The following is a 66,891-nucleotide window of genomic DNA, read 5'->3' as shown; positions in this document are numbered from 1 at the left end:
ACCATTTTCGCTCGCGTGGTTTCGTATCATAGATATCATATAGGAGGAATAACAGATGTGTATCGTTCTTGCAGTTATGACCGTATTTGTCCGACAACAAAACTGTTTTATATGAAACTAAGAAAAGTAAATAAGGCAGTATTAATCATAAATCATTGTGAAAAATCAATAATAACTATGATGGACTGACCCTGAGAGAAATGTGTTGAAAACTGTTTTGATACAATGAATACTGTTTTGATGTGTTGAATGTTGTTTTGACGCTTTATATGTTGTTATGATGTGTTGAATGTTGCCATGCAGTGTTGAAAGTTGCAATGACGTGTTGAATGTTATTATGTGTTGAATGTTGCTATGGAGTGTTAAATGTTGCTATGGAGTGTTGAAGTAGTCTGAGTTCAAGTGATGGTTGAAAGACTCCATTCCTGTTACCAAAACACATGTATCCCCCAGGGGATAGTCTGTTCCTTATTCTGTGTTCCTTCTGTGTTCCCTACGCCACACCCCTCCCTTACCCACACCACTCCCTACCCTACTCCAGCCCACCGCTCCTTACCCCACACCACCACACAACTGCCTACCCCGCCCCATCCCACCGCTACCCCAATCCATCCCATCGCTCCCTACCCGACACAACCTCACCGCTCCCTACCCAGCACCACCTCAACTCCATACCTCACACCATACCACCGCTCCCTACCCCACACCATACAACCACTCGATACCCCACACCACCTTACCTATCCCTACCCAGCACCACCTCAACATTCCCTTCCCCACACCATACCACCGCTCCCTACCCCACACCATACAACCACTCGATACCCCACACCACCTTACCTATCCCTACCCAGCACCACCTCAACATTCCCTTCCCCACACCATACCACCGCTCCCTACCCCACACCATACAACCACTCGATACCCAACACCACCCAACCTGTCCCTACCCAGCACCACCTCAACATTCCCTGCCCCACATCATACCACCGCTCCCTACCCCACACCATACCACCGCTCGATACCTCACACCACCCAACCTGTCCCTACCTAGCACCACCTCAACACTCCCTGCCCCACACCATACCACCGCTCCCTACCCAGCACCATACAACCACTCGATACCCCACACCACCCAACCTGTCACTACCCAGCACCACCTCAACATTCCCTGCCCCACATCATACCACCGCTCCCTACCCCACACCATACCACCGCTCCCTACCCCACACCATATCACCACTCGATACCCCACACCACCTAACCTATACCTACCCAGCACCACCTCAACACTCCCTGACCAACATCATACCACCGCTCCCTACCCCACACCATACCACCACTCGATACCCCACACCACCTAAACTATACCTACCCAGCACCACCTCAACACTCCCTGACCAACATCATACCACCGCTCCCTACCCCACACCATACCACCACTCGATACCCCACACCACCCACCCTGTCCCTACCCAGCACCACCTCAACATTCCCTGCCCCACATCATACCACCGCTCCCTGTGGGGTAAGGAGCGGGTGGTATGGTGTGGGGTTGGGGGTGGTGGTTTGGTGTTGGGTAGGGAGCGGTGGTATGGTGTGGTGTAGGGAGCGGTGGTATGGTGGGGTGTAGGGTATGGTGAGATGGTGTGGGGTAAGGAGCGGTGAGGTGGTGTGGGGTAGGGAGTGGTGGGGTGGTGTGGGGTAGGGAGTGGTGGTATGGTGTGGTGTAGGGAGCGGTGGTATGGTGTGGTGTAGGAATGGTGGTATGGTGTGGTGAGGGAGTGGTGGTATGGTGTGGTGTAGGGAGCGGTGGGATGGTGTGGGGTTAGGGTTGTGGTATGGTGTAGGGTAGGGAACGGTGGCATGGAGTGGGGTTAGGGAGCGGTGGTATGGTGTGGGGTAGGGAGCGGTGGTATGGTGTGATGTAGGGAGTGGTGGTATGGTGTGGGGTAGGGAGCGGTGGGATGGTGTGGGGTTTGGGGTGGTGGTATGGTGTTGGGTAGGGAGCGGTGGTATGGTGTGGGGTAGGGAGCGACCCCATCCATACCACCAACACCAACCCCACACCATCCCTGCGCTCCCTTGGGGTGGTGGTATGGTGTGGGGTAGGGAGCGGTGGTATGGTTTGGTGTATGGTGCGGTGGGATGGTGTTGGGTTGGGGGTGGTAGTATGGTGTGGGGAAGGGAGCGGTGGGGTGGTGTGGGGTTGGGGTTGGTGGTATGGCGTAGGGTAGGGAGTGGTGGTATGGTGTGGTGTAGGGAGTGGTTGTATAGTGTGGTGTAGGGAGCGGTGGTATGGTGTATTGTAAGGAGCGGTGGGATGGTGTAGGGTTGGGGTTGGTGGTATGGTTGGGGTATCCCACCGCTCCCTACACCGGACCATTCCACCGCTCCCGACCCCATCCATACCACCAACACCAACCCCACACCATCCCTGCGCTCCCTACACCACACCATACCACCACTCCCTACACCACACCATTCCACCGCTCCCGACCCCATCCATACCACCAACACCAACCCCACACCATCCCTGCGCTCCCTACACCACACCATACCACCGCTCCCTACACCACACCATTCCACCGCTCCCGACCCCATCCATACCACCAACACCAACCCCACACCATCCCTGCGCTCCTTTGGGGTGGTGGTATGGTGTTGGGTAGGGAGCGGTGGTATGGTGTGGGGTAGGAAGCGGTGGTATGGTTTGGTGTAGGGAGCGGTGGGATGGTGTGGGGCTGGGGGTGGTGGTATGGTTTTGGGTAGGGTTGTGGTATGGTGTAGGGTAGGGAACGGTGGCATGGAGTGGGGTTAGGGAGCGGTGGTATGGTGTGGGGTAGGGAGCGGTGGTATGGTGTGATGTAGGGAGTGGTGGTATGGTGTGGGGTAGGGAGCGGTGGGATGGTGTGGGGTTTGGGGTGGTGGTATGGTGTTGGGTAGGGAGCGGTGGTATGGTGTGGGGTAGGGAGCGACCCCATCCATACCACCAACACCAACCCCACACCATCCCTGCGCTCCCTTGGGGTGGTGGTATGGTGTGGGGTAGGGAGCGGTGGTATGGTTTGGTGTATGGTGCGGTGGGATGGTGTTGGGTTGGGGGTGGTAGTATGGTGTGGGGAAGGGAGCGGTGGGGTGGTGTGGGGTTGGGGTTGGTGGTATGGCGTAGGGTAGGGAGTGGTGGTATGGTGTGGTGTAGGGAGTGGTTGTATAGTGTGGTGTAGGGAGCGGTGGTATGGTGTATTGTAAGGAGCGGTGGGATGGTGTAGGGTTGGGGTTGGTGGTATGGTTGGGGTATCCCACCGCTCCCTACACCGGACCATTCCACCGCTCCCGACCCCATCCATACCACCAACACCAACCCCACACCATCCCTGCGCTCCCTACACCACACCATACCACCACTCCCTACACCACACCATACCACCACTCCCTACACCACACCATTCCACCGCTCCCGACCCCATCCATACCACCAACACCAACCCCACACCATCCCTGCGCTCCCTACACCACACCATACCACCGCTCCCTACACCACACCATACCACCACTCCCTACACCACACCATTCCACCGCTCCCGACCCCATCCATACCACCAACACCAACCCCACACCATCCCTGCGCTCCCTACACCACACCATACCACCGCTCCCTACACCACACCATTCCACCGCTCCCGACCCCATCCATACCACCAACACCAACCCCACACCATCCCTGCGCTCCTTTGGGGTGGTGGTATGGTGTTGGGTAGGGAGCGGTGGTATGGTGTGGGGTAGGAAGCGGTGGTATGGTTTGGTGTAGGGAGCGGTGGGATGGTGTGGGGCTGGGGGTGGTGGTATGGTTTTGGGTAGGGAGCGGTGGTATGGTGTGTTGTAGGGAGCGGTGGTATGGTGTTGGGTAGGGAGCGGTGGTATGGTGTGGGGTAGGGAGCGGTGGTATGGTTTGGTGTATGGTGCGGTGGGATGGTGTTGGGTTGGGGGTGGTAGTATGGTGTGGGGTAGGGAGCGGTGGGGTGGTGTGGGGTTGGGGTTGGTGGTATGGCGTAGGGTAGGGAGTGGTGGTATGGTGTGGTGTAGGGAGTGGTTGTATAGTGTGGTGTAGGGAGCGGTGGTATGGTGTATTGTAAGGAGCGGTGGGATGGTGTAGGGTTGGGGTTGGTGGTATGGTTGGGGTATCCCACCGCTCCCTACACCGGACCATTCCACCGCTCCCGACCCCATCCATACCACCAACACCAACCCCACACCATCCCTGCGCTCCCTACACCACACCATACCACCGCTCCCTACACCACACCATTCCACCGCTCCCGACCCCATCCATACCACCAACACCAACCCCACACCATCCCTGCGCTCCCTACACCACACCATACCACCACTCCCTACACCACACCATACCACCGCTCCCTACCCCACACCATCCCACCGCTCCCTACCCGACACAAAACCACCACCCCCAACCCTACACCATCCCACCTCTCCCTACCCCACACCATACCACCGCTCCCTACCCCACACCATAGCACCGCTCCCAACACCACACCATACCACCGCTCCCTACCCCAACCATTCCAACAACCCCAACCCCACACCATCCCACCGCTCCCTACCCCACACCAAACCACCACCCCCAACCCTACACCATCCCACCTCTCCCTACCCCACACCATACCACCGCTCCCTACCCCACACCATAGCACCGCTCCCTACACCACACCATACCACTGCTCCCTACACCACACCATACAACCACTCCCCACACCACACCATACCACCGCTTCCGACACCACACCATACCACCGCTCCCTACACCACACCATACCACCGCTCCCTACACCACACCATTCCACCGCTCCCGACCCCATCCATACCACCAACACCAACCCCACACCATCCCTGCGCTCCCTACACCACACCATACCACCACTCCCTACACCACACCATACCACCGCTCCCTACACCACACCATACAACCACTCCCCACACCACACCATACCACCGCTTCCGACACCACACCATACCACCGCTCCCTACACCACACCATACCACCGCTCCCTACACCACACCATTCCACCGCTCCCGACCCCATCCATACCACCAACACCAACCCCACACCATCCCTGCGCTCCCTACACCACACCATACCACCACTCCCTACACCACACCATTCCACCGCTCCCGACCCCATCCATACCACCAACACCAACCCCACACCATCCCTGCGCTCCCTACACCACACCATACCACCACTCCCTACACCACACCATACCACCGCTCCCTACCCCACACCATCCCACCGCTCCCTACCCGACACAAAACCACCACCCCCAACCCTACAACATCCCACCACCCCCAACCCTACACCATCCCACCTCTCCCTACACCACACCATACCACCGCTCCCTACCCCACACCATAGCACCGCTCCCAACACCACACCATACCACCGCTCCCTACCCCAACCATTCCAACAACCCCAACCCCACACCATCCCACCGCTCCCTACCCCACACCATACCACCGCTCCCTACCCCACACCATACCACCGCTCCCTACACCACACCATACCACTGCTCCCTACACCACATCATACAACCACTCCCCACACCACACCATACCACCGCTCCCTACACCACACCATACCACCACTCCCTACCCCAACCATCCCACCGCTCCCTACACCACACCATCCAACCTCTCCCTACACCACACCATACCACCGCTCCCTACACCACACCATACCACCACTCCCTACACCACACCATACCACCACTCCCTACACCACACCATCCCACCGCTCCCTACACCACACCATACCACCACTCCCTACCCCACACCACCCCACAACTCCCTACCCCAACCATCCCACCGCTCCCTACACCACACCATCCAACCTCTCCCTACACCACACCATACCACCGCTCCCTACACCACACCATACCACCACTCCCTACACCACACCATACCACCGCTCCTTACCCCCACACCATCCCACCGCTCCCTACCCCAACCATACCACCACCGCCAAACCCACACCACACCACCGCTCCCTACCCCACACCATCCCACCGCTCCCTACCCGACACAAAACCACCACCCCCAACCCTACAACATCCCACCACCCCCAACCCTACACCATCCCACCTCTCCCTACACCACACCATACCACCGCTCCCTACCCCACACCATAGCACCGCTCCCAACACCACACCATACCACCGCTCCCTACCCCAACCATTCCAACAACCCCAACCCCACACCATCCCACCGCTCCCTACCCCACACCATACCACCGCTCCCTACCCCACACCATACCACCGCTCCCTACACCACACCATACCACTGCTCCCTACACCACATCATACAACCACTCCCCACACCACACCATACCACCGCTCCCTACACCACACCATACCACCACTCCCTACCCCAACCATCCCACCGCTCCCTACACCACACCATCCAACCTCTCCCTACACCACACCATACCACCGCTCCCTACACCACACCATACCACCACTCCCTACACCACACCATACCACCACTCCCTACACCACACCATCCCACCGCTCCCTACACCACACCATACCACCACTCCCTACCCCACACCACCCCACAACTCCCTACCCCAACCATCCCACCGCTCCCTACACCACACCATCCAACCTCTCCCTACACCACACCATACCACCGCTCCCTACACCACACCATACCACCACTCCCTACACCACACCATACCACCGCTCCTTACCCCCACACCATCCCACCGCTCCCTACCCCAACCATACCACCACCGCCAAACCCACACCACACCACCGCTCCCTACCCCAACCATTCCACCAACCCCAACCCCACACCATCCCACCACACCTTACAATACACCATACCACCGCTCCCTCCACCACACCATACAACCACTCCCTACACCTCACCATCCCACCACTCCCTACCCTACACCATACCACCAACCCCAACCCCACGTCTTCCCACCGCTCCCTACACCACACCATACCACCACTCCCTACCCCACACCATACCACCAACCCCTACCCCACAGCATCCCACCGCTCCCTACACCCCACCATCCCACCGCTCCCTACCCCACACCATACCAGCAATCCCTACCCCATACCATACCAGCAATCCCTACCCCACACCACCTCACTGCTTCCTACCCAACACCATACCACCGCTCCCTACCCCACACCATACCACCGCTCCCTACCCCACACCATACCACCGCTCCCTACCCCACACCATCCCACCGCTCCCTACCCCACACCATACCACCGCTACCTACCTAACACCATACCACCGCTCCCTACCCCACACCATACCACCGCTCCCTACCCCACACCATACCACCGCTCCCTACCCAACACCATACCACCGCTCCCTACCCAACACCATCCCACCGCTCCCTTCCCCACACCATCCCACCGCTCCCTACCCAACACCATCCCACCTCTCCCTACCCAACACCATACCACCGCTCCCTTCCCCACACCATCCCACCGCTCCCTACCCAACACCATCCCACCTCTCCCTACCCAACACCATACCACCGCTCCCTTCCCCACACCATCCCACCGCTCCCTACCCAACACCATCCCACCTCTCCCTACCCCACACCATACCACCGCTCCCTTCCCCACACCATCCCACCGCTCCCTACCCAACACCATCCCACCGCTCCCTACACCCCACCATCCCACCGCTCCCTACCCCACACCATACCAGCAACCCCAACCCTACACCATCCCACCGCTCCCTACACCACACCATACCACCGCTCCCTACACCACACCATACCACCGCTCCCTACACCACACCATACCACCGCTCCCTACACACATCGACTACAGCACGCAACATGCCATACTGGTCTTCATTGTCCTGTAACACATAAACACATAAAACTTTCCATGACCGCACACTTGAAACAGGGAAATAGTTAATTTACATAATGTCTTGCTATAACCCGCTCCCCAATCGCGGTAAGGTACGAGTGTACATCGTTAAAAAAATAGACTCTACCCAATAGACCATGCTCCCTACTTCTCACGTGACGGGCAATAGCCGATAGACCCACTCTATATAACGCACGAACGCACGCACGCCCACACACACGAACGCACGCACACACACACACACCTTCTCTTGTACTGATATATACACCGTTTAATATAGTCCGGTGTATGAAACTAACCAAGTTGTGAAACGGGAAATTTCCGGGTGCAGTGATTTTTTAAAGTGGCAAGCTGAATTATGTCCTCTCGCGGTTTCCAATCTGTTGGTTGTAAGGGCCCAGCTGTTTTGTACTAATCTTCTAATATTGCATGCAGCATGTCAAGCACCACCACTGCTGCTGCCTCTACACCTTCACCTACAGGTTAGTGGAATATTTTGTACCTATGTATGATACTTACATTGGTAAATCTGACATGAGATCACTCGGTAGGAAGTACTTTGGATGAGCGCCAAGTCTTAAACTTCTATCATTAAACTAACTGCCTTGTATTATAAAGAGATAACCATTATCACTCGCGTGGTTTCGTATCATAAATATCATATAGGAGGAATAACAGATGTGTATCGTTCTTGCAGTTATGACCGTATTTGTCCGACAACGAAACTGTTTTATATGAAACTAAGAAAAGTAAATAAGGCAGTATTTATCATAGATCATTGTGAAAAATCAATAATAACTATGGTGGACTGACCCTGAGAGAAATGTGTTGAAAACTGTTTTGATACAATGCATACTGTTTTGATGTGTTGAATGTTGTTTTGACGCTTTGTATGTTGTTATGATGTGTTTAATGTTGCCATGCTGTGTTGAAAGTTGCTATGACGTGTTGAATGTTATTATGTGTTGAATGTTGCTATGGAGTGTTAAATGTTGCTATGATGTGTTGAATGTTGTTATGTGTTGAATGTTGCTATGCTGTGTTGAATGTTGATCTGTGATGAATATCGTTATGTCTGGAATGGTTATCTGATGTATTGAATGTTGCTATGTTTTGATTGCTGTTATGGTGTGATGACTGTTGTTGTGTGTTGAATATCGTTATGTGTTGAATGTTGTTTTGGTGTGTTGAATGCTTTTTTGAGATGTTGAATGGTCATATGAGGTGTTGAATGTTGTTATGTGTTGAATGTGTTATGTTGTGTTGAATGTTGCTATGATGTGTTGACTGTTGCTCTGAGTTGAATATCGTTATTTGTTGAATGTGGTTTTGATGTGTTGAACGTTGTTATGACGTGCTGAATGTTGCTATGATGTGTTGAATGGTTTTATGTGTTGAATGTTGCTATGGTGTATTGAATGTTGTTAGTGTGTTGAGTGTTGGTACTGTGTTGAATGTTGCTATGTTGTGTTGAAAGTTGCTATGGTGTATTGAATGTTGTCAGTGTGTTGAGTGTTGTTGTGTGTTGAATGTTGCTATGTTGTGTTGAAAGTTGCTATGGTGTTAGTGTGTTGAATGTTGTTAGTGTGTTGAATGTTGCTATGATGTGTTGAATGTTGCTATGAAGTGTTGAATGCTATTGTATGTTGAATGTTGCTATGTGTTGAATGTTGCTATGATGAGTTGAATGTAGCTATGCCCTGTACCAAAGGCTGGGGCTGCTAGAATATTGTTAAACGGAAAGGGAAAACCGTCAGCCTCGCACTTAACAGTTTCGCGTTCATAATGTTTTATTGGGTTGCCTATTAGTTAAAGTATTGGTTTGTCGCGCCGGTTCTGAGTTCCATACCACATATTGATGCAATCAAGCCAATTCGGACAGGCCTCTGCCGCTGTATGTCTGGAATGTTCGAATAACTGTGACAACCCAAATCACTTTCCTATGGGCTTTAAATGGACCAGACTATACTTACAAATATGTACAAAGTGTAAGTCAATGAATTGTTCAAACCATTTCTTATCGTAATATCAGAGCCAGTGATGTCATCTCACTAGACAACATTTCTATTTTTCAGATGCATACGTGATTGCCGGCACCAGCATCGCTTTACTGGTGTTGTTCGTAATTTTCCTCATATTTGTATTTGTGCTGTGCAGGTAGGTCATACCAAATTATATGTATGTATGTATATATATATATATATATATACCTACCCCACCGGTGGCACCTATCACAAACACTTGCGAAGTCAATTGTTCGCCTGAAAAGAACAAGGGAAAATATGATACAAGTCAACAAAAAAAGAATTGCATTGGACATAATCTTTGTCACTGATGCCTCAAATTTGGAAATGTCCTCCACATGGCTACAATAAAACTGTTTTTGAGGTTCTTGTAACCTTGATTAAACAACGTCTGAGCAAGAGTCGTATGACGATCTTTGAAATCTTATAGCATGAGCATGCTCGATTGTACCTCAGAACAACGTCTGTGAAACCAAAGGTTGGAGCTGGAATATTGCTCGACATGAAGGGAATGTAAAGTTGAAGTCACCCCTCTTGTCATACAGTCATACAACCAGGTCTGTTCAGAGTGAGTAAGTATGCTTTTATGCCGCTTTTAGCAATATTCCAGTAACATCACGGCGGATGACACCAGGCATGAGCTTCACACAGCGTACCCATGTGGGGAATCGAACCCGAGCTTTCGGCGAGATGAACGATTGCTTTTACCACCAGGCTACCCCTACGCCTCTCGAGAGATGAAAGAAATATTTAAAAGAAAACAACACTTACAAATGATAACAGTGATGACATCAAGGCAATATTCACTTGATGTTGCAACCAGATCTACAATACTCGCCTACCCTTTCTACCACGATTGATAATTAGTTTGAGGCTGGAAAGTAACAGTTTTTCAAAAGGTAAAACAGATTATTGTTTCTCTTTGTCTGACATAAGAGCAAAATAGTATGGGTTTATGCTACTTTTAGCATTATTCAAACTATATTGCGACTGAGGAAACTATAAATGTCCTTAAAACATTGTACCATGTGGAGAATTGGAAATTTGATTGCGATGCGATAAGCGAAACCTTTAACCACTGGGCTACCACTAGGCGAATTACCAGTCTCGTTAAGAAACCTAATCAGTTACAAAATTATTAAGTTAAAAAAAAGAACATGATCTTAATTAGACCATTTGAGTATCATGATTTGACTTTATTTCAGTTAGATCATATATGTATTATTCTCTCACAGGCAAGGGTGTGGTTGTTGTGGTTGCCTCCATAAGAAGACTCCCCAGGTCGACAGCAAGCAGGTGGCGCCGACAGAAAGAGTTCACGAGTACGCCGAGTTGGGAGTCGGGCGACGTCGTCACAAATATGACTATCCAAAAGAGCCAGTCCAAGGAATGTGTCGACCATATGTGGACCTCGACATTGGAATGGACAGCGATATCAAATCTGCCTTCTCAGCGAGTCAGCGGATGCTGTGCACAGTCTCCAGCAGAGATGACCTCACCGTTGATGACGATGCTGACGCTGATGCTGATGACACAGAGGACGCTGAGACGGAAGTCATGGCTCTGCCCAAGGGCGTCAGTGTAAGAATCAAAGATGGACGATTCCACAAAATTGTTGATATTCAGTTTGAGTGACTCTTACTAAGGTTAGAAGGGTTCTGTGCACACGTTCTAAAATAAAACCTCGTTTTACTCCAACTCCATTAACTTGTTGAATTTCATCCTTTATGAAGATGCAACTTTATAGTCAAGCAACGTTGTGGGCGAAGAGTAATTTGATGGAAGACCGTTTTCGGCAGCATGCCTTCTCAGAGTTTCTAGGGCTTCAGCCCTGCTTCACGTGTGGTGTCTCTTTGGGCAAGTGGCTTTGTCAGAAATGCCTTTCTTCACCCAGCAGTGAATGAATACCTAGTAATCGGACTGTTCAACCTTCTTGCTCCATGCAAGCAGCTGGGGCTGTATGTATTATCAAAAAGGACACGTTCAGGTTTGTTGGCCTGGATACGCCTGAATATTTAGATCTAGTTGCCCGTGAAATGTCGGTCTCTCGAGCAAACGATTTAACAAAAGGTCCAGCCTACCCCCGAGGCTAAAGGTGATAAGGATTCCAAGACACGGTGTATTTGGGTTTTAGAACATAATATATTCAGGAGCACCAGATCATAAGACTGAGCACCTTATGTTTGTTTGGTTGGCAAACCGATCAATGCATGTTGGTGGTTGAACGGGCTCTGAGCACAGAGAAAGAGATTGACCATAAGCAGTGTTTATAGGTGAAGACGTCATGAGAAGAACGCTCAAACAGAATTCCGAATATTTCAGGTTCATTGAGAACATTTGTTTTGCATATGAAATTATGAGAATGAATAATAAAACTGTTCAAAGTTAATTTGGCACAAATCTCCATCCTTTGTTGGTGTTGTACAACAGGTAAATTGATACCACGAAAGACAGTACTCTGGCACAAATACATGAAAGATTTTACAGCCGCGTCGACAGTGACAGACTTTCGCAAGGCGGATCTTGGATTCTTTTTTACTTTTTGACTGACTCTAAAATTCGAAGACATGTGGAAGAATCTGCCCAAACCCAAATCTGCATCCGTATGATCAACTTTGGACTTGACTCTAAGAGCCGAAGACGTGTCCATTCCTCTTTTGTACCGGATTCCAGAGCTCCATACAAAGACAGATATATTGCTGGGTTCTTAATACAATAAAGCGAGAACGTTATTTATGTTAACAGATGTTTGAGACAAGTGGAATTCGTGTGGACACTCAGAAAAGAACCACGTTCAACGGTGTCAAAACGTTTCATTTTTCAAACTTGTGCACCACAATCACAGACAACAAACTTAACGACAAAAACATCATTCCTCGTTTTATGGGGCATTTGTCACTCAACGTCAGTGGTTTAGTACCTTTCATCAAAAAGGAAAGAAAAATACTGGACTGAAATTTGGGGACAGGACATTTAGGCAAGAAGTAGGCATCCCCATGGGCACCAGTTGTGCTCCCTGCTGATCTAGTCTAAGCACATGAACCGGAATTTCTGCTCGGATTGGCAAAATCAAAACGAGAGGATTTGGCCAAGAAGTTTAATTTAAGCTGTAGGTATATCGATGATCTAATACCGTTCACTAATGGTTGTTCAAATAGCCAATTTCCTTCTACTGATTTACCCATTTGAACGAGAAATAAAACACACCAGTGAACCGTCTCATCTGTCTGATATTTAGATCTGTGCAAAACAATATGGAGAGATAAACAAAATACTATCCACAAGTGGGATGACTGCCCCTACATGTCGAACAATATTCCAGCAGCTCCATCCGTTAGTGTCTATATTAAACAACTTTGAAGTACAATGGAACATGCTCTTGATGTGAAGATTTCAAAGATTCTTACTCATAAGTTATTTGATTAGGGCTACAACATTCAAGGCCTCAGTCAGTTCAAAGGTTTCATAGTACACACGCGGAGGACAGTTTCCAAATGTGGCGCATCGGTGACAAAATGATGTCCGATGCAATACCCTATTTTGACAATATGTTCCAGTGTACTTTCAGGAGGACAGTTGACTCACCTTTGTATGTGCTTGTGACGGTTGTCACTGGTAGGGCAGGACACACTCATCTCTTCGCGAACACCTGGTGTCATGACTGTTTGATAGTGATTCATAAACACATGCTTATGATATTCCAGTAGTCGTACAATGGACTCAATGTTTATAATCAGAAAATTCTGATGATTATAGAAAGGGTTTTGTCGCTTGTGTTCACTGTTGAGTTTCTACCTATTGTATATGTTAACGTTCACGACGTAATCAGGCAGTTTCGCGTGAGTTAACCCAACACAATCTGTGTATCATTATTGTCATAATATAGGCAGGGTCCAAAAGGATTTTAAGACACCGAATTTCGGCAAGTGTTTGTTGTTTATCGTCGCACTATTCCAGCTATAAGACGGCGGCTTTTAAATAATCGAGTCTTCACCAGACTGAGCAATGTTCCACGCCGTCGTTGTACGATGACACGCATGCAACCGAGTCACTGAGCCTGGTTACCCGACCCGTTTAGGTGAGTGAGTGAGGGAGTGAGTGAGTGAGTTAGAGAGTTAGTGAGTTAGTGAGTTAGTTAGTTAGTTAGTTAGTGAAGTAATATTACTTCTACAGGTATATCTTGGTGGTCTGTAATAAGGAAAGTTTGTCAAAAATAGTTCTCTGACAATCAGTTCTCTGACGAACGGTTCTCTGACAAACAGTTCTCTGACAATCAGTTCTCTGACAAACAGTTCTCTGACAAACAGTTCTCTGACAAATAATTCCCTGACAAATAGTTCTCTGTCAAACAGTTCTTGCAACCATCTTGCAAACAATGTAAGTTTTGTCGGAGACAATTTCTATGTTTTAACAGTCTGGAGAATAATTATTGTTTTCAAGCATTTTCTGCGACAATCATTTGTTCACCCTCCCCCATACCCCGAATATCAAACAGATGTTTAAGAAATACCCTTATTGATAATGTGTCTAGTGTAATGGTGAAGATCAATTCACAGTTGACCGAAGCAAGATTCACTGTATACATATGGGACAGCACTTCGACAGTACATGTTTCCCGTTAGAAACATCTACCATCCACCAGGTCAGTTCGTCTCAGAAATCCACAGTTGACACATAACAATACAGTTCTATTTTGTTTTATTTATTTAAAAATATACAGATATTACAAAAAGTATACAATCAATATATACAATATTTTAGCAACAGTAACAAATATAGAACACTTACCATATATTCTGAACAAATAACATACATGATATATTGTCTTCTTGTTTTCAACGGTCGTATGTTGCGCTTACAAACTGGCATTTACATAATTTAACACATTGTACACACATGTACAGAGGAATGTCTTATGAAGTATTATCTGATATGGGTATATAATTCCAATAGACTTAATATTGTCAGCATGCATTATACCTCGTCATGTCCACATTAATCGTACTACTTATGATCGAATTGCTTTGAAGGTACGTATTGCAACTGTCCACAAACATGCTATAATATTCATTGTTTATTTTGTATAAAGAAACTGGCCTTGAAATTCAGTTTCTTGCAATTGATTATTGTTGATTATTGTAATTATATACTTAACATGCTTGGACAATGCCAAGCTGGAAACCGTTTTGAAGTGAACACGTGAAACGGAATTGTATATTTGATTTCAGTAGCAAGAGATGATGCACTGGTATTTCATTGAAACAACTGATTGCTTTTGTCATGACATGCATCGGTACATGTGATTACGTTTATTAGGCTGCATATATAAATTAAATGTTTCTCGGTACATTTTTCTCAAAAGTGAAGAGGGTGGTAGGATGTGAAAACAAAGGTGATGCGGTAGGAGCTTTTATTTACCGCATCATTACCATCAAACACAACTGGGCGTACATTGATCTCGGCCATATAAAACATTATGTCTGTTGTCAAGTATTGTTTTATGGATAACATAGTAAGCGTCATATGACGCGGGAAAACTATTTTTGAATTGGCACTAAAAATGACTGACACACATGCTTTTAAGTAACGTAGACCGCCTCCGTGGTCTAGTGGTAGAGCGTCCGCCTGGAGAGCGGAAGGTCCGGGGTTCGGTCCCCGACCGCGTAACACCAAAAGACGTTAAAAGATGGTACTTGTTGTTACCCTGTCTGGCGCTCGGCATTAAGGGGCTAAAACAAGGACTGGTCGGCTCGGAGTCAGTATACTGTGTCTGAGTGGGGTATTCATGTTAAACAGCGGCATGGTATCTCAGTGAGCTAGCACTATAAATCTGCATCAGTCCGGACTAGTACAAGCAGCCACACAAACACACACACGTACATGCACGTCGCTATATAAGTGCAATAATCTTGGACGCGACGTTAAACCTCATTTAACCTCACCTCACCTCACCTCACCTCACCTCACCTCACCCCATTTCACCTCACCTCACCTTTAAGTAACATGCCGATGCCCGAGAAACATTTCCTGCTTAAGCCTTACAGAACTGAATAGGTCTAGAACACCGATCTGACCCGAGGTATTCTAAGGCGTGTGCCGCCTGACGACGTCGTTGAGTCGGTGTCACTGTCAACGGACTTTTCACGACGTGACCGGAGAGCTTTTAATGCCAGACAGAAAGTGACGATGAAGAGGATGAAGACGGCAGCAGCCAGCATGGCGATGGTGAGGATGATATCCGTCCTCTGAATGCATTCTTTAGAGTCGCTCACAGAACCTGAAAAAAGTACTACGTATGTAGTGTCATATAACATTTATACATGCCGATGACGTCATTTTAAACTATGAGCCTCATTTTATATTAAAAAGGAAAACACCTTGAAACAATGCACTTTTTGTGGCAGACAAGCAGACAATTTTGTTTTCAATAGTCTGAAGTATATTTACTTTTTTCAAGACTTTTTCAATATTTTATTTCGATAATCTCCCCCTCACACACCACCACCACCATACCCTCTCCAGAGTACATAATATCAGATGGTCCGGCCCTCACTACTCGGCTACTCCACGATAATTTACAATGAGCCTCCATTACTTAATGAATATAATATAATTGTGTGCTGGAGGAAGATCTGAAGTGATGCGGGTTTTGTGAAATTCACGAGCACAGGTTTGGTGCTGAAAACATAACAAAACTTCTAACAACGGATGTCGGAAGATGGAGGATGAAGAAACGCCCTTCTTTCTGAAACGTTTTTGTGCATTTCCTATGAATAACCAACAACACGACGTTCCGCAACGTTTTCTAAATACAATAAGTGTTGGCATTTGTTTTCTTGGGAATGTATCATGATTCGATATCGCTGTTGCACAATCAGAATACATGATTAAAAAGTCTCTGAGAATATGAGTTTTCTGAACATTTTCTGATCCTGTTGACTAAAGTTCATACTCCACTTAAAGATAATCTACATTTCGTAATCAATTATTACCTGAGCCTAAGTCATCTTCATCTGATTTGAACTCACCTGTCATTATCTGCGATGAGTGGGGATCTATCACTGTGATTCTGCTCCTCACAACCGTTTCTTCCTCTTGCATCCTCCCGACGTCGGTATCTCTCTTCCTCCTACCGAATCCTGTATCGGTCCCAAAGCAAGTTTCCTGCAAATGAGTGAGTGAGTGAGTGGGGTTTAACGCCGCTTTTAACAGTATTCAGTCAACAGATTGGGAACAGAAAGCGAGGTCCGCATGTTTGTCATGTTTTTCCTGAATCTTGTCAATCACATTAGTATCAAAAGGGACAGAAAATACTTTAAGCTGTTAGCAAAGAGGAAAGATGTTTTTATCATCCTGGGCCTCTTCAACACAGGTATTATGATGATGATGATGATGATGATGATGATAATTATGATGATGATGATGATGATGATGATGATAATTATGATGATGATGATGATGATAATTATGATGATGATGATGATGATGATGATGATAATTATGATGATGATGATGATGATGATGATAATAATTATGATGATGATGATGATGATGATGATGATGATGATGATGATGATGATGATTATTACTACTACTATTATAATAACTCACCGCTTCACACCTGGTGTCCCCCTCCTTACACGTGCGAACCTTACACTCAAACTCCAGGTCGTTACTGTCCACAAACTTAAATGCATCGAAGTTGATGACAACAGCGCTCTGGTCAGTGTTACGTGCTAGAGGCCCTCGTAACACATCAATGGATTCTATTGTTGGGCAGCTGTAAAGAGAAAAGGTATTATAATCTGTGATCTTATCATGGCCTAGCTTCATATGTAATATGTGGTCCATTCAGTGAAAATGCATGAACTATGTTAATCGTGCTCGTTATTGCCCCCTCTAAATCCCTACTGTTTAGGGCGGTGGGGTAGCCTAGTGGTTAAAGCGTACGCTCGTCACACCGAAGACTCGGGTTCGATTCCCTACATGGGTACAATGAAGCCAATTTCTGGTGTTCTCCGCCGTGATATTGCTAGAATATTGCTAACAGCGGCGTAAAACCATACTCACTCACTCACACCTTAATGTTTACCTGGGTTTGCTAGGTTTGCATGATGGGTAAAATATACGAAATTAGAGCTCATATATACTATTCAAATGGACACCCGATATTTCCATATGGCTATAGTTAATCTGCCATGGCTGGTGGGTATTGGCTGTGGCACACATGGCCTTCCAATTGTGTATGTTCTTAACATGTTTTGAGTAGTATATATACATATGTTAGACTGAGGTTTTCTTTTCCTTGTTACCGAGGGTGACTGAGACTGAGAAATGCATCAACTAATATGGCTGTCACTGCAGACATTAAGGTACAAGATTTGCTTCTGCTTATAACGGATGCAGTATAGTTGTAAGCTTTTGACAAAACAAATTCACGTCAAAGGAAGGATCTCGTGCAGTAGAAAAACAAAACACCACTTGTCAACAAAACGTCCAGTGTTATGAAATGTTAGTCTTTTTCTTCTTTTGCCACAGTCAATTGCAGTTTATAAAAAATTAGTACATGGTCAAACATGTTTATTACATATGTGGAATCCTGCACGAAACCAATGCCCTTTTCAACTGTTTGAAAATATACTTACAATGTACTTTGTGGACAATCACGTGAAGCTTCTTAGCGAGTTCGGCTGAAGTCATGCATTGCTACAGGCGACAGAGTGAGTGAGTATGGTTTTACGCCGCTTTTAGCAATATTCCAGCAATATCACGGCGGGGGACACCAGATATGGGCTTCACACATTGTACCCATGTCGGGATTTAAACCCGGGTCTTCGGCGTGACGAGCGAACGCTTTAACCACTGGGCTACCCGACCGCCCCTACAGGCGACAGAACATCGATTAGTTGTAAGACCGGCTTAACGCTTAGCTGTTTCCATGAACCCATATTGAGGCTTGCGATGATGCTTTGTACCATTCTTTAAGTAATTAATTTCAGCAAGGTATACATGACGCTCAGCATGCAATGGTCCCAGCATATGTTTGGAACCATTGAAGGTAAAGCATCAGCATCAGCAGCAGCAAAGATGGAGCCAGATAGATGCGCTTATTCAACAGTCAAATAAATAAATAAGACGAACATCCAGACAATTGAAAACGAGTCGGATGATGCATGCATATTTGCGCATATTGACTGTAGCAAAAAATCTATATTATGCCATATAAAATCCTCTACAGAATATACCAGATTTATGTTAACGTGTAAGTACCACAGTTCCGTTGGCCAATGGACAGAATAGGTCCCCGGGACATTCATCCACTCACAATGGTCACGTGTTAGGGAGGATAATAACATGTGATAGAGCAATCAAAACACCTTAACAACGACGTGACTACTCACTTATGACTATATCGTGACAAACAACTACTTCCATGCAAATATTTGCCAGTAATTGGATAATACAAAATGAGTCGTTAAGGGAATATTGCCACTACTCTACATTCCACCCCTGACTGTACAAGATGTAACCTGTTGACAATGAGGAAGAGAAGTCTTCGCTCCATGGAAGCAAGGATAATGCCAAACAATGTGTATAGTTGAAGATACATCCTGAAATCAGAGTTAAAGCACAACTGGAAGCTCTTGTCCATTGCGAGATCGCTATACGACCAGCTGTAGTACATTCATAACCTGATAAACACACACCAGTCAAAGGATTTTTGAGATATTTGATTTTCATGCTATGGTAACCGATGACGTCACGGTGGTCTGCAAAGCATTGCTGTGGTATGTCATATGAGTGAGTGAGTGAGTTGGTTTTAACGCCACTTTTATCAGTATTACAGTTATATCACGGCGTGTCAGCTTAATGTGGGAGGAAAGTCCGAAGTGATGCATGTTTCAGACGTTTACCACTTCGGTGAAACCCACGAGCACGAGTATGGTGCTGACAAACCTAGAAACATAATCGGGGCGAACCGGGATTCGAACCCACAATCATAGGTTTCTGGCGTGCCCAAGGGACGCAACTCTGCAGTGCTATCTCCTATATGAGAGATCACTTGATCTTAACGAAGCGATATTTCATTTGGAAGCTAATTTTGAATGATATATGTTTATTCAGGTAATGGGAAAGCACATGCACGGATAAATAGCACATATATAAAGCACGAATATGTCAAGCATGGTACATGGATCGGGGGAAATACTGATAATTTGTTACATATTGAAGATGTTACATATCGATAGCTAATATACACAGCTGTTTATAATTTTATATATATATCATAAAAGCATGATATTGTTTTTTAAAACGAACGCACAAAAACTCTGTAGCAATGCATGACACGCCATCGTTCATCCTATTTGGTAATATGTTGATCTACGGTCAATTATCAAGTGTTGTGTTTACTTACCTAGTTGTCCCAATGATACGTAAATTCCCCATAGCCTAGTCGAATGTATGTAATCACCAGAAAACATGGGTCCCATTTCGTTCATAGTGCTAAGACTGCCATATAGTATAATATAATCGTAACACTTCTATCAGTGCTTCTATAGTATTATTCATTCAAGGAAGTGCAGGAACAACCAACATTTATAACACTTCGTTCAGAGAGCTGCGGTGGCCATGCTTGTCGTAAGAGGCGACTAAAGGGATCGGGTGGTCAGGCTCGCTGACTAGGTTGGTGCAGGTCATCGTATCCCAATTGCGTGGATCGATGCTCATGATGTCAGTCACTGGATTGGGTGGTCTAGACTCGATTATTTACAGACCGCCGCCAGATAGTTGTAATATTGCTGAGTGCGGCGTTTAACAACAAATAAACAAACAAACAAACAAACAAACAGAGGGTTGCTTGCCCTTATAACACATACAATGTGAGCGCTCAGTAGAGAACCTGAAGTCAGTACTGAGGGGCAAACAGTTTTGGATGCGTTTGTGTGGTTGCTTCTGAGGCTGCAAACTTGCCTGAATTTGCCAAACCTCAACTGCATGTTTTTCAAAATGCTCACATTTTTCATCCCAGTGCAACAGTGCACGTGTTTGCATGATTCTCGTGACTCACACATAACGGTTCATTGACGTAGTCTGTTTCAAATAATCGGCGATCCCATACATTTCTGTAAGAGTATATATAGGTCCTACTGCGATGTAAACATGTTCATATTGAACATACCGTGGACATACTGTGGAGCATACTGTGGAGCAGTCTGTGAACCATACTGTGGACCGTACTGTGGACTATACTGTGGCGCATACTGTGGAGCATATTTTGGACCATACTGCGTACCATACTGTTGACCAAACTTCGGACATACTGTGGACCATACTGTGGGCATACTGTGGACCATACTGTGGACATACTGTGGAGCATACTGTGGAGCACACTGTGGACATACTGTGGACATACTGTGGACCATACTGTGGACATACTGTGGACCATACTGTGGACATACTGTGGAGCATACTGTGGAGCACACTGTGGAGCATACTGTGGACATACTGTGGACATACTGTGGAGATACTGTGGACCATACTGTGGACATACTGTGGGGCATACTGTTGACCAAACTGTGGACATACTGTGGACCATACTGTGGACATACTGTGGAGATACTGTGGACCATACTGTGGACATACTGTGGAGCATACTGTGGAGCATACTGTGGAGCATATTGCGTACAATACTGTAGACCAAACTGTGGACATACTGTGGACCATACTGTTGACAAACTGTGGACACACTGTGGACATACTGTGGACCATACTGTGGACACACTGTGGACCATACTGTGGACATACTGTGGACCATACTGTGAACCAGACTGTGGACCATACTGTTGAGCATACTGTGTACATACTGTGGAGCATACTGTGGAGCATACTGTGGACAATCTGTGGAGCATACTGTGGACAATCTGTGGACCATACTGTGGACCATACTGTGGGCCATACTGTGGACATACTGTGGACATACTGTAGACCATGCTGTGGAGCATACTGTGGAGCATACTGTGGAGCATACTGTGGACATACTGTGGACCATGCTGTGGAGCATACTGTGGAGCATACTGTAGACCATACTGTGGATATACTGTGGACCATGTTGTGGGCCATACTGTGGACCATACTGTGGACCATACTGTGGACGTACTGTGGACCATACTGTGGACCATACTGTGGACATACTGTGCAGCATACTGTGGACATACTGTCGACATACTGTGGACCCGGGTTGTATCATTCAATGTCTAGCAGTCCGGATTGTCCGCTTTGACATATCCCCTACACATAACCCTTTGCAAGTTAGATATAGCAGTTTACATTTGCCCGGAATGTAGGGGTTTCCGGACTAATGGGGTCCATACTAATGAGGTTTCTTTGACTTGGTTGATGTGTGCCGAAGTGAATGTGTACGTAGCTCCTCATATATATTTTGCATGGTTGTGTAATGTTGTGTTCAATGTTCATCAGATCGGCTGGCGGGAGTTCCGTCATGTAATGGGCAGTTTACCTGTTTTGTACCAGGTTCTGGGTTTTCCTGTCGGATCCTGATCGCCCGTTCACAGCCATGCAACTCTCCACGTTCAACGTCTTGAACACTGTGTAGAAAATACCACGTCTTTGTTAGAACATACAGTTTATAACATATAACAACCATTAGCAGACAATAACTAGTATGGTCACCATCTTACGGATACGGGGAGATTCTGAACATTTTATTTTTACGAATAGTTTTTGTATCACTACATGATGGATGTCTGTAACTACTAGAGTCTGAACCAGGTACAGACATACAGACCAACACTGTGGCACCCGACCTCCATTTGTGTCGGCTTTAAAAGCAATCATCAGTGAACACTTGGGTTCTCTTCTTACCTAAATTCGCACAGCGGTACGCATGGGTAGAGGTAAAGTACAAGTTTTGTTTGTTTGTTTTGTCTTTCACACCGCAATATTACATCTATGTGACGTAGGTCTGTAAATAATCGCGTCTGACAAACAATACAGTACTTGACACCATAAGCATCGATCTACGCAACTTGGATACAAAGACATAACATTGTATCGATCAAGTCAGTGAGCAACCACCCGATCCCGTTAGCCACCTTTTAGGGCAAGCATGGGTTCTACCCCGGATCTTCACGGGTACGTCAGTATTATCTCAATGTAAAACGTCAACGCGAAAGCACAATCAGTCTAGGTTATCTGCAGAGCAATTTCCATAAGGCGTAAGAGGCGACTAACGGGATCGGGTAGTCAGGCTTGCTGACTTGGTTGATGCATGTCATCGTATCCCAATTGCGTGGATCGATGCTCATGATGTCAATCACTGGATTGTCTGGTCCAGGCTCGATTATTTACAGACCGCTGTCATAGAGCTGCAATATTGTTGTTTGCGGCGTTAAATAAAGAACAAACAAACAAACAGCATGTTGATATAAAATGGTTCATTCCAAATGTAACTAAACTGGCTCTTTGAAGTTGAACATGAGACATCTTTTTGAATACTTATATCTCGTATTATCTGCGTGACCCTCTATACTGGATATACATGGACATACTATTAATCAACTAGAAGTTGTTTCAACATCAGATTTCCCCTTTTTTACAACAACCATGTACGCAATAAAAAAAGTTAAGGACACTACCTTAAATTGTACCCCAAGAAAACTAAAGTAACCCCACAACCGTCACAGCTGATCCTGTGCTCTGTTAACCTAAGGGACTATCTGTCTCTGTATCCCACAAAGAATCTGTCCTTGGTAAATCATGCTGGGTTCTGTGATAATACTTACCAGCTGTGTCCTTGAGGGAGAAGAACAGGCGTAGCTCCCTGCCAATGAAGATGGGCGGGCTGACCTTGCCTCCGCTTCTCTCCTGAATCTCGAACTCCACAGGTTCGTACACTGACTTCGTCTCGTCTCTTGTAAGGTTGGTCCTGCGAACGTCATCATCACCAGAACCATTATTTCAATTCCACCAAAATAATCATGTCAAACACATCGACTAGAACCATCATAAACCGCCGGCAAAAGAAAGCATACAAAAAAATTAGATTTGACCAAAACAGTACAAACACTACTCGTCTGAAAACCTTTGCCCGTTGTGACATTTTCATTGATATGATGCATGTAATGTCGACTATGATACCCGTATGTTATCGTTATAAGCGTGTTCGTTCCAAATAATCCCGTCGAGTTACCCATAGTTCGTACAAAGCGGAGTGCCGACATTTGACTCTATTGTGTCTCAGGAAACTGCAGGGATCATACACTATATCATGGACTGTATCATAAACGCTATATCAAGTTAAACGAGTTCGAGTTAAAACGGCTTCTATAAACAGTCAGGATTATTCGTTTCTTGATCATCATCAATTTCAGCGAATTTGTTTCACTCAATTGGTTAAATCATTTCACTGATCAAGAATCACTGTTCTTGATTCCGATGCGGATGTGACAATCATAGTTGTGTTCTACTCACGCCTTCTCATGTACGTTACAGGCAAAAATGGAAGGACATCACACAATTTCGAATTCACATATTGGTTATTTCATCACATAACTCAGCCGCTCTTTGTCAAACCTTTGATCGACGTCGACGCTTGGCATGGTGCTCTCTAGATCTGATGTGTTGGCAGCGATATGTTCACATGAGACTGTGATGATCTGGTCCAGCCGCGTCTCCAGATTGGGGTTGTACTGGACAATCACCTCCCTCTGAAACGTCACGTCGTCCTCCTGCAAATACCAGTATTTCGCTACTAGTCAGGGTGAACAGGAAATGTTTTCTCATTCACATTCAAACCTGTACATCGAGTCTTTTATATTCTATTTTCAATGCAAAAGCAGCATATGTTTCTTTTGAGCATGGGCTATTCATTGTCCATGACATCACAGTATATCTTGGTTACAGAAATTTATCCTTCGCAGTGACGACAGAGTGTATTAAAATATATCTATATCTAATTCGGCTAAACATCAGATCTGAGTTTTAGTCAAGATCACTCAAGGCTTTTAGGTTCCAATAAAGTTGAGAACAAAATTAAACGTTAACCCACCTGTTGATTAAATTTTAATATCAAATAATTCGAAAACCAGAATCATGTGATTACTTCTATGCAACAAAGCACAATTTAGTGCTACTGGTATTATGGAAAGGATGTTGTCGCTTTCATTTTTTCCATTTATCTCAAGGATTTTGATGCAATGCACTTCCTCTGCAGATACACATGGTACTTACCCCTGGGGTGTCATTCTTCACGATAGCAGAACACCCTTCTCGGAGGTTAAAGACCTGTTCGTAGTATGTGGACTGTGCGTCCGTCTTTTGTTCGAATTCACAGTCAGCAGTGTTGGCTTGGTTTCGAATGTACACCGCACCGACGAAGCCAGTGTAGGGTCGAATGGTTATTGTCATGTTCTCTCCGCTGCACTCCACTTGGGCTGGACACATTAATAAGTCTAATTAATGAACGGATATCTTGACTGCATGTACATTTAGATACGGGTAAAATAGATTGTTCTTGTCTTTAGACATGTTGGCGTGACATAATCGGGTGGTGTTTGGAGGTCGGGTAACGGGAGACGGATTAGTGGTGTAGGGAGGGGCTGTCATTTTTGTTTTAAACCGAAATACATGTAGTTTGTCAGTCTGCGCTAGACTTATATCTAAAATGGGCTTATTTTACAGAAAAAGGTTGATAAATAGTTATAAAATATAATAAAAAGGAGTGTAGAAACTTTCTTCATTTTCAGAAACTGCACGAATCTGGACTTGCCAAACACTATAGACTTGCTTGGGCCGTATTGGATATATTTGTTTCTGGGTCTGTATGACAGAATAAGACATACAATTTCTTGTCGAGAATGAGAAGCCAAGTAGTTTCTTTTTGACCCCCAACACATATTTCAAAATATCCAGAGAACGGTTTGTGTAAAATCTGTTGACAAAATTTATTTTCCCCAGAATAATAAGGAGTTTTTTATCAAGAGTATTCCAACCATATGTAGTCAAAGGTTGTATAGACTTTTGGGACTATCGTTATATTTGCATTAAGACTTTTCTAATACTCACATCGCCGCAGCTCACACAGGGGACCGGTGAATGTTTCATTGCAGTAGCAGCTCGGCGACCCCGAGATGTCTGTACACGTGCCGTCGTTCTGGCAGTCTCCAACACACCCCGTGGTCTCAGGCCCTGTACATGTAATCACAGCAGTCAGTAGTAGTCGTACCAAGAACTGTGCGACAAAATAATGGTTCGAATCCTAGATAACTTTTAAAAACAAACCTCTGCTAGAACTAATTTGATTTTTAATAATACCATAGTGGAACTATTTGTTTTGTCCAAGGATTTTCTAACATACATATGTGTCTAAAATGCTGATGTTTGCTGGCTGCTTGTTTAATATAGAAGAAAACAGCGTCAACAATGTCTGTGTTTAGCTTTATATCAGAATGCACGTGTATTATAGCTGACAACAGTGTCTGCAATGCAGGTGTGTGGCTGGATGTCAGGATACATATGCTATATCGCCTTCAACAGTGTCTGCAGGTGTAGGATAGCTTCTCTGGATGCCTATGCTATATCGCCTTCAACAGTGTCTGCAGGTGTAGGATAGCTTGTCTGGATGCATATGCTATATCGCCTTCAACAGTGTCTGCAGGTGTAGGATAGCTTGTCTGGATGCATATGCTATATCGCCTTCAACAGTGTCTGCAGGTGTAAGATAGCTTGTCTGGATGCATATGCTATATCGCCTTCAACAGTGTCTGCAGGTGTAGGATAGCTTGTCTGGATGCATATGCTATATCGCCTTCAACAGTGTCTGCAGGTGTAGGATAGCTTGTCTGGATGCATATGCTATATCGCTTTCAACAGTGTCTGCAGGTGTAAGATAGCTTGTCTGGATGCATATGCTATATCGCCTTCAACAGTGTCTGCAGGTGTATGGTAGGTTGTCAGGATACATGTGCTATATCGCCGTCAACAGTATCTGCAGGTGTAGAGTAGCTTGTCAGGATACATGTGCTATATCGCCTTCAACAGTGTCTGCAGGTGTATGTACTCAGTAGGCTGCCATGAGGCACGTTTGTCACTGCCAACAGTGTCTGTAATACTGATGTATGAATGGATGTCAGCATACACGTGTGATGTTGCTGTCAACAGTGTCTATAATACTGATGCCCTGATGCACGTGTGATGTCGCTGACAACAGTGTCTGTAATACTGATGTATGAATGGATGTCAGGATGCACGTGTGATGTCGCTGACTACCGCGTCTGCAATGCAGGTGTATGACTGGATGTAAGGCTTCGTCTACCTTGGCCGCAGTCCTTCCCCGAGGTGTTGTCGAGACAGTTGCAGTTCCCCGTGTTGATGTTACATGTTCCGGTATTGCAGGACATCCCCCGACGTCGACAGTCAAAGTATGCATCACTCACTATAACACCAGATCAACAGATAAATAATGTCAACTCGAACCTTCATTAACTCGACACTTTGCTGAACGTGAATACGTCGTTAACTCGACATATTGCTAAACATGATTCCTTCGTTAATTCGATAAAATAATGAAGGTGATTACTTAATTAACTCGACATTTTGCTTAACAAGGTTACTTCATTAACTCGACATATTGCTAAACATGTTTGCTTCATTAACTCGACATATTGCTAAACATGTTTGCTTCATTAACTCGACATATTGCTAAACATGATTGCTTCATTAACTCGACATATTGCTAAACATGATTGCTTCATTAACTCAATTCATTGCTAAACATGATTGCTTCATTAACTCGACATATTGCTAAACATGATTGCTTCATTAACTCGATTCATTGCTAAACATGATTGCTTCATCAACTCGACATATTGCTAAACATGATTGCTTCATTAACTCGATTCATTGCTAAACATGATTGCTTCATTAACTCGACATATTGCTAAACATAAATGCTTCATTAACTCGATTCATTGCTAAACATGATTGCTTCATTAACTCGAGATATTGCTAAACATGATTGCTTCATCAACTCGACATATTGCTAAACATAAATGCTTCATTAACTCGATTCATTGCTAAACATGATTGCTTCATCAACTCGACATATTGCTAAACATGATTGCTTCATTAACTCGATTCATTGCTAAACATGATTGCATCATTAACTCGACATATTGCAAAGGATGATTGCTTCATCCTCAAGGCTAAAGCCTTCTAAAGCATTCTAAGGGTGATTTACATCATTACATAGAGGTACTACTGAACGCCAACGGGGCTCGTTTAAGAGAATGTAACGTTAGGATACCGACACGATCCTTATCGACACTTTTCCCTAAGATCAGCACCTCTCTTGTCTCGAATATGGGAAACCGTATATAATTGATGGTTCCAAGGTTTTGCCTCAAAGAGGTTTCCTTGGATGACAGCAGGTGTAGGTACTTGGAACTGCACGCTATCACGTACCACAAGCACTATTGCGAATGCAATAATTTTGAATAATACTTACGCTCATTTATTGGTGGGTGCCTAAAAGGAAGCAGGAAAGCCACGCGAACTAGAGATGCTACAGCAGTATCCATATTGAAAATGAATCCCGTCAAAGGTACCGACTGGCCTTGGCTCTACTGTCAGGTTGGATTTTATAACCCCATTAGCAACAATAGTAGTACTTATCCCAGGACTTAAAGGGATGCTAAACAACACCGTTGATTAAGCCGACTCACCTAGAATCAGCGCCAGGACACACCCGACTGCCTCGAGAAGCCGCATCCTGCTGTTACACAGAGAGGAAGGATTGTGATGGTATGACATAAACACTGAAGAAACAGCACAAAGCGTTAACCCTAAAGTGACAACATGACAGCTACGCGATAAATCGCAAAGAACAATGAAAAGTGAAACCAGGTATATTTCACAATAAAACATTGTAACATAATGACGTCATTTCTGGAGATTCGAACATGTGCTCTCAACTTGATGACATCGTATATTGGACAACATTATTTTTGAGAGGGGAGTGTCTACTGAGTCGTTTTCGTAGATGCAACTGGGCAAGGCAGATAAACGCTGTGGTTGAATGATCCAAACGTTGGAGAGATATGACAATCGGTATTGGGAGAAAAGGTAAAGGCAATCGATGTGAGAATTGTGAGAATATGAGGTAAATAGCAACCTGTGCATAAAATGGACTTGTCCGACATTTTAGAGGTCGGATTCTATTGCGGGAGCCTTCATTTCTTAAATAGGGGTATATATTTTTAAAGCTTGAACATTTAAGAATTGACGTTCACACAAAGTGAAAGTCAATTCTAATAATTTTTTATCACAATTTCTTACCTCGAAGGATGTAAGACAAGATCTATACACAATTTTTAATTAGTACGCGTGACTTCATGTTTACACTAACAGCCATACAACAACCAGCTATATCGGGGAATAAAATAGTTCTTAAAAAAGGGGTCCCATGAGCGTATTGATGCACAACTTGCTCTTCAGAAACATCTTACGCAACACATGTATTAAAATAATATGACCATTAGACGAGAAAGGTACGTTAAGAACTACCTCAGTAAGTCAGTTACAATGACAAGGCGTCGTAATACATTTACATCAAGCACAAGACGTCAAAATGGCCGACACGATAAACGTGACGGGAGAGATTTCGGGAGTTGCTAATGAACCTATGGCGGTTACATGTTTTAGTCATCATTGATCAATTGGCCGATCATTGAAAGGTGATTAAAGATGTGTCAAATAGACACTAAGTTAAACTCATTGACTGTAGACAGTCACTGCCACTGTCACGGACCGAGTCGATACTACCAAAGTTTGGACGTGGATTTCTTCGTTTTGTTCACTAGGATGGGGAGTAGCGAGGATATACGTGAACGAACGTGCTATCAAACTCTAACGTTTCTCAATGTATACTGAAACGCTGAGTTCAAGATTAAAGGCTCTTAATGATCAGAAAGAATGCTTCTGTACGTATTCGTGCTGGGGAATTCCAAGGGGTTTCCCCAGGAATGTGGGGGAATGTCCGTCAAATTGTGTCGTTCATACAATAATGAACGTCAATTTCGCGGTCAGGTGACCGACCTCTCGTCCAAATGAAACGCAGTATATCGTGTAAACTTTCAATTAAAAAATTAATTTAACATCAACCATAAAGAGGCTGTACATAATGTTGATATCTCATTTAAGAAATATACTACTCATGGTCGTTGGTTATCGTAAATAAAACAATGCAGGAAGAATAAACCTTCGCCCCTAATGGTTTGTTCTTCCTGCAGTATATTATTGTACGATAAACAACGACCATTCGTCGTCAGTTAGCGCTCGGAAGACGGGTTTTCTGACTGATGGTTTCATTGTAGTAGGTTTAATACCGCTAAGGACTGTATTTCTGTTACGCCATGGCGTGTCAGCTTGATGTGGGAGGGGGGCCTGAAGTGATGCAGGTCTTAGACATTTACCATTTTGGTGAAACCCACATGCACGGGTAGACATTGACGAATAGATGTAAAATATGAGCGAAACTGGGATTCGAACCAACGATCATAGGTTTCTGGCACGCCTAAAGGACGCAACTCACAGCAAATTCAGGCGCCTCAGACGACTGGTACACCCTTGACCCCTATATTAGTAGAGATTGGCGGGTCTGGCGGTTAATAGATTTCAATGCCTGTTGAAATTATAGAATAAAATATGTATATATGTCGGTACAATATGTCAAAACAACATCAGACCCCTGCTAATATGTGAAACTTGATGTGAAACTGTTGATGCAATGTAACTATTCATCAACACAAAATTTACAACGATATTATTCTATTCAATAGATTGTATTAAGTAGCTTTTGGAACATGAATCTACTAATTGCGACAAGATAATGCGATCATGTATTAATTATTGTTATGCGTTTTGTGTATCATGAAACGATTGTTGTTTATTTGTAGCGTATCTCGAGGGGGTTAATTTATAGCCCCCTCCGCGGACACGTCGCTGACTGGATCAGCCATACACCATATTTTGTTTATGGTCATTGAAGAATCTTTGCCTGCAGCGATGTAACTAGGTCGCTGGTCCAGTACAGGTCAAAGACAAAACTCTACTGTGTGACCCGCCCTGGCCCTAGCCAGACAATAGACTCGCCCACCAGGGGTGCCACTATTAAAACTACACGGTAATGTGGTATTTGCACGCGGGTCAATGGGGTCAAATCAAAGGAGGAGAGATCATTGGGTATCTGTTGAAAATAGTCAACGATTGCTGCATCTCTGTACACAACCCTGATCAGAGGGTTTCCACGTTGTTTGAATAGGTAGATTATAAGTTGGCCATCGGTCTCGAGGGCGAACATGGGTTGATGTATCATCTATGTCAGTAGCGTATCTACCAATTAGCACAAAAATCAAGTGTTTACACACTGAATTTTTATTTTTATTTTTTTTGTTTAATATATGACTCCCTAATTTATTTGTTTATTGTTTAGGGCCGCACTCAGCAATAGTCCAGCTACATGTCGGCAGTCTGTAAATAATCGAGTCTGGACCAGACAATCCAGTTATTGACATCATGTGCATCGATCCACGCAATTGGGCTACGATGACATGCATCAACCAAGTCAGCGAGCCTGACTACCCGATCCCGTTAGTCGCCTCTTATAACAAACATAGTCGCCTTTTTACGACAAGCATGGATTGCTGAAGACCTATTCTACCCCGGATCTTTACGGGTCGCTTACACTTTGAAATCGTTTAAAAAATAAAATAAGATATAAAAAAGAGTACTTTAGCGTGTTCTTCTGTCAGACGTTTGTACACATTACATGATCTATTGTTAATTTACAGGTTGACTTGCCTACCAGTGTCAAAATTGTGGCTGATGAGTTGATTCGATGTTGTTGGTTGCTTGTTACATTTCCGTTACCATTTTCGCGAACACCTGGTGTCATCATAGATTTATATAATATAATTTTCACAGCTGTTTTGCCCTTTACACTACATGGGATATATTTCTGTGGATAATCTAGAGTGGTTATTCTCTTGTTTGATAATTTATATTTTATGAGGATATCTGGGTTTGATCACAATAATCAAACTGTTTTATACTTTAAATATGTTATGTAGAAAACATGGAAGGGATATTTCGTGATATCCTTCTTTTAGATTTGCTGCACAGTTCTGCTTGCGTTTTTGTTAGATAAATGACATGGGTGTTATAGAAAAAAGAGAACTGCAATATGATTGCTTACATTATAATTTTCCCTAGCTGCGCACCTGTTTGTTTTGGTTCATTTTCCCCGAGCCTCAAGGGGAAGTTCTGAGAACATTAAGGAGAACAAAAAGGTACCCCGACCCATGCCACCCGAAGGATAGTGTACAACGAAATATCTTACCGCACACCTAATTATTTTGCAGATATGTCTTATTTATGCATTTTTTTGTCCGAATCGGTAAGAATACCACAGTTAGGCATTTATCCACTTCGTTGTGGCAGAAAACTAGAATTATTTCCCCTGGATGTATTTCATTAGGAAATGAACAGTAAATATCCGGCGAATATATGATTTATGTCGTCTCACGTAATTGAGTCGTGAAACAAAATTGTGTTTGATATGTGGCAAATGTAATGCAAACAAGTCCGCAAATCGAGCGGGGAACATAAGAAATTTACTTTATACTATAGGGAGTACATTGATAAAAATAGAATGGGTCTCAGCCAATAAGAATCCGACATGCACGTGTAAGGTAAGATAATTCATTCTGACTAGTTCATGTGTATATGAATTTATTCTCTCATTGCGCAAACATATAAATATGGTACATTTTCAGTGTCAAGCTTAAATGATTTTTACATTATTGAATACAGTTCAAGGCGAACTTCCAGTAATCATCCTTGATTCCCGTGTGTATCTGCTGTGTGCATGTCTACTTCTGAAGTGGAATGAGACGCCTTAAAGCAATTCCTGCTAATATAAAGTTAATGTTATATCATCAGGCCCGATTGGCGAATACTGGTAATACAAAAAGTAGTTTATTCTCCATATGACTCAAAATAGGCGAATCAATATATTCTCCAACAAAGCGACATTTGTAAACATGATGTCAAGCGCATTATGGCATTATTGGTTTTATGGCCATTGTTGACTTGATACAGACATCATTAATAATATAAAGTTAATGTTATATCATCAGGCCCGATTGGCGAATACTGGTAATACAAAAAGTAGTTTATTCTCCATATGACTCAAAATAGGCGAATCAATATATTCTCCAACAAAGCGACATTTGTAAACATGATGTCAAGCGCATTATGGCATTATTGGTTTTATGGCCATTGTTGACTTGATACAGACATCATTAATAATATAAAGTTAATGTTATATCATCAGGCCCGATTGGCGAATACTGGTAATACAAAAAGTAGTTTATTCTCCATATGACTCAAAATAGGCGAATCAATATATTCTCCAACAAAGCGACATTTGTAAACATGATGTCAAGCGCATTATGGCATTATTGGTTTTATGGCCATTGTTGACTTGATACAGACATCATTAATAATATAAAGTTAATGTTATATCATCAGGCCCGATTGGCGAATACTGGTAATACAAAAAGTAGTTTATTCTCCATATGACTCAAAATAGGCGAATCAATATATTCTCCAACAAAGCGACATTTGTAAACATGATGTCAAGCGCATTATGGCATTATTGGTTTTATGGCCATTGTTGACTTGAAACAGACATAATTAATTACGTAATACTTAACGACGGGACACTAATAATGACGTCACATCACCATTCTCACTGTAACTATATTAAAGTGTGGATATAGAAGAGTTTATTCGTGTTTGTATCCGATAGTTTCTAAGTACCTCTTGTCATAATGTATCAAAGTGCTAGTCTGATTCCTACACGTACAGGAAGACATGACTGTGTTTGAGAACCATCCAGATGGCTGGCATGTAGATGGCAGTTTAAACAACTGACAGAGAATAGTTTATCACAGTGTTACAACTAGAACAAATAACCGGGAACATGTACATAGAATGTAATCCACGCGCCGGTGCAACTAGTGAGGATGCCACATGAAAAGAAAAAAGTCGAAATATAATTTGGGCGACAAATCCATAGATAGCCCCAACCTCATGTCATAATATGTATATACGCAATAATAACACCTGGTCCATGTGTTTGGAAGCATTCGTAGAACACAGATTTTCCCTCATCAAATGCTTTGAGCATTTTACACATAGTCCCCCTAAACAGGGACCTGTATTGTATTGGATTAAGCTGCTATCACAGACATGCATAACAAGTGTCATACACATGACAAAGGCTGAATGTATGGCCAGGGAAGAGATTAAAGGATCTGAGACAAACAGCCCGATATATCACAACGGGGAGAACATCAGGGCGGCCGACACGGCCAATCTTGCTGGTGATGTAGAAGTTTGTTTTCTTTCAGACATTGCGTGGCACACTATTGTAGCTGTGTGCTGACATGACCCTTCTTCTTTGAAAAGGCACATGCAGGCTACGCGACCACTCTTTGTATACACGAGCTGCTTTCTATCACCTTATAATTATAGAAGTTTATCATTTTTTAGTAAAGTCATGACAGAGACGCTGTTGGTGTTATTGACTTTTATCCATGTAGGTATGTGATGTATTGGTTCCAATATATTCATGCTGACATATATGTCAGAGCCTGACCTAGATTTGTGTTTACTTGCCTGTGATTTAGGCTTATATTAAGGAATACCTGTTAGATATAGATGACCCATGCTATACCATGCCTGATTTTTTTTTGTGAGACAAGGTCAGACAATAAACAGTCTCTTTTATCCGCCTAAACAGATTTCATTTGGTGTAAAAGGTAAAATAAGTGACAATAAATTGATCGCTGAAAACCAGTGATGACGCAAGGTAAACATGCCCTGCCCTCCCGGTAGAACACCACCCTATTCTTACAGCCGTCTATCTATTCTATCTTTTTCATAGTTATGACAGGGTGTTAGCTTATCCAATATCCACATCTTTGTGGAAAGGTGTCATAATGATGTTTTGGTTATTTTGAAAGAAGAAGTCACAAAACATAAACGTTTCTGCGAGAAAGCGTAAGCCAATTATGTGGGCTGTTAACGTCATATTCTGCATATTAATGCGTTGATATGAGAATCAGAGACACTATGATTGTCAGCTGAAGGAGTCTTGTAACATTAAAAAAACCGTGATTGAACGTTCCTCAATGAAATCCATGTGTCAGGTAGATTGACAGTTATGACGACGCGAATAGAACTGCCTCAATTTGAGAATCAGGCTCCCTTTGACTCACAGTGAGATCTTTCATCTCCCAGATTGTTTCATTAATACCCTTACATCCACAACGACAACTTGTCTTATAATTGCAAGGAGAAAACCGAAATACCGACACAACGCCATAAATCAAACACTTGATGTAAGCATTCTCTAACTAGATCACAAATCATACAGCTCTCAAAAGACAATTATCCACGAGACAAAACAATAAACCAGACTTTTTGTATGATTCACTGAAATCTGTCAAATCGGAGGTAGATAAAGGCAGAACAGTTGTGTACGGTTGTAATGGGACCATCATACTGTCGGCCACTAACGTCGCCCACCGCCTGGACGTGTCACGTGACCTCCACATGACCCCCCGTTTACGTTCGGCAGGTGTGGAAGTTGACAGGTAATGGTTGGAGAAGGACGTCTACTAACGGCTATACACGTTTATCGTTAGTAGCGTCCTCTCCATATGACACTGGTTACAGTCATCAAGTCAGTTTCAGAAATGTGGTCATCCGTCATCTAAGAACGTGCAAGGTGACTATGATATTGCTCCCAAGGACAAAACATCACATCACGGACACAAAACAAGCAATATAACGAGGGTGTTTGGGGAGTGGGAGACGGCGGAGACAGGCACTTGAGGCGACACGGTGTATTTTTTACACGCGCATTTCTCGGATGCACTAAACGGTATTCATTGTGACCACGGACACATTTCTGGCATCAACCATGGAGGAGCGTTATTCATAACGTTAATCTAATTAGTATTTTGTCCAGCTTAAGGTCATATTTACATTTTCATAATGTAATCATTATGGGAAAACAATAATGTAAACATAATAGTGAAGCGACAAAAACTCGTTCTTAATCAAAGGCAATCTCTATCAAAAGTACGATTTCGACTATCTAGGGGAAGTGAACTGAGATTTAATCGAAAAAAATCCACTGTCCAAGAGAATGCTTGAACAAATAATTATCCCTTCGACTGCTGACATGAACTGAAACTGTCTGCCACTAAACATACATTGTAGCAAGATGTTACTTTCAACTTCATACAAAACTACTGAACTGTTACCATTACTGAAAGCTATGAGATCAAGTTTACGTATAAACGTCTCGGCCGAATTACCTCGTTTGATTTTGCAAATCCGTCTAAAATTGCCGATTCCTGTGCATAAAAGAGATAGATCGGCCCGAAAGGGAGCCCCACTGGGATTCATCGCGATGTATACTTCTTGCCTAACTCTGATCCCTAATTTTCAAACATGTTTTGAGCATTTTACATATTGTCTTCTCAGCCATCTTCATATGACATTAAATTTAAATTTAAAATTGTCCCGAGCATCTGAAGATAGAGATATACCTATGGTCACCACGTTAGTATCAAATGCCCAATGTGTCAAGAAACAACGATTTACTATAGTCATATGTCGGTGAGGAGTCATTATTACCACGAATGAAAATATAAAATAAAAGGCCACAACGCCTGCACTAACACTGCTGTTTCGTCTGATAATATATGTTGCCATAATATGACCTCGTATGTGGGGGTGGGAGTGGGTTGCGTCCCTTTGGCATGACAGAAACCAATGATGGTGGGTTCGAATCCCGGTTCGCACCGATAATGTTTCTGGGTTACTCAGCATCATACCAATGCTTGTGGGATTCACAAAGGTGGTAAACGTCTGAGACCTGCATCACTTCGGGCTTTCCTCCCACATCAAGCTGACACGCCGTGATATAACTAGAATAATATTAATAGCGGCGTTAAACCCAACTCACTCGTATCCCACTTCATAGATATCGTTACAATATCTATCACGCGATGATGTCAGAAGCATATTCCCAGCATCATAATAGTTGCTCATAATGTATATAAGGCAATGATCTATAGGTGTCTTGGACCATACAAGACCCTTAACAAATGTAAGATATGAGATGTGGTCAGTATCATCGTATTAAAATGTACTATAGTTAGTAAGGAGAACATTTTGATTATTGAACATCGTTATGGTTATCGCCATGTTGGATTATTCACCAATGGAGACATGACAGTTACCAATATCGTAATTATATTTATTGTAAAAGCGAAGTTTTTCATGCACTTGGTTTGTGTGTTGCTTATAGTTAAAGCTGCACTCAGCAATGTTCCAGCTGTCTGGCGGCGGTCTGTAAATAATCGAGTCTGGACCAGACAATCCGCCGATTGACGTCGTGAACATTGATGTACGCCATTGGGATACGATGCATCAACCAGGTTAGCGAATCTGACCATCCGATCCCGTTAGGCGCCCCTTACAACAGGCATAGTCGCCTCTTACAACAGGCATAGTCGCGTCTTACAACAGGCATAGTCGCGTCTTACAACAGGCATAGTCGCGTCTTACAACAGGCATAGTCGCCTCTTACAACAGGCATAGTCGCCTCTTACAACAGGCATAGTCGCGTCTTACAACAGGCTTAGTCGCCTCTTACAACAGGCATAGTCGCGTCTTACAACAGGCATAGTCGCGTCTTACAACATGCATAGTCGCCTCTTACAACAGGCATAGTCGCGTCTTACAATTGGCATAGTCGCGTCTTACAACAGGCATAGTCGCCTCTTACAACAGGCATAGTCACGTCTTACAACAGGCATAGTCACGTCTTACAACAGGCATAGTCGCCTCTTACAACAGGTATAGTCGCCCCTTACAACAGGCATAGTCGCGTCTTACAACAGGCATAGTCGCGTCTTACAACAGGCTTAGTCGCCTCTTACAACAGGCATTATCGCCCCTTACAACAGGCATAGTCGCGTCTTACAACAGGCATAGTCGCGTCTTACAACAGGTATATCGCCCCTTACAACAGGCATAGTCGCGTCTTACAACAGGCATAGTCGCGTCTTACAACAGGCTTAGTCGCCTCTTACAACAGGCATTATCGCCCCTTACAACAGGCATAGTCGCGTCTTACAACAGGCATAGTCGCGTCTTACAACAGGTATATCGCCCCTTACAACAGGCATAGTCGCGTCTTACAACAGGCATAGTCACGTCTTACAAAAGGCATAGTCGCTTCTTACAACAGGCATAGTCGCCTCTTACAACAGGCATAGTCGACACTTACAACAGGCATAGTCCTTTCTCCTTTTGGTAACCATACATGCATGCAGAGTTGTGAGATCTGATATCGTCACTATACAGAAACTATAACACCCTTTAAATACGAACTTGCGTCATTGAGCAATGGATTATGTAATGTGCTGCTTCGAATAACAGACAGCTAGATTGAAAAGACTTTAAACAATTCCTAATTTTGTCAATCATACTGAAACGGGGCACATTAAAATGCTATAAATATATTTAGTCTTACAAAGTGACATGTCATATGTCATGAGAAAAGCAAATTAGTACAACTTCATTCCTAGTTGTGCGACTCATGACAACAAGGGCCTTTCTTATTCATTCCATGAAATGTACATTATTAGTTTCGTCAAGAAGTATGACAATCCACTTTAACTGGTGAATTGTCACAGTCCTTACTCGTGCTTGTATTCATACCAATACCCACAAGAAGCTCGTGATATGTGATGCATTCCTTTTATAATATCCGAAGTAATTCCCACTTTAGACTTGTACCATATGTTCCTATGTTTTCTTCAGGTGAACATTTGACTTGCCATTGCATGTGTTTATGACGGATGCCACCCGAGCAGAATGAGATCTTTACCTGGGCCCACTTGCACAAAGTAATCTTAGCACTAAGATGATCGAAACCCCCATACTTTAACATAGGCTTACGATAGTCTTAGCACTAAGATCGCTTTGAGCAAGTGGGCCCTGGTGTCATCACAATTTCATAGTGATCATCGACACATGCCGATAATCGGAATTATACAAGAGATCTATTGAAATATTTCTATTAACAGAGATTTCTTAGGATTATGGAAATGTTTTTGTAACCTTTACTTATTTGTAATCAATATTTACTTATTTAACAGTGCTACTGATGTTAACTTAAAGCACAACTACATGTGCAAAGAGATAGAACAAGTAATACTATATTTCCTACCATGACTATGTTTATTAAGAACACGGCCAAATTGGAACAAATCAAAAACATCAAGAAAGCGACTTGGCGTCTTCTCGTGGAAGCAGTCATTAAGATTCCAATGCGGTCAGCCGAGTTACTCCTTTAATACCGTTTAATGGCTACTTTATGACACTGACATCCAAGCACAGGAACACATTACGAGATTATGACAGTCGGTTACAAGGATGTATGCTAGACCTTAGTGGATAATTGTGCTGCTGAACATGCTGTCTCCAGCCTCAACTTATGAATAGACGTTTATGGCAAAGTTCTCATTCATAAGAAATGGTCAACGAAACGTTTAGGACAAAACCTACAAAACCATGGGTATTATTAAAAAGGATAATAATGTACATAAGAAAACAATACTAACTGAAAAAAATACATTATCTAATATCAAATGCTACTAGTTGACGTTTGCCTGACGTCGATAAGTGGGCTATCTCTCAACAACATTCGTTTCTTTTGTCAGTTAAATGCCAAGAAGAAAATTAAAAAAAACCAAAGAAATTAACTCACCCTTTGTTTGCCAGTTCTAATACTGTTACACTTGGTGGATTTCTTAAAGTGAAATGCTGCTTTGCCAAAGCTACTGATGTAATATATCCCTCTTGCTGAGCAGGCCGGATACGATACTGCGGGGGCTATACGTTTCTAAGACAGAAGCCACCAGCCCCTGCCTCAGGCTCGACATAAATCAAAATGTACATTTATAAATATCTAAAAAGGGTGTCTCGTTTAAACTGCCACGAAAATTACGTGTTCTCCAAGGGGAGTAACTGTTATTCCCTCATTTAGAGATACTGCAAATATTAATCAGGCTTGCGAATACGTGCCTTTCCCCAAATGGTTTAATATCGTGGGTAATCAACATGACGTACGCTATGAGAGGCGGAAACTCTGACATGTTGACGAACTAGTGCTTACCTAAACATAAATCTGATGCTTGTAGCATACACGCTCCCAGTCTCACCACTATTTAATTGCATTTACTGAAAGTGACTTGTGAGCTCATGTTAAATATTACCATGGTGTTATAAGGGACGTATTTAGTGTCAGCATAAGATACATACTATCGTAGTTGTACTCCCCCCTATTGCAAGTATAGTGTTGGACAGTAATATGAGTATCTTTCTCACACTATTGGTATCCTTACATTGTTCGACATATAGTTCATGCTATCGTTATTAGTTGTTCAATCATATTCAGTTTTCCTTTTGTACCATAGTCGAATGCTTGGATGGGAAATGTATGGGACTTCATCCTTGAGTATGAATTATACTCAATATACTAATATTTCGTTATTTCTTCGAATCATACTTGTAAAGTGAGTGAGTGAGTGAGTGAGATAAAATGTTACGTCACATCGGCATTATTTCAGCCATATCGTGACGAGGAAAAGTACTATATTCAAAATAGATATATTTAGACCATAAAAACCTGTCGTCGAAGGAAAGTAAATAACTAGATTTATCACAGATTGTATTTAAAACTAGCAGGTAATCATTTAAATGTAACTTCATACGTAACAAAACAAGATTAAAATGGACCCCAGCAGGATTTACACCATCCTATCAGTCGCCCGAGGTTGTATGTAAGATTAGCCACAATTAAAATGACAAAAATTCTACGGTTAAAAACGTAGTAGATATAAATATTCTTTGAATGACAGAGACTTACGATATCCTCTCAGGGGGATAATAATTTTACAGTACATTAACCCCCTTCGAGGATACAGCCACAAACAATCACAGATATTAATTTATTCTACTAATGTTAAAAAAATATTTTATACAAAACAAGTTAACAAAATTTAATATATAACTCTATTTCTTTAAAAAAAGCCAATAATTAAATGAGAACTGATATTATTAAAAAGATCCTTCATAGATTTAACCTTGAAATATTTATCCCTTTTGATGGAAAAATCAACACAGTCAAGCAGGACATGCCTGACCGGGATTCTTTCATCACAAGGGATGCAGAACGGAGGATCCTCGGCTTTCAATACATATTCATTGGTGTAGCGCGTATGGCCAATACGACATCGTCGTAAAATGACCTATCCTTGTAAAAAGGGAAGACAAATATTTATCATTATTAGAGGCTTCCTCTAGGCTATCCTGAGTGGGGTATTCATGTTAAACTGCGGCATGGTATCTCAGTGAGCTAGCACTATAAATCGGCATCAGTCCGGACTAGTACAAGCAGCCACACAAACACACACACGTACATGCACGTCGCTATATAAGTGCAATAATCTTGGACGCGACGTAAAAACTCATTTCACCTCACCTCACTTCCTCATCAGGAAAATGCCTAATGATAGCGTCATGATTGTCTAGACTGTTTCAGAGCCTCAAGGTTGATTGTAATGTATTCTTTTTCATGGCACGTAAATGATTGTGTAACATTCTGACTGCTGACAGTTATGGATACCTTTTAGTGTGATCAAAACACAGCGAGAGGTTGAGATCTACAACCTGGAATCTACAACCAACTCCCGGCACATGTCGTTTAGCTAAAAAATACCTATTTTAGACAACCTGGATTATAAATTGTATATAGATCATGTATAGAAAATATATTTCTTAAATGAATAAATTAAATATTCTGATTCGACTTTTACAAACGCTGATGATTAGTGCATTCTTGTGGAACGTGATAGCAATGGAATCGTACACTCGACTCTATTTTTTCAGTGATTTCTTCTATTATTATTTTGTCGCTATTAATTTGAGAAGAAATCATGCTGTGGACTATCAGATCTGCTATTCGAGGATAAATATACTTATTTAAAAGGAGGGCGGTCGGGTAGCCTAGTGGTTAAAGCGTTGGCTCGTCATGCCGAAGACCCGGGTTCGATTCCCGACATGGGTACAATGTGTGAAGCCCATTTCTGGTGTCCCCTACCGTGATATTGCTGGAATATTGCTAAAAGCGGCGTAAAACCATACTCACTCATACTCACTCTTTAAAAGGAACATGGTCACATAATAAACTATTGGACAAGCATAAATATAATGACACCCTAACTAAAACACGTGATGTTATCTACATCTAAGCCAATGCATTGAATCCAACTCCAAATATCGGTACCAGATGGTTTGATTAGTTCATACCATGTTTTGTATACACACTACAAAACAAACATGTTTTATATGTTCATGTTCCTCTACTTGGCCAATTGAAATTGTCATTAAACGCTTTCAATTAATTCATTATGATGTGATCTCCTATGACGTGAAGATTCCGGGGTAGAATAGGTCTTCAGCAACCCATGCTTGCCGTAAAAGGCGACTATGCTTGTCGTAAAAGGCGACTAACGGGATCGGGTGGTCAGGCTCGCTGACTTGGTTGATACAAGTCATCGATCCCAATTACTTGGATCAATGCTCATGATGTCAATCACTGGACTGTCTTGTCCAGACTCGATTATTTTACAGACCGCCGTCATATAGCTTGAAAATTGCTGAGTGCGGCTTTAAACTACAAACAAACAAACAAAAATAAATCCTATGATTACTGGTGTCGAAGAATCAGCGTATTTGCAAATACATTAAAAGCGATAAAACCATTTCCATAACCAACAGAAATGTATGTTCAAGGTGGTACGATTCCGGTGAACACAATGAGGGAGGGGCCTACTTGGCCTGCTGTCACTCTGCCCTAGGTAGAAGTAGTTGCTACTACTGGCCGGAAGTGGGAAATACCATGATGACAAATTGTAGGCAACCACGAGGCAGCATGCGATCGCAATCATCTTCAACATGTAGTTGCACTTTTAGCAAATAGCAATGGCAATGTTAAATAGGTAAATATCGATATCGAATAAATAGAAGTGACAAAACCATTTCTGTAATCACAGGAAAGTTCCATTTTTAGTCCATTGTACGATTCCGACTATACCATAAATTATTATGATTATGAAACACTGTCAAATAGCACTGGTGCCAGGTGTTTGCGAATAGGTGAGCGTATCCTGCCCCAACGGTGGCATCCGACACAAACACATGCAAAGCCAGGCCTTCAAAGGAAACATGGATTTTCTGACAAAGCATTGTCGGCTTAAATAAACGTTAGGTGGAGATGAAATATACAAATATAATCTAAGTTATTATATTTTATTCTAAACCTAATTATGGTATCTAAAATAATTAAACATTTTCCGCATTTACAAATTTGCTATTCTCATTTGACTCGATCATGCCACATACATTTTGATTTATTACCGGCGAAAGGATGCCCCAAAGATCAAAATAAGTATCTTATTTCTGTACTTACTTACTTACTTACTTACTTACTTACTTACTTACTTGTGCATTATGCATATTGAAGATATGACAAGAATTTCACCATTTGATAAAACTTTGCTGTATCAGGCAATTTAATACGGGCGTTGAAGTCAATAAATAGTAAACTGTTTATCCGTCATGCCTCGTATGAAACTTCTTATGTCTCGCGCGAGATACCGGATATGACGTCAGTGTTACATACTGCCAGTCATGAAGAATTTATGAAAAGGTGTTGTTGAAGACCGAAGTGATGCAATGGCAAGGTCGGTGATGTATATCATGATCACGTGGTTATCACGGAAGTCATACCTGGTTACGGCAGCCACATTTATTTCATTTAACGAGTGTTCAACGATTGAAGTTCGTAAACTCAAAATCCATAAACTCGATTTATCGCTTACAACGATGAATTTAAGCATTTGAAGCCTACTTAATACTCATAATCTAACATTGACTTTCCACGGGAGGTACCCTAAGAATGTATGTATCGGGTCGTAGATGCCAGTGATATAAAAGGTAGGCTATGAAGTTGTCATTTAATTCAAGGCGTCATCGCCAGAGTGAGTGAGTGAGTGAGTTGGGTTTAACGCCGCTTTTAACAGTATTGCAGTTATATCGCGGCCTGTCAGCTTAATGTGGGTTGGTTGGTAGGTTGGTTTGTTTGTTTTTTAACGCCGCACTCAGCAATATTCCAGCTATATGACGGCGGTCTGTAAATAATCGAGTCTGGACCAGACAATCCAGAGAATAATATCATGAGCATCGATCAACGCAATTCGGATCGATGACATGCATCAACCAAGTCGCATAGTCTCCCTTTACGGCAAGCATGGGTTGCTGAAGACCTATTCTACCCCGGAATCTTCACGGGTCTACTCGAAGTGATGCAGGTCTCAGACGTTTACCACTTCGGTGAAACCCACGAGCACGGGTATGGTGCTGACAAACCTAGAAACATAATCGGGGCGAACCGGGATTCGAACCCACAATCATAGGTTTCTGGCGTGCCCAAGGAACGCAACTCTGCACAGCAAATCGCGGCGCCTTAGAGGACTGCCCCCCGACGGTGGCCTGAAAGCAATAGCGTCTGGATGAGACAATGCAGTGACGAGTATCTCGAACAGCGTGAAAGCTCCCTTTAAAAGCCATAGTATAGCATCACGTTGACAAGCAAAGTAATAAATTTAGTATATCCCTCTGCATGTCCACAATAACTTTTCTTGAACAACGTAACCAGGCCTTTGATAGTGAAACATTGATTGAAAATCTTACCTGTAAGAAAACTGTGTCTTTCCAAGAAATTTGAATAATATGTACATGCTCTTAAGTATCTTTTGAACTTAGAAATGCCATTATTTAAATACGTGAGGAATACATATCCCGCATTAAGGTTGGATGGTTGAGTGTCTTAACTTCCCAATATTTGCACATGTGCATTTCAGTGATTATCAACGCTGATTGGCCAGTGAAAGCGATGTGACGTGACATTGTTTCATAGCTGAGAATAATAGGATATGACGTAATCCATAAAATGGCGTCACAAATCCATTGCTAATGACGTCCCAAATATTTCTGTCATTGTTAAATATACGGGTTTTTTTATTTGTTTTCTTGAAACGACATTGGGTAATACAAAAATAACCTTTCCGAAACCAATTATTATACGTATCTGGTGAATAATTGCTGTAAGGTTCCTCTCAAACCTCGCTCGAGACCATTCACTCGCTCGAGACCACTAAATACTCGTAGCGCGATGGTTATGCTCTAATTCAGATACTACTATGAACAGTTATCTTCTGGTGGACGTTAAAAAGGTAGCACGGATGGCAATTTAACCATATGTTTTAACTATACTTGTATTGTAAGAGCATATTAAGTTTGGTAAATACATAAAAAGGGTCATTGTATAAATATTCGTATCTATCTGACAGGAAAAAGAATATAAGCAAATCATAATTAGGATAACGACTTTTTAATATGTGAGTGAGTGAGGTTTAACGCCCTTTTTAACAGTATTCCCGTTATATCACGGCGTGTCAGCGTAATGTGGGAGGAAAGCCCGAAGTGATGCAGTTCTCAGACGTTTACCACTTCGGTGAAACCCACGAGCACGGGTATGGTGCTGACAAACCTAGAAACATAATCGGAGCGAACCGGGATTCGAACCGACAATCATAGGTTTCTGGCGTACCCAAGGGACGCAACTCTGCACAGCGAATCGCGGCGCCTTAGACGACTGGGCCACCCGTGCCCCCTTTTAATATGTGGAAAGGTTTCAGGTTATGTCGGCTATCTTCGACTGGGTAAATAAATAGTTCTACAAATCAGAAGTCGGAAATGACAAAGCACATTGTAGGTAACCACGGAGGCAGAGCTGAGGCCTGAGAGTTGATGCTCAAAACAAGTGGCTGACTGAATAAATTGTCGCTCCCCGTGCATATGACATGAATTAATCTGCAAAAGAAAACTCCGTTGAACTGGATGAATCATCCAACGGTTGCAATATTTAAATTTCGCCACCATAAAAACAATACATTCATGAGGTCGTAGTCAGGTATGACGTCAGCTCTCCTGTTGTTACGGACCCGTTGAACTCTTCTAACCTGGAAACATCAGGATACGCACATACTTTCGAGAACATCTGGTATCGTCACTGCTTGGTTGTGATTCATAAACACATGTTTATGACATATTCGCAATCCTACAAAGGACTCTGCTTTTAGTACAGATTTCTTACGATTCCGACCATAGGCTATGGTTCTTAGACAAGGACAATGTCACAGGATTGACGAAAGACAATCATGACAGACAAGATTTGTCAAATGTGACGGTGATTCAGTGCACGTCAGAACATCTGAGTGCATTACTTCAGTTAACTTTAAATAAAGATAACTTAAATTATAATGGTTTCGAATTATCGATGGCTGCAATCTATCAAACCATTACTGTTTTTGCTTTCTATGTCGTTCATAACATGCCTACACTGCGTGCAATTGTTGCAATATGTTTTCAGTTGGATTTAATCATCATAATAGAAATTAACGTACAGAAGAAAAACTAAACAGATATTTACAAAGAGTAAAACAGCTCGGTTTCAATTCTAAACATAATGTCACTGAAAACCAAAAACGTTACCAGTAATACAATCACAGTCAAATCCCCGAGTCTAACTTTCACTAGTGAAATAGCGCTACCCATGATACCGCTGTTAGGCTATATATAACGAATAATGAACCATGGCTACAAGTCTCCGTATCAATCCATTAAAAAGATACGTACGAGCAGCGTGGAATAACGGATTATATGTCCCGAGTGAAATTCACCTTTCCGGCCAAGAGCCTTGGCGGGGGACTTTGTGATGCAGCACCCGTTTCCTCTGCTTTTTAGTGAAGATTCCGGGGTGGATTAGGTCTTCAGCAACCCATGCTTGCCGTAAAAGTCAACTATGCTTGTCGTAAAAGGCGACTAACAGGATCGGGTGGTAAGGCTCGCTGACTTGGTTGACGCATGTCATCGATCCCAATTGCCTGGATCGATGCTCATGATATTAATCACTGGATTGTCTGGTACAGACTCGAATATTTACAGACCGCAGTCATATAGCTGAAATAGTGCGGCGTTAAACAACAAACCAACCAACCTTTGCTTTTATGTGGACGCTTGTTTCACCGAAAGAGTCAGGAAGAGAGTAGATCGGTTGTAGGAGTGTAATATATTTGCTAAATTGACGGAGTTCCATGGATCAAATGCTTAGTGCATGCCGTGACCTGGCCAAATACTATGCCAATCATGAACTATATGTGTGGAAAGAGAAACATCTTTTGCGCCGTCAGACAAATCATGGCAAATTTTATTGTTTGACGGAAAGGGGATTAGTTTTGTACATTCTGGTGATGTCTGGATTGTGTATCTTAGCTCAAGAAAATAATGACACATGTTCGATACATGAACGAGTGAGTTTTGTGCATTGCGTTGAACTCGTGACTGCTGCTTGTTGTCTATTTGTGAATGAGTGAAAAGCAGTGCCGTCGTAACTTCTCAGCCAATCAAAAAACGTAATTTATGATTTTGATGAGCCAATCACATTGTGTAAAGTGATATTTTTCACTCGGAAATTACCGAAAGGTTAATTTGGTTAAAACTTAGTATACGTAGCAATTGGGAGTAGTGGGAATTAATATATTAGGATCAAGTGATTATCACGGAAGTCAGATCAAGTTAAGGCAGCCACATTTATTTAATTTCACGATTGTTCAACGATTGAAGACCGTAAACTCAAAATCCCTTAACTCGAGTAGTGAGGATTACTATATTAACATCAGATCATTAACTGACACTAGAGGTTGTGTTGTTATGACAAGTTAGTGCGTGTAATGCCGTGGTCAGTAAACATGATGCAAATGGACAAGTAAATATGTTTTTAAGTGCCTACACTGCCCAAATTGTCAAATTTTTCAAAGTATCAGAACTATATTTGCAGGTTGTCATGTATATTTGTCATACAGTTTTTTCCATGTGAGATGGACCCACTCAGTGGCCTAGTGGATAGAGCGTCTGCCGGAGAGGTTACGGTCAGTGGTTCAACAGTGGCCGCCTCTACCAAAAGACGTTGATAGATGGTACTTGTTGTTACCTTGTCTGGCGACCGGCATTAAAGGGCTAAAACAAGGACTGGTCGGCTCGGAGTCACTATACAGCGGTATGGCATTTCAGTTGGTTGGCACTAAAAATGGTAATAGTCCGGACCAGTACTGACCATATTTGCCATTTTTGGATTAATACAGTTTTCAATCATACTATATGTTTTCGGGTTCTGTTGCAAGATCATCAATCAACAAGTTTGACGTGTTTTTGCCGGTCTTTTCGCGAACACCTGGTATCATCACTATTTGATAGTGATTCATTAACATATGCTCATGATGCAGTAGGACGATTTCTTATTTATATGGAAAGGTTTTTGTCGGTTTTATTTACATGTGACATGTAACATGTGATGTTGTAACACATTTTATTGAACAGACTACCAGAGAAATATGGCCATGATTTTGCTCTACTAATTATTCATCAATATAGACATCGAAATAGGAAGACAAAATTGTGTATCCAGGTATTGTGGTGTATGGTCTGGAAACAAAATAACTAGTGTTGGATATCCTCACAACTCAAGTTTTATCTCATCTAATGAACGTGAGCTTCCGTACCTATGATACTCTAATTAACCATTGTTTTCCGGTCCTGAGATCCGCGTCCAGTTTGCTATGCGTAGAATCTGCACAGATGATATAAACGGACTAAAATAAATTCACATTTATTCTCCCATTTAACATAGGAGTAACTATATCTATGTATCTTTTTCGAGTCCCCAAACCATTCTTCAACATATGGCACTATGGAACATCATAACACCCACCGCAGATTATGTCATAATCCCTTACATATTGATAGAGGGGTAACCTCCCAAAACCCCTACATCCCATTTCCCCTACAGCTTAAGACAACAAAGTTCACGGTCCATGGCACTGCTAATCCCTAGTCTGTTACCTATTTCATACAATGGAACAACCCGAGAAACACGAATAGATTGAGATAAATATTTAATTACGATAACGATATTATTCAAAATTCATAATACATTATAATAAAATGTTCATTTTTCAAAACTCATAATACATTATAATAAATTTCATCTCAAATGTTCAATTCACTCTTTATCCCAGCCTGAGGAGATGGCCAACCGCATCTAGAAGCTGCTTTGGGGATTTCACCTCTCTATTCAACTCGTCCTTCAGGCGGCAGAGACGGTTCTCCACCTCTCTGTACACTCTCTTCCTGCCTCTTGGAGCTGCTCCCAAGTCGAGCTGTAAAATCTTAGCTCGTTCTGCCTGTTCCATCTTCCTGACTACCTCCACAAATCGGTAGATGTTGGGATGTCGTTGAGGGAGACCTCGGTTGAGGCGGTTATGAAAGCCTTCGAGGTTATCACGCGAGTGTGTTTGGGGATGGTAAATATCCTGTATTAGGAATAAACATTGTATTTAGCAAGCCTTGGCTAATACCTATCCTAATACAGGATATTTACCATCCCCAAATACACAAGCGTGATAACCTCCTTATCAGATAATGTCATTCTTCAATTCTGTGCTCGAAAATCTCTTTTCATCTCTGACAAACATAACCCAAAATATTGCAATTTCCCTGGAGTGTTGCGCATTAATATATATTACGTAAGAGGGTGAGTGATCTGTCGGTCGGACAGTGATAGGAGCCAATGCAGTTCTAACAGAAACCTGTTTCTTCTATAGTGGCGTAACTACATATGTGCAAACCAATTGCGTACACAAATTGTTTTTACTTGCCTTTCGTGGTAATCCATCGGTCTGTCCGATAGAGTAACTGCCCTTTATCAAAGGGAAGCTACTCTAACTCTAGTCTATGAAACGTCACGGCCACAGTCAGACGTTGTTGATAGTCGGCCTGTCCTGTCATAACGTTACCAAGTGCAGTCAGATGTACAAGGTAACAAATCGAACATATACTGAACCAAATTAAAAACTTCACAATCCTAAAATTTTAACATTTTGACCAGTTATCATTGTGGGCCCTTATTGTGTATTTAAACAGAAATGGCCACGTATTGTCTTCAGATAACACCCGTTTTTGTGCAGGTGGTCACGTGGCCATAATACCGCACGTGTTTTCAGCCATACTTGTTAGCAGTCATTAACAAAGAAAAGAAAAACACAAGAAAACAAAAGTCTTTACGGCCATTTGTCATGCCACGGCTTTCAAATGTGCAAGGTGAACGTGTCATCGGCATGTTGCAGACGGGAACGTCCGCAAGGACGATGGGTTATAGTCGACGGACTGTTTATGATTTACAGACGCGTCTACAGCAAACGGGTACCACTGCTGATCGCCCTCGGCCAGGTCGACCATGTGTGACGTCACATGCAGAGGATCGTCAGATTGTCTTACGTCACCTCCGTAATTGATTTTTGACGGCTACATCAACCAAAAATGAACTGTTTAGGGGTAGACTGAGCGCGCAAACTGTTCAAAACCGTCCGAGAACTGCTCACAAACAAGCACGACGGCCATACTGCGGGCCGATTCTGACTCAATTACACAGACGTCAACGTCAACGTCACAGCGACACTTACGATGGACTCAGAGGAATTGGAATCAAGCCGTCTTCAGTGATGAATCCCGATTTAATCTTCGATTTGCTGATGGTAGGGCGAGGGTGTGGAGCCGCCGTCATGAACGTTACGCCCAGTGTTGTGTATGTACAGGAAGTTGACAGATTTCGAGGCGGAAGTGTCATGGTGTGGGGTGCTTTCTGTGGCAATGCACGTTCCAGGATTCTTGTCATCCGGGGCAACCTCAACGCTGCTGCTTATCGTGACCAGGTACTGGCACCAGAACTTCTGCCTTTTATGGCAGCACATGGACCCGGTTCGATCTTCCAACACGACAATGCCAGAACCCACACAGCAATTTTGACAAGGAATTTTTGAAGGAATTTCCTTCAGAATGCGGGAGTCAACGTGATGGACTGGCCGTCAAGGTCTCCCGACCTCAATCCCATCGAACACGTCTGGGATGCTCTTGGCAGAAGTCTGCGCACTCTCAAGAACCAACCACAGAATTTGCAAGATCTTGGCACCATTTTGCAGCAACAATGGCGTCGTCTTCCCAATCATGTGTTCACAATCATCACAAGGTCCATGCGGAGGCGTTGTGTGGCAGTTGTCAACGCACATGGTCGCCATACACGCTACTGAACTTGTGTGCCATCAGATTCTCGTGCTTGGGACTTATGATTTAAACTGTTGATGTTATTACCGATTACCGTAGGTGCTTGGAACAAATTATGGTTACCACCGTTAATTAAGATCCTTCTTTGGACATTAATGATTAAAAATTACCTTCTCTGATACATTTGTCCGTTGTATATCATATATGGGATTACTTTTAAAAATGTGAAGTTTTTAATATTTCGGCCAAATCCAATTGTTTTAATTTGTGGAAAAGGTTTTACAAGAGGCAGAGGTCTACAAGAACAAATATGTAAAGTGATCCCGCTTGGCTCGTGCCCGCGCTAAATTGTTTCGCAAATTGTATCTCTGAAGTTGCCAAAATTTGTAAAATGCCTCAGCACAGTTAGACACTGATTTTCAGGAAATTGGGTATTCTGTTCATAATGATAGCAATTATCCCTGAAGTTTCTCCCCTTCCCGATGGTTAAATCTGACTCGATCGCCGAATGACAAGGCCTACGCCATGTTTGTTTATAAACAGTGAAAGCAGCCCCTACTTGACCTTTGATATTTGCATCTCAATCCGCATATGACCCCAACACATATCGGTTTTATCCGTAGGCTTTATCCTGCCGAGAAACCCATCCATTATATAATAAAGTCACATATTTCCCTCACTATAACGGCCCTGTACGGAAACGTTTAGAGATCTGATGATGTTTCATTTGTTTGATTTTTCATAGCTACCAGTATCCTATCTACTCAATGTCCAGGGACAATCTACACTAGAGTCCCCCAAGGGTATGTGGTGACCATTGTCCACGGATAATAATTTCCGAGGAACAATTTTCCAGGTTAAGGTTCAGTTTTGCAGTTTTAACAAAATCAGTAAATGCGCTGTCGTGACTGGATTTCTGGTCCATCACTGGATTGTCTGGTTGTTTGAGAACACATGGTCTCATTCAGATCCATTCAAATATTAGTATTTTGTTTTAGCACTATATAGTAGTTTTCGCCCAATGTAATCTGTTTTGTCGGATAATCGAGGCTAGTTCTCAGGCGTTGGCGTTGTATGTTTCCTTGTCTTACATCAACATTGATGTCTGTTGTTTAGTGGTCATTGGACGTTTTCGACGTATTAGGGATAATATGACTTTTAGGATGATAGTTCCTGGTGGTGAATTTGATCTTCTAGATTTCTTTCTCCTTGTATTTTCGATTGTACAAACTTAAAAATTCTTGCGCATTAGGAAAAGCTACAATAACGACAAATAGTAACACCTGGTTTACTTCGTTTGTTTACTGTCTCCGGACGCAACAGATGTCATTGAAAATACACAGATTGTATCTAGTTACAACAAAATCAGTAAACGCGCACTGGATAGTCTGGTCGAGTGTAGTGTGTGTCCACAAACACCGAGTCTTACATTTTTATGCAAATTGTGTGATTGGCGGGTGCTACCGGTGGGGCAGGACATGCCTGTAGCCTTTCCGCGAACACCTGGTGACAGTACTGTTTATTTTGTTTTGTTTGTAGTTTAACGCTCCACTCAGCAATATTTCAGCTATATGACTGCTGTCTGTAAATAATTGAGTCTGAACCAGAAAATCGAGTAATTGATATCATGAGCATCGATCCACGCAATTGGGATACGATGAGCTTCAACCAAGTCAGCGAGTCTGACCACCCGATCCCGTTAGTCGCCTCTTACGACAAGCATGGTCGCCTTATACGGCAAGCATGGGTTGCAGAAGACCTATTCTATCCCGGAACTTCACGGGTCGTGTCGTTACTGATTATTAGTGGTCCATGCAGATAATTTTCCTCACTATTTTACCCTTTACACCCAATGGGATCTGTTTCGTCTGATAATCGAGACTGAATACTCTCTGGCGTTGATGTTTAATATTTACGTCAATGACAGGGACACACATGCCACGATACTATTCACTTACATGTTCCCGTTGTATGCTGCACATTTGCAACGCAACACTTTTATGTCATTCACAACAAGTCACATAATTCATCATAGATCCGACATGACGCTGTTCAACAGTTTTCTCTCGACCAAAGAGTGCATATGCGCATATTAAGTGACATTATTCAACCCTTGTATATACAACATAATAAATGCCACTCATTCATCTGGCGTCATTTTGTTTGTTTGTTGCTTGATGCATCAGTAGTACAGCTACATGGCGGCGTCCTGTAAATATTCGAGTGTGATCAGACAATCCAGTGATCGATATTGTACGATCCACGCCGTCGGGGTACGATGACATGCATCACGTCACCGAGCCTGACCCCCGGATCCAGTTGGTGCCTCTTTGGACCAGCATGTGTTACTGGGGACCAATTCGAATCTGGAATCCCCTTGGAGAGGTGGTATAACTAACAGTAAACAATGTGGGTGGGTGAATGTTGCGTTATGCAACATTCAAGAAGATTCCAGCTACAGGACGACAGACGGTACATAGGCGGGCCTGGATCAGGCACACTAGTGATGGATAACGTAAACAAACGACCCAACCGATCGGGTACTAGGACAAAATCACATTCTGACCCAAGATCCCCCACCCCCACCCACCCACACACACACACACACACACACACACACCCCAGGGAGTGTGCATGACACAAAAGGTATATACTGATAAGCGACAATATTCGTTTTTAACATAAGCAGTTTATGCTAAAAGCAGAACCCGTTGTATGATTCCGACAATATCAGTACCGTATGTTTTTTGTCTTTTTGTTATCTACTATGATTAGGCATATCCGATTTTATACATATTATAAATGCGCAATAGATGCAGCATTGTTCACTGCCCATGTACACGAGATAATACATCATAAATGTGCAAGAGATGCCTCATTGTTCACACCCCATGTTTGGATTTGCTTGAATACCTTGAAGGTATGAAAGGATGGTCAAACTTGTCACAGGTACAGTGTGTTTACTGCGCAAAAGATTTTTTTGTTTATGACAACAAATTATATGGCTATTTTATTTAATAAATTAAGTATGGATAAATGCATTGGTAAAGACAATGACGATTCCGGTACCATGGATATACGGGTCGATGGTAACAACGAGAGCCTTGAGACAAAGGAAACAATAATAACTTTACAACTAAGACAAACAGACTGACAATATTTAATTATTTAGAATTACAGGCCTCGTTGCCCCAAGTATTTTGATATACAGAGAATCTCACCGAGTGTCTTTTGATATCAAATAACACGAGTTGATAAAAGTGGAAAAGCTCCAAGGCTTGCCGAGGAGTTTTTCCACTTTTATCAACGAGTGTTGATATTTTTGATAAAAAAAGACACGAGGGTGAGTTTATGTATCATCCAACATCATTCTTCCAACTTTTTTCAGTTTGTAGACAGAAATATGCAGTCTGTAACTGCTAACAGCTTCAGCCATTAGTGATGTCATTTGATTGTGACGTCATGGTAACCAATGACGTCACAATGTTTGCAAAGCATTGTGATGAAATTTCACAAGCGAGCGTTATCTCCTTGTGGGAGCCAGTTGTGGATGATAACTGATTGATTTACCATTTGTGCACGTGATTTCATGCCGGTGGTACACAGCTCCTTTACGCAAGTTCTGTGAGTGGCGGGTGCTACCCGGAGGGCAGGACATGCTTACCCTTTTCGCGAGCACCTGGTGCTATCACTGATTTTCAGTGATCCATGCATATACTTTTCATCGCTATGTTGCCTCTTACACTCAATGGAATCTGTTTCGCCAGATAATCGAGACTGGTTGTTCTCTGGCGTTGACGGTTGACATTCATAGATAATTATAAGTAGATGTGCCTCCCACAAAGTTAGGGTAAATGTTGTGATGCTTTTACCGGCGGTTTTGTCAGATTCTGAAAATAGAAAATAGAGACAGAAGGCCACAGAAGTATCACCAAAGTTTCTTCAATTTACAGTACATCTTGGGTAGATAGAGTCCGAAATGTAAACTAATTAACAGGCAATGAAAACCTGTATGGTTGAGTTGATGGGCGGAAACATCCCTGAACATAGTACGTGTTTTCCTCGGGAGGAGACATTATTTGCCAAGGGAACATTTTATTTCGTCACTATATTTGTATGGACAGATATACACCATTCATGCAAAGAACGAGGTACACATGTATCATGTCGTATACTGTATCCAAAGATGCAATAAAATACAAATGTCTTTTTGTTTTAATTCTGTGTACTCCTGTTAACAGTAAAATTGGTTTGTCAACATGCCTACTTTGTCTCACCGGCAAAGCTACTCATCCCTGACTATACCTGGGTTGTCTAATTGTTACTGTCTGCCTGTTTTTAAACCTTAGACGAAGCAGGTTGATACCATTAAGATAACATTGATTGCTTGTAACGCCTAGTAGGCGTGGGTGAGTTTGATTTACAACTTTTGAACAGTAATTCACTTTTATCACCGCCTGTGGAAGGAAAGCCCGAAGTATTCAGGTATGACACGTTTACTCATTTGGTGAAACACACGAACAAACCTGGAAACATAATCAGGGGAATCAGGGATTCGACCCACGATCACAGTTTCCTGGCCCGACTAAGGGACGTGACTCTGGGCAGCGGATGGGGCGTATTGACGACCTGGGAACCTGGTTGAAACCCACGATCACAGGTAGGGTGCTGAAAACCGGGATTCGAACAAACGATCATAAATTTCTGACACGTCTAAGGGACGCAACTCTAAAACCACATCTGCTCAGGTTGTTGCGGGGACAAATTGATCCGCTCAGGGTTTAATCAATTTATACAGTTTTGTTATTATGAAGAAGCTAATAAGTGCTTTAAAAGATGGATACACCACAAAAGGTTACACCTGGATCAATTAACTTATGTATACATAGGGTTAATAGATGGGAAGACCCCTGAAGATCCGGGGTAGAATAGGTCTTCAGCAACCCATGCTTCTCGTAAGAGGCGACTAACGGTATCGGGTGGTCAGGCTCGCAGACTTGGTTGATGCATGTCATCGTATCCCAAATGCGTGGATCGATGGGGTAGAATAGGTCTTCAGCAACCCATGCTTGCCGTAAAAAGGTGACTCTGCTTGTCGTAAAAGGCGACTAACGGGATCGGGTGGTCAGGCTCGCTGACTTGGTTGATGTATGTCATCGATCCCAGTTGCGTGGATCGATGCTCATGATGTCAATCACTGGATTGTCTGGTCCAGACTCGATTATTTACAGACCGCCGTCATATAGCTTGAATATTGCTGAGAGTGGCGTTAAGCAACAAACCAACCAACCAACCAACCAACAAATCATGATGTCAATCACAGGACTGTCTGGTCTAGACTCGATTACTTACAGACCGCCGTCATATAGCTATAATAGTGCTGAGTGCGGCGTTAAATAATAGTGCTGATTGCGGCGTTAAATAACAAACAAACAGACAATAGATGGGCATCTACTGTCCGTACATTGAACAAATATAAAATATACTTGTATATTTCGCTTATATGGATTTGGGTGAACGAACTTTTAACCCATGTGACAGACAGCGAAAATTCAAATTGCGAAGCCTCCGTTTTGATGTGCACAGGGATGATTTCCAGTTTTTCAACAGCAATAAAGTCTGTCAACTACACGGAACTGCTAGCATTACCATCCTAGTGATAAGCCGTTATAGCAAATGCCGTGAGTTTTTTGAGTAAAAACATGAATGACTGTCACTTGCCTACATTGTACAGGCATTGTATGCAAGTCTAAACATACGATCATCATTTACAAAAATGTCAATAAATTGTAAGATTAATTGTTCGTCGACATATTCAGTCGGACAAAATGGAGACATGCATGTTTGTAATTTTGACAGTCATATGCACTTCCGCGTGTGTGATTGACATTGTGAAATAGGAAAAGCAACTGTTATGCAGATCTTATTAGCTTAGGTACATTCCTGTGTGGCCCCCCAAAATGTCAGCACCTTCCTTGACGTAAACATCCTGCCTGTTACATGTAGATGACGACCAGAACTTGAAGTGACAGCAAAACCCACGCCATAAATTTACATAGAGTACGTCAATGAAAGCGGTAGGAAACACAATTCTAGTGTGTGTACGTGCTTGTGTTTGTTTTGTTTGTTTGTTTGTTGTTTTTTAACTCAACACAGCCATATTCCAGCTATATGGTCTGTAAATAATCGAGTCTTGACCAGACAATCCTGTGACTGACATCATGAGCATCTATCCACACACTTGGGATACGATGACATGCATCAACCAAGTCAGCGAATCTGATCACCCGATCCCGTTAGTCGCCTCTTACGACAAGCATAGGTTGCTGAAGACCAATTCTAAGTCGGATCTTGTCTCTATGTTTATAAGTAGTCACGGCTATGTCACATGAGTATATGTGTATTATGTAAACAAAAGTAGCGTTATACTATCATTGGTCATGTTTGTGAGTAATCGATTTTCGTGTGTAAAAAAACAAGTAATATTTTGCAATCACAGCCTCTTTCAACAAACATGACTGTGGTAATTTCACCAGTTGACTGGCTGAGTCCCTGTGTCCTATATGACTTTAAAAATCCGAGGGATATCTTTTCCTCTTTCCTCGTGTGTTCCGAATACATAACTACCTCTGGAGTCTATTTTGTAACTGACCCGTGAAGATTCCGGGGTAGAATAGGTCTTCAGCAACCCATGCTTGCCGTAAAAGGCGACTAACGGGATCGGGTGGTCAGGCTCGCTGACTTGGTTGATGCATGTCATCGATCCCAATTGCGTGGATCGATGCTCATGATATTAATCACTGGATTGTCTGGTACGGACTCAATTATTTACAGACCGCCGTCATATAGCTGGAATATTGTTGAGTGCGGCGTTAAACAACAAACCAAACCAAACCAAATATTTTGTAATTACATTTTTGTAAAAAAATTGTGACATATTATTTACACGCTATTATAATGAAATGGAGATGGATACAGTCTAAGGAAAGACATGAACATGTAGACACTGAACTGACGTGAACCGAAGAACAGTGCCCTAGGTCCTGTTCCACAAATCTCAGCGCTATGACGATCGTGTCTTGCATACATTAACACTAACACGACAGCCGAAGAGCTATCCGTCTGTTTAAAGGGAACCCTGGCTCGGGTAGTCACTCAACAGCTGGCACAATACACCAGCCATTGTCCCCCTTGGTTATGTAAGGAAGAGTTCGTTTCCAAAGAGTCTAAGCGATACAATGATATTTGCAGCATCTAGACGGTAAAGATCTCTCGTATCAAAATGAACTGAAACATTGGTTCCTCCTTTTCGCCAATTTATACATGGGGTTGGTGGCTGGGTTTGTCGTTGGGCTAAGCTGCAGCCTTTCGGGCACTTTCTTAAAAGTTCTTTGATCAGGGTTACAGCGTCAAGGCTAAGTAAATTCTTTAATTCAAAAGGTTTTATGGTAGGCATATGTTGTGTAAGGAAGAGATCGTTTCCAAAGCCTCTCAGCGATACAATGATATTTGCAGCAGCGGGAAGGTGTGGGACCAGGGCAGCGTCCTTGCATTGAGAAGTAAAGATCTCCGTTATCAAACTGGGGGGCACAGGTGGCCAAGTCGTCTAAGGCACCGCGATTCGCTATGCAGAGTTGCGTCCCTTGGGCATGCCAGAAACCTATGGTTGTGGGTTCGAATCCCGGTTCGCCCCGATTATGTTTCTAGGTTTGTCAGCACCATACCCGTGCTCGAGGGTTTCACCGAAGTGGTAAACGTCTGAGACCTGCATCACTTCAGGCTTTCCTCCCACATTAAGCTGACACGCCGTGATATAACTGGAATACTGTTAAAAGCGGCGTTAAACCAAACTCACTCACTCACTCACTTATCAAACTGAACTGATACACCGGGTTCCTCCTGTGTGCCAATTTATACATGGGGCTGGTGGTGGGGTTTGTGGTCGGGTTCAGCTCCAGCCTTTAGTCTCTACATTTCAAAACTTTTGACGTACAGAGCATGCTCTTTCTACCAAGATTTCAAAGAGCGTCCTCGGGCTCTTTCTCAAAGGTGGTTTGATCAGGGTTACAGCGTCAAGGCTAAGTGAAGAATTCAGAAGGTTTTATGCCAGACATATGTTGTGGACATTTCCAAATGTGACCCATCAGAGACAAAAAAATGATGAAATTCTCTGTTTTGACTTATGCCATAATTATATTGCCCTGTTTATTTAGGTGAACAATTGAGTTGCCTATGCATGTGTTTGTGACTGGTGCCACTGTTTGTTTGATGTTTATCGACGCACTCAGCAATATTCCAACTATATGACGGCGGTCTGTAAAATAATTGAGTCTGTGTCAGACAATCCAGTGATTGATGTCATAAGCATCGATCCAAGCAATTGAGATCGATGACATGCATCAACCAAGGTAGTGAGCCCGACCACCCGATCCCCTTAGTCGCCTCTTGCGACAAGCATGGTCACCTTTTACGGCAAGCATGGGTTGCTGAAGACCTATTCTAACCCGGATCTTTACTGGCGGTCGAATAAGAAAGTTTGTCTTGTTTCATGCAGACTGCGTTATATTCAAGACGCATGATATAACGTAATATTGACAATTGCGGTGTGTAATAATATTTCCCTCATACACTTTATTGCGTGTTGGGAGTAGCACGATTTATGTTTCACCATAACAAAAACAAAATATTTTTCATCTGCTGACATTTTATTGTGTAATCCAAAAGTCTTTTTACAGTTTTACACATGTAAAGAAGTTTTTCCTTGCTAGGATTCAAAACTAAAAGTCAAACCTAAATATCGCCCCAACGCTGACACAAGCCGCGTTAACCGTTCCTCTAGTTGTACATCTAATGTAAGAATAACATATAACACATATGCTGACAACCTGATTGTAACCTCTGAACCATTTGCAATTGTTTCTTTAATCCATCAAGTGACTGCTGTCACCGGTCCAGATACCGTATGTATATCATGCCCAGTGTGTTGGTTAGGAACAATGCACACAACGCCCAGCGCACGGCCATCATCAATCTCCTGTACACGCATTGCCTTGTCGACACTGAGGTGGAAGCCCACCTATGTTGACTTACTGTTGCGTGGCTGTTGTATGGCTCGCCAACGTTGAGTGGAAATGTAGAAGCTGACAAAGGTCATTGTCTACAAAGGATATCGTGTATCTTCAGACGGCTACAAGATTTGTAGACAACTGCAGCCATCCCAGGCAAGGCACAAGGCTACGTTCTGGCATGGGGAACACACCCTTCTGCAACGTGACGGAATGTCGGCTAACAGAAGGTGGTTAAAATAATAGGTGAAAAGCATTTTTTTTCTCCATCACAGCCTCTGTGGTGTAGCGGATGAAGCGTATTCCCGGAGAGCGGAAGGTCGGCGTTCGATCCCCGACCGAGTCATGCCAAAAGAGGCTAACAACCGGTACTGTTTTTTCCCTCCTGAAGTCGGTTGGTCGACTCAGTGGTATCTCAGTGGGCTGGCACTAAAAACCGACATTAGTCCGGAAAACTACAAACGCCCCCGCACGCACACACACACGCGCACATGCATGCACATAGAAGTGCAATAATCTTGATCGAGAAAAAAAACCCATTTCATTTCATTTCATTTCATTTCATTTCACCTCACCACATTTCTGAATCACGATACACAGGACCCGTGAAGATCCGGGGTAGAATAGATCTTCAGCAACTCTAGCTTGCCGTAAAAGGCGACTATGCTTGTCGTAAAAGGCGACTAACGGGATCGGGTGGTCAGGCTCGCTAACTTGGTTGATGCGTGTCATCGTATCCCATTTGCGTTGGACCCGTGAAGATTCCGGGGTAGAATAGGTCTTCAGCAACCAGTGCATGCCGTAAAAGGCGACTATGCTTGTCGTAAAAGGCGACTAACGGGATCGGGTGGTAAGGCTCGCTGACTTGGTTGATGCATGTCATCAATCCCAATTGCGTGGATCGATGCTCATGATATCTATCACTGGATTGCCTGGTCCAGACTCGATTATTTACAGACCGCCGTCATATAGCTGGAATATTGCTGAGTGCGGAGTAAAACAACAAACCAAACCAAAACCTTATGAGTCGCACGCACGCACCCACACACCCACACGCCTTCATACAGCCAGTTCACAGGCGGGACTCCTCCCATGTTCTCTGCCATTCCACGACCTGCTTACCTTTGGGACTTCCTCCTACGTTAAACTACCACATCGTAATATAGCTGAAGTACTTCAGTGGACATCGGCGTTAATCCAAACTCACTAACACTATCCTGTTTAATTTGCGACGATGGCCATGACGTACCCAGTCAGATGTTTCTGTACATTAATATGGAGGTCGTCTTTGAACTCTGGCGTCTCAACATATTTTCATCACATCGTTTAGATTAACCGCTCTGCTCAACTGGTGTGTGTACATTACTTTTACATGTGCCATTTTTGACTTGTACCATATATTCCATATATAATTTTGTTTTCAGGTGGACAATTGACCTACCTTTGCATGTGTTTGTGACGGATGCTACCGTTCGGGCAGGAGAGGCGCACCTCTTCGTGAACACCTGGTATCATCACTATTTGATAGTGATTCATAAACACATCTCATGATGTAGTCGGAATCGTACTGGAGTCGTAATGGACTTTGCTTTCAGAAGATATTTTTTATGATTAAAATGTTTTTAGTCGCTTTTATTTACTGAAAGAAAATGTCTCGAACACGTATTCAATATTAATGATTAAAACTGTTTTTGCACTTTACAAAAGCACATAGCTTCAAGAAATTTAAGGGCCGCCTTCGTGGTCTAGTGGTAGAGCGCCCGCCTGTAGAGCCGAAGGTCCGGGGTTCGATCCCTGGCCGTGTCATACCAAAAGACGTTAAAAGATGTACTTGTTGTTACCCTGTCTGGCGCTCGGCATTAAGAGACAACAAAGGATTGGTCGGCTCGGAGTCAATACATGTATACGGTGTCTGAGTGGCGTATTCATGTTAAGCTGCGGCATGGTATCTCAGTGAGCTAGCATTATAAATCGGCATCAGCCCGGACTAGTGCAAGCAGCCACACACAAACACGTGCAGCCACGTCGCTAATTAAGAGCAATATTCTTGGACGCGACGTTAAACCCAATTTCACCTCACCTCAGCTCAAGCAATATAATGTGAAATACTTCTTATACTTCGTCTTCAGTTACACAACACAGAGAATGTGGAGAATGTGGGATGACAGGAATAATTTGTGAGATGAAGACACAAAATCTTAGTGAGATGTCGGGAAACGTTCTGTTATAAATACACAGATAGGTAAATTAATATATGTCAAGAGTGGCCGCAATACATGTGTCTCTAATAGTTGTGAAGGGATCTTCCTTGTTCTTCACGTTTAGCTGACTGATAGCTTACAATTACCGTTGGTTTATTTGTTCTTGTATCTTCAGAAATGTGTTGTCACTTCCTACAGAGGAGATACACCCGTGAAGATCCGGGTTAGAATTGGTTTTCAGCAACCTATGTTTGTGGTAAGAGGCAACGAACGGGATCGGGTGGTCAGACTCGGTGACTTGGTTGATGCATGTCATCGATCCCAATTGCGTGGATCGATGCTCATGATATTAATCACTGTATTGTCTGGTCCAGACTCGATTATTTACAGACCGCCGTCATATAGCTGGAATATTGCTGAGTGCGGCGTTAAACAACAAACCAACCAAGGAAACATTAAACATCGGTCTACTAATACGTCAGTCGTTTCAACGCCTACATGCTTTTAGAAAGTTAATTAAACTTTTTGTCTTTGAAGAAACTGAAACAAAACATATTCCTGGTCTTTTACTATTTGTGAAGATATTATATTCAATCAAATGATCATTTTATTAATTACTTCATTACCATTAATAACTACAGAGTGAGGTCCGTCTATAGACATGTTGACGTATTCGGTCAGGAATTGGGGATTTCAGGATTAACGGGATTCGGATTAACGAGTTAATACTCAATGTGTTAATATCAAATCGCGTATGATGTCGGACCGCTGGATAAGATACTAGGTGAGCAAGGGTTAGGTGTGGGACACATTCTATTCATCATGTTAGAGGTGACACAAGGCGTGTCCCTGTTACATGTCACAAACCGAAATGCAGGCGTGTACATCAAAGTGAACGTTGACACTCTTGGTGCCTGGCTGTAAGGCAGCGTGTGTATTGCTCTCTACCGCATATTTTATACAGTTGGTTGGTTTTTTGTTTGTTTAACGCCGCACTCAGCAATATTCCAGCTATATGGCGGCGGTCTGTAAATAATCGAGTCTTGACCAGACAATCCAGTGATTAATATCAGGAGCATCGATCCACGCAATTGGGATCGATGACATGCATCATCCAAGTCAGCGAGCCTGACCAACCGATCCCGTTAGTCGCCTCCTACGACAAGCAGAATCAGTTTATTCTCAGAAACCACAAAAGGTGGTACAAGAGCATATTACAATAAATAATTATGCATATGTACAAAAAGCAGACAAGATGGCAATTAATAACAACATGTGATTACCTAGCATTTTTAATACTAATGGACATTTTTACAATGAATCTCGATAATTTTTTTAGATCCTGTGTGTTTGTTGTTGATAAGAGTTTTACAAATTTTATAATATTTGGCCATTCAGTATAATATGGTGAGAGAAATGTTCGCCTCTCTCTTTTAAAATAATTACATCTGAATAAGTAGTGAAATTCATCAGCAATAGATGGGGAATTACATAATTTACAAGTTCTATTTTCCTTGGGAATATTTTTCCATCGACCAGTCTCATTAGGTAAATTATGATTACAGGTTCGAAATCGTAGTATTGGAATTGCTATTCGTTTTGGCAATAGAAGATATTTATCGAGAACCGGAATGTCCTTTACATGTTTATAGTATAAGCCTTTCGAACTAGAATTAACGTCACTTCTCCATTTCTGAAAAAAGTGATCTTTAAGTATTTGCTCTACTTCTGACACTAGCCACTTTGTTGTGCAGATTGACGGATTGTTAAATACATAAGATAATCCAATACTGTCTAATATATTCATAACACATCTAACCCAGGGATTTGTTGATGCAATAGTCTTGTTCCCGTTAATTGACAGATATTGATATAACAGCTGTGAAAGTTTATACACTCCAGTTTGGTATGTTAATTTGTGCCAGAAAGATATCATTCGTTTACAAATTATTATTCTTAATGGTAGCCTACCTAATTCGCCATATATCATATAACGAGGAGTTGAATTTCTTAATCCTGTGATAAGTCTGAGGAATTTGAGGTGTATTCTTTCTATAATTTCTAAATTTTCAAAGCCCCAGATTTCTGAACCATAAGTTAATATTGGTAATACCATCGTATCAAAAGCTGATAATACACAGTCCAAAGGTAAATTTAAATTTCTTGATTTTTTTATCAGGCAAAACATTGCTTTCAAAGCATTATCTCTGAGGGACTTAAGACTTGATACTAGTTGTCTATTCCTGTGAAGTACAATTCCTAAATACGTATAAGTGTCGACAATATCTAGAGTTTTATCAGAATAGTGGAATTTATGTTTCGAATTTTTCGATGGGCCACCACCGAAAATCACAATTTTTGTTTTATTTATATTTACATGTAATTTCCACTCTTCACAATATTCATTAAAAGTGTCCAAGGCTTTCTGTAAACCTTCTGGTGATTCATCAAATAATACAGCATCATCTGCATACAATAGAATTATGAATTGGATCCATACAATTAAGTCTTTATCTTGATCATAGTTGAGATTAACTCCTCCACACCCAGATGAAAGCAAAAAGATTTCCACGTCATTTATGAAAATTGAGAATAATAGAGGGGATAGGTTTTCTCCCTGTCTGACACCTATATTACAAGGAAAGTAACCTGACATTTTATCATCACACTGTATCAACGATTTAATATTTTTATACATATTTTGAACTAACGTAAGAAATCTACCTTTGATGCCAATAGTCTGCATTTTCCTCCACAATCCCACTCGCCAAACAGTGTCAAAAGCTTTAGTAAAGTCTATGAAAGCGCAGTATAATTTTTGTTTATTATTTTTTAAAATTTGCATAAGCATATAAATTACAAATATATTGTCAGCAGTTGAGAAAGATTTCCTGAATCCTGCTTGGGCAGGTGTTAGAATATTATTTTTATCTAAGAATTTAGTTAAACGGTTGTTTAAAATTCTGGTGAATAGTTTTCCAAAGCAACTAAGGATAGTGATTGGCCTATACGAGTTAGGGTCAAGTGGGTCACCCTTTTTCTTGTAAATAGTCGCCTTTTACGGCAAGCATGGGTTGCTGAAGACCTATTCTACCCCGGATCTTCACGGGTCTATTTTGTACAGATTTTCCACGGAGTGTTTTGGAAGAGGCCTAATTTGAAACACCAAAAGTTACGCCAATATTTTTACCATGACAATATCACGTGTATCAACATAACAATGCACATAACCAACTGACCCCCATTGGGCCTATCTATATAATATTGCACTTACGATGAACGTAAACTCCACTACACATATAACAAGACAAGTTTATTTACGGATGTCCTTTACTTTCCCATAATTTTCACACACAAAATTGATCATTAGACCCACATGTGACCCATGCAAGTTTTGTTCTGTGGATTTGGATACATTTCGGGCAAGATGTGAAACTCCCCGTCTTGTCCACACCAATTCTAATCTGCTTCTACATTTTTTTATCCGTTTCTTCAAGTCCAAGTGGGGGCACGGGTGGCCCAGTCGTCTAAGGCGCCGCGATTCGCTGTGCAGATTTGCGTCCCTTGGGCGAGCTAGAAACCTATGATTGTGGGTTCGAATCCCGGTTCGCCCGTGCTCGTTGGTTTCACCGAAGTGGTGAACGTCTGAGACCTGCATCACTTCGGGCTTTCCTCCCACATTAAGCTGACACGCCGTGATATAACTGGAATAACCTAGGATCTTTCCAAACACTTCGTCTTTTCAGTTCAGTTCAGAAGTATCCGTGGCACTGTTTTCTAATCGGCGAATGTGTTGGTGGGGCACCATTCGCTAATCACGATTGCCTGTACTGTGTCACGCATTGTCTAAGGCGCCGCGATTCGCTGTGCAGATTTGCGTCCCTTGGGCGAGCTAGAAACCTATGATTGTGGGTTCGAATCCCGGTTCGCCCGTGCTCGTTGGTTTCACCGAAGTGGTAAACGTCTGAGACCTGCATCACTTCGGGCTTTCCTCCCACATTAAGCTGACACGCCGTGATATAACTGGAATAACCTAGGATCTTTCCAAACACTTCGTCTTTTCAGTTCAGTTCAGAAGTATCCGTGGCACAGTTTTCTAATCGGCGAATGTGTTGGTGGGGCACCATAATTTCTAAATTTTCAAAGCCCCAGATTTCTGAACCATAAGTTAATATTGGTAATACCATCGTATCAAAAGCTGATAATA

At 42.7% G+C, this 66,891-nt stretch overlaps 3 protein-coding genes across 3 annotated transcripts in view; 2 read left to right on the top strand and 1 right to left on the bottom strand.

The window, feature by feature from the left end:
- Nucleotides 1-1,559, top strand: part of LOC124114953 (protein TRACHEARY ELEMENT DIFFERENTIATION-RELATED 7A-like) — an 8,145-nt gene extending 6,586 nt beyond the window's left edge. The window contains exon 3 of the mRNA XM_046475720.2: nucleotides 1-1,559. This exon is cut by the window's left edge and continues 3,416 nt beyond it. Within this exon, the coding sequence (XP_046331676.2) occupies nucleotides 441-1,364 (924 nt within the window). The 5' untranslated portion in view covers nucleotides 1-440 and the 3' untranslated portion in view covers nucleotides 1,365-1,559.
- Nucleotides 1,560-7,799: 6,240 nt separating this feature from the next.
- On the top strand, nucleotides 7,800-12,335 carry LOC124114946. Its single transcript, XM_046475710.2, has 3 exons — nucleotides 7,800-8,404; nucleotides 9,998-10,079; nucleotides 11,182-12,335. Exons 1-3 carry the CDS (start codon nucleotides 8,359-8,361, stop codon nucleotides 11,579-11,581), a joined length of 528 nt encoding a protein of 175 aa, XP_046331666.2. The 5' UTR covers nucleotides 7,800-8,358; the 3' UTR covers nucleotides 11,582-12,335.
- A 3,504-nt stretch (nucleotides 12,336-15,839) lies between these two features.
- Nucleotides 15,840-39,993, bottom strand: LOC124114963 (EGF-like domain-containing protein 2). Its single transcript, XM_048382577.1, has 11 exons — nucleotides 39,885-39,993; nucleotides 28,690-28,739; nucleotides 27,282-27,401; nucleotides 26,033-26,155; nucleotides 25,199-25,401; nucleotides 24,542-24,696; nucleotides 23,752-23,894; nucleotides 22,467-22,554; nucleotides 17,558-17,726; nucleotides 16,975-17,110; nucleotides 15,840-16,223 (listed from the first exon to the last, which is right to left on the bottom strand). The coding sequence occupies exons 2-11, from the start codon at nucleotides 28,733-28,735 to the stop codon at nucleotides 16,003-16,005; spliced, it is 1,404 nt and encodes a 467-aa protein (XP_048238534.1). The 5' UTR covers nucleotides 28,736-28,739; nucleotides 39,885-39,993; the 3' UTR covers nucleotides 15,840-16,002.
- Nucleotides 39,994-66,891: the final 26,898 nt, after the last annotated feature.

This window comes from Haliotis rufescens, unplaced genomic scaffold (assembly GCF_023055435.1).
Source record: "Haliotis rufescens isolate VD_foot unplaced genomic scaffold, xgHalRufe1.0.p SCAF_4, whole genome shotgun sequence".
In the NCBI taxonomy this organism is placed as follows: domain Eukaryota; kingdom Metazoa; phylum Mollusca; class Gastropoda; order Lepetellida; family Haliotidae; genus Haliotis; species Haliotis rufescens.
The sequence above is the reverse complement of the archived record's forward strand: the minus strand, read 5'-3'. Positions and strand labels throughout refer to the sequence as shown.

Bases quoted from the DNA above. Each gene is read 5' to 3' on its own strand.
- LOC124114946 (XM_046475710.2), top strand. From the start codon at position 8,359: ATGTCAAGCACCACCACTGCTGCTGCCTCTACACCTTCACCTACAG. The intron at 8,405-9,997 runs GTTAGTGGAATA...TCTATTTTTCAG, and splicing joins CTCTACACCTTCACCTACAG to ATGCATACGTGATTGCCGGC. The intron at 10,080-11,181 runs GTAGGTCATACC...ATTCTCTCACAG, and splicing joins TTTGTATTTGTGCTGTGCAG to GCAAGGGTGTGGTTGTTGTG.
- LOC124114963 (XM_048382577.1), bottom strand. From the start codon at position 28,735: ATGCGGCTTCTCGAGGCAGTCGGGTGTGTCCTGGCGCTGATTCTAG. The intron at 26,156-27,281 runs GTAGACGAAGCC...TTACATGTACAG, and splicing joins GGGGAAGGACTGCGGCCAAG to GGCCTGAGACCACGGGGTGT. The intron at 25,402-26,032 runs GTGAGTATTAGA...TAATGTGTCCAG, and splicing joins CCTGTGTGAGCTGCGGCGAT to CCCAAGTGGAGTGCAGCGGA.